This window comes from Oryctolagus cuniculus, chromosome 7, assembly GCF_964237555.1.
Source record: "Oryctolagus cuniculus chromosome 7, mOryCun1.1, whole genome shotgun sequence".
Classification (NCBI taxonomy): Eukaryota; Metazoa; Chordata; class Mammalia; order Lagomorpha; family Leporidae; genus Oryctolagus; species Oryctolagus cuniculus.
The window spans coordinates 56,457,465-56,526,635 of record NC_091438.1 but is presented as its reverse complement, the minus strand read 5'-3'; the positions used below and the strand labels follow the sequence as shown (position 1 = coordinate 56,526,635).

Here is a 69,171-nt window from a genome sequence, read left to right as displayed (position 1 = left end):
AAATAAACATCAATAAATTATTTGATGAATGAATGGAAGGGTGACAGCCAATTTCTATCTTATGGATGGAAACCACTTAGAACTGTGTTTTAAACTGTGGATGTAGAAATATGGTTGAAATTAATACGGTAGACAGTGAGAGATTTGGGCCAGCAAGAGAAGCAAAGAGGATTCCTAATGAAGTGCGGGCATCTTGGTGTAGGCTCAGCAATTGTGATCCATAAAATAGCATAATTGTGATTTCTTTTTGAAGTATGCATACAATAAGGACTAAATGAAACTACCGAAAAATAGTGGGGGCTGGCGCTGTGGCATAGCTGGTAAAGCCGCTGCCTGCAGTGCCGGCATCCCATATGGGTGCCGGCTCGAGTCCTGGCTGCTCCACTTCTGATCCAGCTCTCTGCTGAGGCCTGGGAAAGCAGTAGAAGATGGCCCAAGCTTTGGGCCCCTGCACCCATGTGGGAGACCTGGAAGAAGCTCCTGGCTTCGGATCGGCACAGCTCCAGCCATTGTGGCCAACTGGGGAGTGAGCCGGCAGATGGAAGATCTCTCTCTGCCTCTCCTCTTTCTATGTATCTCTGACTTTCGAATAAATAATAAATAATTCTTTAAAAAAATGTTATTCTGGTGCTTACTCAGCTTTTAAAAAAAGAAAGCATGGTGACAATCGCCATGTGCATCTGTAAGTGACAGGAATATGGTTGGTTTTGTTTTTATTTTTTAGTATTTCCTAAAATGAGCTATAGGCTGGATTTGCCAGATTCTGTTACCACCTCCTGATGCAGAAATTATAAATCACTAAATTTCTATGATTTCAGAGATGAATTTATTACTATAAAATTTTAAGTTAATACGACCCAGGTACTTCTTTCTACTAAATCAAGCTTATTGAATTTTTTCAACACCCTTTTTAAATAAGAAACATTATGTTGGTTATCTTGGGCAGGCAGCTGCTTTTGACGTCTTTCCATTCAACACAGAGACAGAGCAAGACACAGACACGTGTTTGATCCACTCACCACGTCCATACCTGAGTTTGAACTAGTGATGGTCTCTGGGTTCTCATTTCCTGGATCAAACTAAAAACACTGAAGTTATCAGGAATTATCTATCAAACAAAAGGGAAACATATTCACTCTGATGTTTTATTCATAAAGTATTACCACTTTCTTATAATGTTGTACTTCCATGACATCCGTTCTCCTAACATGGGATCTAGCAGAAAAGGAATGCATTTATAAAGCTAGTGATGATTCTCATCACATGCACTATGATTTAGAGCCTTGGGTTTTCCCCAGAAAAGATTGAAGAAACTCTTCAGGATTATTTCCCATGGGGTGATCAAACATCTGAAAGTGAATATACACTGAGGGACAAGGCTCAGTGGAGACCAAGTGTGAGAGTGTCCTGAAATAAAGGGAGTTGGCAGGCAGGTGTAGAGTCCACATTTTAAACTTCCCATTTCTTAGTCGGCACTAAAAAGTGGTTTATAGATTGAAACACAAAATTTTATTGTGAAAAAAATGAGTGCATCTGCTGCAGCAGTTTGGCTAACCTAAGGAAGGGCAGGTGTCATTGTAGGCAGTGGTTCTCAAACCCGGTGCCCATCAGCGCACCTCCAGCCCCCGCCCTCGGAGCTGGGGTTCAGTCCATTACAATAATTCGCTTTCCTAACAAGTTCTCAGGTGATGCTGATGCTACTTGTGTGGAGACTGCACCAACAATTTAGGAACTAATGAATCACCTGGCAGAGTGGGTCTCCGAGTGCATTTTCTAGAAAAGATGAATCATGAAGATAGATGTTTTGAAAAACCGAGCAATTCTGAAGTCTGAAAGCCCAAAGTAAGCAAACAGGAAAGGCGTGTTGAGAGAAACTCACCCCATCTTTTAGCAACATCCACGTATAATCAATGGCACAGATCACACCAGTCCTTCCACAGCCAGCACTGAAACGAAAGAGCACAGTGGCATGTGTACTTGCAGAGAGGGGGCCACGGATGGGAGCTGGAAAATTTCAGCAGCAGATCTGGAGAGGAAGCAGCCTGGTGGCACTGTGTTTCAAGCCCTACCACTTCCCAGAGCAAGTCTGTTCTTGTGACACTGAACCTCAGGACAGGGCCTTGCCAACCTCTTACGGCAGGGGTCGCTAAAGCTGCACTGCCTGCACGTAATTCACCAGAGTTTATTACAGCTGGTTTCTGCTGTTGACATTTCCGTTACAGTTGCAGAGTCCAGACCAGACTCTGATGTTTGGTTTATCCTCGGCAGGAGAGGAACACACAGCATCATACCTGCAGTGAATGCAGATGGGAACACTGTCGCCCTCTTGGTAGCAACGCACGTCCCAGATGAGTTCCAGGATAGGGTCTATAGACGAAGGCACATCATGGTCTGGCCAGTTCTTGTAATGAAACTGGTAGATTGTTCGGGTTTCCTATAATAAATAGCCAGAACAAAAGGAGAGTTCAAGCTTAGGACTCCACCTCATTCTACAAAAGATCAGTCTGGCTTATTAGATTGCATCTGAATCTTTTTTTCCAATTTATTTTGCTTTCTTCTCTATGGATCTCAGATAACCAAATGCTTTTTGACAACAATTAAAAGCAATTTGGGGCCAGCATCATGGTTGTAGTGGTTAAAGTCATTGCCTGCTAAGGCCAGCATCCAGTATATGAACTGGGTTGAGTCCTGGCTGCTCCACTTCCCATCCAGCTTCCTGCTAATGCACCTGGGAAAACCACAGAAAATGGCCCAAGTGCTTGGGCCTCTGCCACCCACGTGGGAGACCCAGAAGAAGCTCCTGGATTTGGTCTGTCCCAGCCATGACTGTTGCAACCATCTGGGGAATGAACCAATGGCTGGAAGGTCTTTTTCTCTCTCTCTGTCTCTCTTCCACTCTCTCTGCAACTCTCTTTTTCAAATAAATTAAATAAATTTTTTGATTAAAGGCAATTTAAGGTCACTCACTATTGGCTTGTCCCCATCTGTCCCACTCACAAGAGGAAGTTAGCTATGAACACAGCCCAAATGAAGTCTCCCCAGATGGGGTGCCTCAAATGAATCACAGGCACGCTGCTATATTAAATCCCTGCCTTGGGAGAGGATGGGGAGGGGGGGCTCAGGGCAGTCTGAGCTCACAGATTGATTCCCAGTCCCTACTCACTGCCCAACCTCTGTTCACCCTACAGATATTATTTTAAATGTGTGTCATGGTGTGGAATAGATTTGGGAGCACAGATCACACCAAAGGTCTCTTCAGAATACGAAGAGTGACTCAGGACATCCAAGGCCCCAGCACTGTCCAGAGCCCTACGTCTCGCCTGAGTCACACACACGGATCTACCTGCCTGCTCTCCGAAGGCTTTTGAGTTCATCTCTCCCATTCTATACTTACCCCGTTGAACTTGGCTTTCAGAGTCCTGATTATATAATGAGATTTCCTTCTTTCAGCTTCCTAAGCAGAAGAAGATTACAATATCAGTCAAGCTCTCTGTCCAGGAGCTCCCGGAGCCTTGGCTGGGCCACGGTGTGCCGATGGTACTTACACAGGACACCGAGAAGGGGCCGACCAGCAGCTGCGTCTCGCCTGGCTCAGCCCAGTAGCGCTCGCACTTTCTCTGTTGCACAAAGCAGAACGCAGTTACGGCCCTGTTTCCCTCCATACACTGCAGTCTCTTTTCAGAAATAAATCCCACTTGCTTCCTCACAAGCAGATTCAGGTCCTTCACCTCAGCTCAGGGTTTTGTAATCCCATGGGCTTCCACCCCAGCACCACGGCCTGGGAGCTCCAAGCACGGGAAAGCAAAAGTAACGGATATAGAAATTACAGACTTCCTACAAGTCTAAAAACGTGGAATTCGAGATCTTTGGCTTACTTTCAATATTTCAGCAGGACTAATGGAAATCAAATGTCTACTAAAACAGTGGCCCGAGTTAAGTGAAATACCAAGTTTCCTTGATTTGTTGATTTAAATTGTCAACTCAGAATAGCAACAAGCAAGTCAGAACAGTGATGTCCAGTAAAAATACAATGTGAGCCACACACGCAATTTTAAATTTTCCAAGCCACATTCAAAAATGAAAACAGTGAAATTAACTTTAATAGAATATCTTAGCTTAATATACAGATCTTAAAAAATTTCAACGTGTAATTGACATCAACCACATATTACATATTTTACCATTTTTAAAATTAAATCTCTAAAACCTAGTGCTTTATGTTTACAGCTCATCTCAGAATGCTAAAATTTTCATTGGAAATACTTTCATTTCCATTTAGATTTCATAAAATTCATAGCTCAAATATTTCACATAGTGGCTGGCATTGTGGGGTGCTGGGTTAAGCCACTGCCTGCAATGCAGGCATCCCGTATCAGAGCTCCAGTTTGAGTCCTGGCTGCTCTGCTTCCAATCCAGCTTCCAGCTAATGTGCCTGGGAAGGCAGTGGAATGTGGTTCAAGGACTCAGGCTTCTGCCACCCTTTGGAGATTCGATTGGAATTCTACTCTTGCCTTTAGCCTGCACACCAGCCCCAGCTTTGTGGCCATTTGGAGAGTGAACCAGCTGATGGAAGATCTTTCTCTCTTCCGTTTCCCATTTCTCTCTCTCTCTCTCTCTCTCTCTCTCTCTCTCTCTCTTTCTTGGTAACTCTGCTTTTCAAATAAACAAATCTTAAAGAGAAAAGTTTCACATACTCCAGTTGTTTCAAACATACTTAAAGTTTTCCAATAACTGAATTGATGATCAACTTTTAAATCAGTTGAGATTATAGTAAAGTAACTGAGTTCCTTGGTCACTCTGTCAGTCTCTTCAGTACTTAAGAGCTAAAGGCAGCTAGTGGATGGCATGCTGGCCAGCTCAGGATCTGAAGCTCTCACAGAAAGTTAAAAGATATCTGATCAATAGAAATGGGAAAGTGAATGGTCATTTTTTAAAAGCAGGACACACTGAGAAAATAGATAATAAGAATTCTTCGTCATGTGGAATTCCCTAACTGAAAGCTAGGAGATGGCCATTTTTACCCAACCTCACTGAAGGAGAGAATTCCTGCTGCTGGTTGCCCTGTCTCTTTCTTCTCCCCTTCACCTGTAGATCAGCGGGTACTAGAAAGCAACTCACCTTTCCCATCTCAAACTCCATACACGCCATGACAATAATCTGGGGGATGAAACAGACAGAAACGTCAACACCTATCAGGTCAGAAGAGCAGCTAGGAAATAGGTTCCGGGGTCAGAAAGGGTTAATCATCCTTCTTCTATTTGGATTTGCTTTTCAACCAAAAAAGAAATCCTGATAAGTGGTAGAGCGTTGCTCTTACTCTTCTTCTTTCTGAACTCACTTCCCCTTTCTCTATTCAAATCAGTACATTCTTGTCACCCAATGAGGCAGGCAACGTGTGAACTTTCATTTCCTTGAACAATAATGACATTGTAATTTTGACTAAAAGATGCCTGAAACCTGTAGCTCCAGTAGTCGATTGTAAAAAAATAAAATAAAAAAAAAATAAAAGCACCGGTTTTAATAGACAGGAAACCCCCATCACACCTGCTGACAGCTTCCCTCCTTGAGAACTCGAAAACAAAGTAGTAAGCGCCACTCTGCACTCACCAGCACGCTGTGTTCCCAAACCATCCTCCAGAAGTCCAGCAGGGTTGTAGGCAAGGGACCCTGGGTGGCAATGTAAGCCTTGGGTCCATAAACCCCCTACACAGGAAGGGAAATCACAGGAGATGCAATAAACCATAGCCTTCCCACAGGTCTTCTCCCAGTCACCTTTCCAAGCACCTACAGAGATACGGAAGGCTTTCTGTTTCCCTCCAGTGTACCTTAATGAAGCTGGCATTGATGTAGCTGGAATCCTCATCAGAGGTTATCAGGGATAGCTCGACTAGGCTATGATCATCTATAACACAAAAGAAACACGCGGTGTGATTTAGAGGGCTTGGTCAGGGCCCAACGGTGTGAACAGTGGGTGCCTCTGTTTGAAGACTGAGTGAGTGAGTGAGTGAGTGGATGGATGGATGGGTGAATACTCCTGCAGTCATAAGTAGCGCAAACGAATTTGCTCATGCTTAATCTTGCAGACCAGAGAATCAGTCTGTTCCGAGACTGGGAACAGCGAATGATAGGCAGAGAGAGCTAGGAATGATTGAATTTGGGAAAGGGGACAAGTTTATTAGGAGAAATGGAACTTACAGGGCAAAATATCCTTATATCTGTTTTTCTTGAGATTCGCGGGCCTCTCAGCCACAGTTGTGGGGAAGGTTTTGTCTGTCTTATGCTTGGTGGATTGCCTTTTCAGCTTCTGTAATAAAATTTCAAGAATAATCACTTTTAGAAAAAGGAGGTAAGAAGCTCTCCCTCAAGGGCTCTCCTGCTTCACGGCCGAACACTGCATGTCAATCCTGGGAGCCTTCGCGGGGGCTGCCGCTGTTCGGGGCGAAGCCCTAGAGCACATGGACGTTTGGAGAAGTGAAAAGATTCCACTGCCGCTGAGCCGCGGACAGCTGAAACTCAGAGGTGAAACAGACATATTTTAAAGACCAGAAGTCTTCTGTGAGCAAGCTATATACTCCACCCAATGGAAAAATATTAAAAGTTTGGTTCACTTCCTTTACAGCTGCTACTTAGTTCAATGGTCAGCGGTGAGTTATTCGGTTCCATTAAGTTTTTTGTTTGCTTTTGTTTTTTACTTTAGATGACTGTTTGCACCCCGACTCCCCAAGCAGATATGAGCGTAAGCTGAATAAAATCTTTCTATATCTAAAAAAGAAAAAAAAAGAAAGAAAAAGAAAAAAAAAACAAAAAAGAAGAAAAAAAGAAAAAATGAAAAGAAAAAAACAAAAAAGATAAAAAAACTAAAAACAACAACAACAACAAAACTTTCTGTATCTAGTAAATTTTCAAAGATTTCAGTTCCAAAGGGAGTCATTTTTTAAATGTAACCCAAACTTTAAGCCTGCTCCTAAATCTTTAAACAACATCGCACTCTGTTGCTTGGCAAGATTCCTCAAGATAGTGAAGCAACACTTTACACATATCCTCATTTTCCAGTACTATACTGTAGACCAAAACTTGGGGTCAGGGCAACTGATAGTTCCTCCTAGGCTTATTGTTAGCAATCCATCCTATCTCGGATTTTTTTTTTTTTTTAATCTCTCTTTCATTCAAAGACACTGCATCTACCAGATCTGACTTTGGTGAAGATTTACTCAATTTGCAAAAGATGAAAGGGAGGGACATCTGTGATAATCAGTAGAAACACTTGTTGACTTAAACTAAAGAAAATAACTCCCCTTATTTTCCCATGACTTTACAGTGAATTGGCCACATAATTAGCATTAATTACCTCCTGTGGCTAGATTTCTCGGCATCAACCACTCTTCATTCTCTTTGACTTCCTTCTTCTTGACATTTTTTTTCATTGTAGAATTATGTATCCAGCCAAACTAACTGTCGAAAGATTTCCTTCTCTTTCTTTCTTTCTCTCTCTCTCTCTTTCTCTCTTTCTCTCTTTCTTTCTTTCTTTCTTTCTTTCTTTCTTTCTTTCTTTCTTTCTTTCTTTCTTTCTTTCTTTCTTTCTCCTTCCTTCCTTCCTTCCTTCCTTCCTTCCTTCCTTCCTTCTTTCTTTCTTTCTTTCTTTCTTTCTTTCTTTCTTTCTTTCTTTCTTTCTTTCTTTCTTTCTTTCTTTCTTTCTTTTCCTTCCTTCCTTCCTTCCTTCTTTCCTTCCTTCCTTCTTTCTTTCTCTCTCTCTCTTTTTTTCTCTCTCTCTCTCTCTCTTTCTTTCTCTCTATTTATTTATTTATTTGAAAGTCAGAAATACAGAGAGAGAGAGAGAGAGAGGTCTTCCATCCAATGGTTCACTCCCCAACTGGCCACAATGGCCAGAGCTGTGCTGATCCGAAGCCAGGAGCCAGGAGCTTCCTCCGGGTCTCGAGCGCAGGTGCAGGGGCCCAAGGACTCGGGCCATCTTCTATTGCTCTCCCAGGCCACAGCAGAGAGCTGATTGGAAGAGGAGCTGCCAGGACTAGAACTGGCACCCATATGGGATGCTGGTGCTTCAGGCCAGGGCGTTAACCCGCTGTGCCACAACGCTGGCCCCGAAAGATTTCTTTATTTATTTGAAAGTCAGTGTGACAGAGAAAGAAGGAGAGACAGAGGGAGAATCTCCCACGCACCGGTCCAGGAGCCACAAACTCCACTAGGTCTCCCCCATGGGTGGTAGGGGCCCAAGGACTTGGACTGGCAGCTGCTGCCTCTCAGATGCATGAGCAGGAAGCTGGATCAGAAGTGGAGCAGCTGGGTCTCGAACTGATGTTTGCATCACAAGTGGAGGTGTAACCAGCTGTGTCAGTCTGTAACTTCCACCCTGACATTTCCTCTTTGCCTGGCCCTTATCAGCCTAGCCACTTTGGTTCTCCTCTGACTTCTCCTTCTCACTTCCCACGCTTTCTTTATTTTATTTATTTATTTATTTATTTATTTAATTTGACAGAGCTAGATAGATAGATAGAGAGAGAGAGACAGAGAGAGACAGACAGAGAGAAAGGTCTTCCTTCCGTTGGTTCACCCCCCTCACTTCCTATGCTTTCTTACTGACACTCTACCCTTTTCTGTCTTCTAATTGAGAGTACCCAAAGTTCCAAAGTTAAAGTCCCAGCTCTCTGCTCTTCTCTCACTATATATAAATTGCTCAGAGTTATCGTATCTCTTTTTGAAGACATACCAAGTACTTGTTGACTTATTTAACTAATTCAAAAATTCGATTTCCAGTCCCTATTGGAGACATTTCCAATTACTACTCAGCTCCAGCCCTGAATTCCTAACGCGGTCCTCGAAATTTCCACTGGAGTTTCCTAGAGCATCAGACTCGCTGCGTTTGAAACTATGCTCACTGCAGATACCTGAGTTCAGTTTCTTTCCCTTAAATCACGAACTGCTACGTGACTTCTTGAGTCATCATCACACGTTTCTCTCTCCATTCAGATCCACTGGGCATAATTACACGAGTATTTACTAAAACACTGATCTCCTCATCTTTCCCATACTCCAAACAACTTCAGTGAATCACTTTTGCTGCTGGAAAAAAAAAAATCCAAACTCTGCCGCCAGGTGTGTCAGTCTCTCCTTAGTTGGACCCCAGGCTAACTTTCCCATATTACTATTCGCCGATTATGGGACAGCTGAAGATAAAGAAATCTATCCGTAGCCGTTCACTTAAGGAGACTTAAGTGCTTGAAAAAAATGGGTGGGGAAGGAGAAAGATCCAATGATAATAACTTGGTGATTGAATCTTCAAGGAGAGGAAAAACATTGGGATCATAATATTTTTCTTGATGGCTTCTTGGCCTTTCGGCCAAGATCAAGTGTAGCATAACATGTTTGTTCGCTGAGAGTCATAACAGGAAGAATTGCCAAATATGTGGAATTTAATTAAACTGATACCTCCTAAATAATAAATGGGACATTACTTTACTATAGTAACTCCGGGTTTAGGAGTGTAAGCTTTTTACAATTAAGAATGCCAATGGAACTGACAGCCAATGCTTGCTTATTTGTTGGACCACGAGTACCAGCCTGTATTGTTCCAGTAACCCTTCTTTCTGTTTCTAGAATTTTATGAGACACAGGTGACCTCTTGTAAAGCAGGAATGTGAGAGATTAAGTAAATTCTTCAATCCTAGTCTCTTTCCATAGTTTGAATTCTTGCGATTTTCAGGACTGGATTTGGGGGAGGAGATGCTGAGCATACAGCATACAGCATCACACTGAGATGGCTTCAAGAGGACTCGCTGGACATGGTGCAGGCATGTGACAGCTGTGGAGTACTTCTGGGGAAGCGACACCAGGTTTTCGGCTCTCTCTGCTCTCAGGCACCTGCAGAATCATCACTCTCAAGTTGTCATTGATCCCAGGGATGCTGACAACATCTCAAGCCCCAGAACAGTTCCTTCTAGAAATCTCCAGAACCAAACCCAGTGTATACACCTTGTTATGCTGTTTTTATTTATTTCTTTTGCTTTGATGTTTTTCAGCGAGAATGCTATAGGCAAAGTCCTTTTTGTGAGGTATATTTCAATTAATTTAAAATGTCATAGACAAAGGTTATGTGGTGTTCCGAACTCACACTTGTTTGGCTGCCATCACTGCCACCCTCTGCAATGGGTAGAATGGATTCTTTCCCCAACTCCCTTCCTCTTCCTGGCATCATCTGGCTGGATGATGAAGGAAGACACTTTAAGCAAAATATTATACAGGAAATCTCACCGGAAATGTTAACCTGGAAAAGTGTGGAAGATTTTTCCCCGAAGATATCTTACTTTAAAGGCAGACCATGGTGCCGGCACTGTGGCGAAGCGGGTAAAGCCACCACCTGCAGTGCTGGCATCCCATATGGGCGCTGGTTCGAGTCCTGGCCGCTCCACTTCCAATCTGGCTCTCTGCTGTGGCCTGGGAAAGCAATAGAAGATGGCCCAAGTCTTTGGGCCCCTGTACCCATGCAGGAGACCCGGAAGAAGCTCCTGGCTCCTGGCTTTGGATCAGCACAGCTCTGGCCATTGTGGCCAATTGGGGAGTGAACCAGTGGATGGAAGACCTCTCTCTCTGCCTCTCCTTCTTTCTCTGTGTAACTCTGACTTTCAAATAAATAAATTAATCTTTCAAAAAAAAAAAAAAAAAGGCAGACCACTGTGAGGGTCGCCTTCTTAATTCACCCCTCTCCTTGCCAGACCTCTGGTCCCTCACACACACACACACCCTAGCAGTGCACAAAACAGAGCAGAATTAAAGACCAAAGAGTGGGGGGGGGGGGGGCCGCACTGGAAGAGGGGGAATCTGTGAGTGGGAAGCAAGAGAACAAAGGAGAAAGAAAGCTGGACCGACCCTGGGGTGGACTGAGGTGTGGGAAGAAAAGAGGTCAAAGGGTAAAAATACTTCTTGGCCAACCACGGCGGGGATGTGAGGGCCCTGGAAAAGGCGCCATCAAGAGAAATTCGGGCCGGCGCTGTGGCTCACTAGGCTAATCCTCTGCCTGCGGCGCTGGCACACCAGGTTCTAGTCCCAGTCGGGGCGCCGGATTCTCTCCCGGTTGCCCCTCTTCCAGGCCAGCTCTCTGCTGTGGCCCGGGAAGGCAGTGGAGGATGGCCCAAGTCCTTGGGCCCTGCACCCCATGGGAGACCAGGAGAAGTACCTGGCTCCTGCCTTCGGATCAGCGTGGTGCGCCGGCCGTGGCGGCCATTGGAGGGTGAACCAACAGCAAAGGAAGACCTTTCTCTCTGTCTCTCTCTCTCACTGTCCACTCTACCTGTCAAAAACAAACAAACAAACAAAAAAGTCCATGGGAACATGGAAGGAAAGGATAAGTCTGGGGCCAGCACCACCTGCAGCGCCCGCATCCCATATGGGCACTGGTTGAGTCTCAGCTGCTCCACTTCTGATCCAGCTCCCTGCTAATATGCCTGGGAAAGCAGCAGAGGGTGGACCCAGTGCTTGGGCCCCTGCCACCCACGTGGGAGACATGCAGGAAGCTCCTGGCTCCTGGCTTCCGTGTGGCTCAGACTTGGCTGTTGCTGCCATTTGGGGAATGAACCAGTGGATGAAAGACCTCTCTCTGTCTCTCTCTCTCTCTTTTTCCCCCTTCTCTCTCTAACTCTGCCTTTCAAGTAAAGAAACACTTTTTTTTTTTTTTTTTTTCAGAAAAAAAGTGAAAGTAGGGACTGAAATCTGGGAGGGGAAGTACAAGGAGTGGGAGGCGTAGAGCACCTGCCTGGAAGTGACTGTGGTTTCATGATTCTCACCAGGCACCAGCATCCAGGCCAGCCATTGGCCATCGTGGATATTTGAGACTGGAACCAGTGGATGGAAGACCTCTCTCTCTCTCTCTCTCTCTCTCTCTTTGTAACTCTTTCAAATAAATAAATCAACCTTTAAAAAAAAAAAAAACAAAGATAAGTTTATGCTGGCACAAAAAATTTTAAATCCAGACATATCTTTTTTCCTAATATGTGTTTCCACAAATTTTTTTTTTTTTTTTTTTTTTTTTTGACAGGCAGAGTGGACAGTGAGAGAGAGAGACAGAGAGAAAGGTCTTCCTTTGCCATTGGTTCACCCTCCAATGGCCGCCGCGGTAGGCGCGCTGCGGCCAGCGCACCGCGCTGATCCGATGGCAGGAGCCAGGAGCCAGGTGCTTTTCCTGGTCTCCCATGGGGTGCAGGGCCCAAGCACCTGGGCCATCCTCCACTGCACTCCCTGGCCACAGCAGAGGGCTGGCCTGGAAGAGGGGCAACCGGGACAGAATCCGGCGCCCCGACCGGGACTAGAACCCGGTGTGCCGGCGCCGCTAGGCGGAGGATTAGCCTAGTGAGCCGCGGCGCCGGCCTGTTTCCACAAATTTTTTAAGAGCCCTCATACATTTTTTTTCTTAATGGGGAAAAGCAAGACTTGGCAAGTTTTTTAAATGTATATATTTTGTATGTTTTATTTAAAGATGTATTTGTTTATTTGAAAAGCAGAGCTAGAGAGAGGCAGAGGCAGAGGCAAAGACAGTGGATCTTCCATCCACTGGTTCACTCCCAAAATGGCTGCAACAGCTGGAGCTGGGCCGATCCCAAGCCAGGAGCCAGGAGCTTCTTCTGGGTCTCCCGTGAGGGTTCAGGGACCCAAGCACCTGGGCCATCTTTTACTGCTTTCCAAGGCCATAGCAGAGAGTTGAATCAGAAGTGGAGCAGGGGCCGGCGTTGTGGCACAGTGGGTTAATGCCCTGGTCTGAGGTGCTAGCATTCCATATGGGTGCCAGTTCAAGTCCCGGCTGCTCCTCTTCTGATCCAGCTCTCTGCTGTATCCTGGGAAAGGCACTGCCTTTCAAATAAATAAAATAAATCTTAAAAAAATAAAAAAGAAAGAAAAGAAGTGGAGCAGCCGGGACTTGAACCAGTACCCATATGAGATGCTGGCACTGCAGGTGGCAGCTAAATCAGCTACGCAACAGTGCCGGCCACATAAATTCTTTTAACTAGCAAATGAGTTAAGGCCATTGTGCAAAGAGAACAGAAAAGGAAAAGAAAGTGCTAAACCACAATATCTTTGCGAGGAAGGACTATGTTACTTTACAGAAGACATAATACGAATTTGCATTTTCGAGAGAGAAAAAGAAAACTTGGTCCTTCCATGGTGGATGGGAAAAAGAAATCAAAGTTGGGCTGTTGGAGTAGGCACTTAGCCTAAGGGTTGACATTTGCATCCCATATCGGAGGACCTGGGTTCGATTCCTGGCTCTGCTCCTGACTTCAGCTTCCTGCTAATGCAGACCCTGGGCTCCCAGTTCTGCCCCAGGTCAAGCCCTGGCCATTGCAGGCCTTTAGAGAGTGAACCAACACATCGGAACCCTCTCTCTCTTTCAAATTTATTTATTTGTTGTGTTTATTTGAGTGGCATATATATATATATATAGAGAGAGAGAGAGAGAGAGAGAGATTGAGAATGTGATGTGGCATATTTATTCTGGCAGTGACAGCAAACAAAAAATGCACCTTAAAGTGCACACAAGATGCCTTTTGATGATTCACACCAAGGCACCACCATCTAGGCCAGCCATTGGCCTTTGGGTCATGGAATCAGTCCTCCAGCCTCAGGAACATCAAACCCTGGGAAAATATCTTAAGAGCTTAGGTAGGGGCCGGCGCCGCAGCTCACTAGGCTAATCCTCCGCCTTGTGGCGCCAGCATACCAGGTTCTAGTCCCAGTCAGGGTGCCGGATTCTGTCCCGGTTGCCCCTCTTCCAGGCCAGCTCTCTGCTGTGGCCCGGGGAGTGCAGTGGAGGATGGCCCAAGTACTTGGGCCCTGCACCCCATGGGAGACCAGGAGAAGCACCTGGCTCCTGCATTCAGATCAGCGCGGTGCGCCAGCCCCGGCGGCCATTGGAGGGTGAACCAACGGCAAAGGAAGACCTTTCTCTCTGTCTCTCTCTCTCACTGTCCACTCTGCCTGTCAAAAAAAAAAAAAAAAAAAAAAAAAGAGCTTAGGTAGGCTATGGACGTGACGAGGTAGAAAGCCCTCACATGGCTGTGTCCACCTTGCCCCAGCACACCATTTGGCCCTGTCTACCACCCCTCTGTTCCCCCAAATCTAGCCCTCTGGTGTCTCAGCTGAACCGTTAGGTGGGGCTGAGGGAGGGCAAGACTCTTTTCCATTGGAGGACATGAGTCAGTGAACAGTGAGATTCCACTTAATCATCTTCCTAAAACAAGGGCCTTAACATCAGGAGCTAGAAAAGCAAGGAAGTGATTAATCTAGAAGTCAGCATGGTGAATATCCCTGGGGAAGAACAGGACAGGGTGGAGCAGGAGTGGGGGATGGGGAAGGGATTTACCCTGGATTTCTGGGATCTGACAGTGTTCTTCTATGTAATTTTTATTTATTTCTTTATTTGAGAGGTAGAGTTACAAGCAGTGAGAGGGAGAGACAGAGAGAAAGGTCTTCCAACTACTGGTTCACTCCCCAAATGGCTGCAATGGCCAGAGCTGAGTCAATCCAAAGCCAGGAGCAAGGAGCTTCTTTAGCTTCCTCCCACATGGATGCAGGGGTCCAAGGACTTGGACCATCTTCTACTGCTATCCCAGGCCACAGCAGAGAGCTGGATTGGAAGAGGAGCAACCAGGACTTGAACTGCCACCCATATGGGATACTGGTGCTGCAGAAAGAGAATTAACCTAATGTGCTACAGCACCGGCCCCTGCAACTTTTTTTTTTTTTTTTTTTTTTTTGCCTCAAAGCAAACTTACTGTTTAATTTTTTTTCCACAAACTTTTGCAGGCCCTTGACCTGAGTGCCAGCTGTGCTGATGGCTGTTTTGCAATTATACTCACATGATTTATGTGCTTTTCTAAAAGTGTGTTAGATCTCACAACTTTAAGTGGCTTAAAAAAAAAAAAAAAAAAAAAAAAAAAAAAACCACAAACAATAAAGAGTTTTTTAAGGGACCGGCACTGTGGCATAGCAGATAAAGCTGCTGCCTGCAGTGCTGGCATCCCAGTTCTGATCCAGCTCTCTGCTGTGGCCTGGGAAAGCAGTAGAAGATGGCCCACGTCCTTGGGCCCCTGCACACGCGTGGGAGACCCGGAAGAAGCTCCTGGCTCCTTGCTTCCTGTAGGCACAGCTCAGGCCGTTGCAGCCAATGGGAAGTGAACCAGTGGATGGAAGACCTCTCTCTGTCTCTGCCTCTCCTTTCTCTGTGTAACTCTGACTTTAAAGTAAATACATAAATTTTGAGAGAGAGAGAGAGAGTGAGAGAAAGAGAAAGAGAAAGATTTTTAAGTAGGGGAAAGAAGGACCAGACTTGTATTACTGAAAGATCATTGGGTGTGGAGCAGATAGCAGACCCCAGTGGGGCAAATCTGGAGGCAGGAAAATCTGTTAAGAGTTGGCTGCTAGAATCTGGTGAACGAGTACAATGACCAGAAGTAAGAAAAGGTAAACTGTTAGGGGTGCGATACACTACTACTAATAACACAACCCAAACAAGACAGGGCCCACTGTCTGTTTTTATGCCTTGGATGAATTTAGCCCAGGAATTCCGGTCCAAGGGCAGGCACCTGACATGGGCCAGGCCTGCCTCCTCCTTTCTTCTCTGGCCTCCTCCTTTCTTCTCTGGCAAATCTACCCAGAGGGTCTCGGCCCGCCTGGCCAGCGGCACTGAGAGCACATTTTTCATGAGGCCATGTTATTATCCAAGCTGAGCTGGCAGAGGGGTTTCCTACATGATGATGACACTCATGTATAAGTTCTAGTTGCTTGAGACATCACAGAGTGATTTTACTTCTGCTCCTTAGTCCTAGAATGGCAGCTCCATGAGGGCGAAGGTCTGTTCATCTTATTCTGTATCATCTTATACCGTATCCCCAATGCCTAGAATTGGACTTGGTACATAGTAGGTGCTCCAAAAATACAACTGAGCGATAAGCACATTTAACTGTTGCCATTACTGTTACTATTGATATTGATATTTAATCACCTGCAAGGATAGCTAAGACACATAGTATTCTCTTCATCCTGGAAGCCAGAAACCAGAAACTTCTAGGGAGATTAGAGAACATGCCAAATAGGGAATAATCTGTTTGGTGACAGAATTACGATTTAATTCCAGGTTTTACATTTCACTTCTCCTGAGTCTTCCACTTCTTCATAGCTGAAGAGTTCAGGTTTACATTTCTTATGCCTCTAAAACACCAGACGGAAGTATTCCAAAATACATGGGATATCAGGCACCCTGTGTTGCCTGACGTGCCAGAGTATGGGGTGAATGGGGCCTACCCGGCTGCCACTCAAAGTCTCCTGACCCGAAGCCATCTGTCTTCTCTCCATGTCCTCTGCTGTCTTATCCTCTCCACCCTGCCGGTTCCACCTCTCCAACCAGAAAAAGTTAGGGAAAGCCTGTTGCAAAACCACGTGCTCTGATATTACTATTATTATTATTATTATTATTTAGTAGGGAAAAGAAAAAAGGCAACGTGACAGTGGGTAGTTTCGATGCTCTTCAAAACCCTGTGTCATCCAAACAGAATCCCCTGGGGAGACTCAAAAAACGTGTTGTTCCTTGAAGTTCATCTCAGTCTGTCTCCTCTGAGTCTTAATTAGAATCAGCAAGTTGAAGCATACAGCACAAGGCAGGTCCTGGGGAATTCACAGAGTGCTGTAACAAGAGCATTTATACATCTACAGTTTTATATGTCTTCTGTAGGATTCTTGGTCAAACCGAACAGCTAACCAGAAAATATCAAAGCCAGTAGTTTTGAGAAAATCCCTAACACACACACACACACACACACACACACACACCACTCAGGAAAGTCAACCTTCTATTCTAAGTTTCCTTCGTCCCCTTTAGACCTGACCCTCTGTCCCATGCAGGCTGGTCTAGTGGAGTTGGAGAGACCTACTCCAGCAAAGAGTGTGTGCCGAGCCCCGAGAGCCGCACACACGGCACTCACCAGAAACTCATCGGCCAATTCCTCTTTGTGGATTTTCTTGCTTTGGGCCTCGTGCAGGAACTTCTGCAGAGCTTCTCTCTGGTCCATGCTGCAGAGCGAGAGAAACCGTCTCCGAGGGGCCTGGGGGAGGGCATGTCAGATGTGTGTCATGGCCGAGACCCCCTTCCCGGCACGCCGCCGCTGCTGCCGCCGAGCCGAGCGTGCTGCAGGCTGTGGTTTTACTGACTGCATCGCAAGCTCTGGAGGAAATTAGTACGCAACCGGCCTCTGTGGTCACAGAACCACGCCGACTTCGCACTCCCGGGGGCCCTAGCGCCTTCCTTCTCCACAAACGAACCCCGGGTGCCGTTCAAGTTTTTCACAAAACAGAAGCTGAGCGGAACGTCAAATGGGGGCTCTCATGAGGCCTCGGCGCCATCATCCTGGATGAAGCAACATTCACCCCTGGGCTTGCTTCCCGAAGGCAGAATGGCGGCTCTCATCCAGGAGGGCTGCCTCTCCCGGCTCTCCAGGGCTCGGTGACACCTTGCTTCCTCATGGCCGCGAAAAAACTCCAAGTTCGCTTGGGCCGGGAAGAGGAGACAGGCGCTGGGTGGAGTGGGGACTGCACCCCCAGGGTCTCTCATCACCGTGAGCAGTGGCCACGTGTTCATTAGAGAAGACGTTTCTATCCAGAACCTTTTCATCTGCCCTATGGAACTCAGATTCTCTTTTTGGATGAACCAAAGGCAGCTGGCAAACTGTAAAGGAAAAAAAGAGAGGACAGTCAGCCACAGCCACCTCCTGACAACAGTGTAGCCTTTAGGGCAGAAAACCTGAAGACACTTGCACTTTGCAGCCACTGTCTTGGAAAAGCTACAGTGGGCATGCGGTGTTTCGGCCGACAAGCAGGCTGCTGTGGAAAAGGCCTATGTAGTTCTGTCTGCGCGAGCTCCCTCATCAATGCAGACAACCCCACTCGTGTCCAGGTCAGGGTGAGAACACCCAAACCCAGGGCCGGCGCTGTGGCGTAGCAGGTAAAGCTGCCACCTGCAGTGTTGGCATCCCATATGGGCGCCGGTTTGTGACCTGGCTGCTGCACTTCTGATCCAGCTCTCTGCTATGGCCTGGGAAAGCAGCAGAAAATGGCCCACATCCTTGGGCCCCTGCACCCACGTGGGAGACCCGGAAGAAGCTCCTGGCTCCTGGCTTCAGATTGGTGCAGCTCCAGCCATTGTGGCCATCTGGGGAGTGAACCAGCAGATGGAAGACTTCTCTCTCTGTCTCTCTCTCTCTCTCTCTCTCTCTCTGCCTCTCCCTATCTCTCTGTGTAACTGTGACTTTCAGGTAAAATAAGTAAATCTTTAAAACAAACAAACAAACATGCAAAACTGGAATATCATGTTTGCCCGAGGGCAGAAGTTCAAGAAGTATAAATTTTTTAAAAAAGATTTATTTACTTGTTTATTTGAGAAGCAGAGTTAGAGAGAGGGAGAGACACAGAGAGAGGTCTTCCATCTGCTGGTTCACTCCCCCAATGGCTGCTACAGCTGCAGCTGGTGGATCTGAAGCCAGCAGCCAGGAGCTTCTTCCAGGTCTCCCACGTGGGTGCAGGAGCCCAAGCATTTGGGCCATCCTCCACTGCTCTCCCAGGCCATAGCAGAGAGCCGGATGGCAAGTGGAGCAGCTGGGACTCAAAGTGGCACCCATATGGGATGCTGGCACTGCAGGCAGAGGCTTAACTTACTAAGCCATAGCACCAGCCCCAAGACATAAGATGTTAATGGCGCCGGCGCTATGGCGTAGCTAGTGGAGCTGCCGCCTGCGATGCCGGCATCCCATATGGGCGCCAGTTCAAGTCTCAGCTGCTCTACTTCTGATCCAGCTCTCAGCTATGGCCTGGGAAAGCAGTGGAAGATGGCCCAAGTCTTTGGGCCCCTGCACTCGTGTGGTCGATCTAGATGGAGCTCCCAGCTCCTGGCTTTGGATTGGCATAGTTCCAAACATTGCAGCCAACTAGGGAGTGAACCAGCAGATGAAGGACCTCTCTCTCTCTCCCTCTCTCTCTTTCTCTCTTTCTGTCTCTCCTCTTTCTGTGTAACTATGACTTTCAAATAAATAAATAAATCTTAAAAAAAGATGTTAATAAAATGAATCTGAAATAATATTGAAGAAAAGAGGGAAATGTATTGTATCTAAAATATCAGCAGTCTTTTCTGCTTTGCAACATTATCCAACTCCTTTCAGGAAATCCTGTGTCTGAAGGCTATTCCAAGCCCTAAGGGGCCTGCATCCTTTTCATTGAGCTCCACAACAAGAAGAGAAGGTCAGTGAGGTATTCGGACTATAGGCAATTTGGAGTCAATATTCCAAGAAAGTAATTTCAATTCCAGCCTATGCAAATTAAAATAAACCATAATTCTTCAGCAACGTTTTTGGAGGGAACAGGACAATATTTCTCAAATTATCACCATGTAGCTTTAGAGAATTTCTTGCTGCTTTAAATGATTAAATGTTTCATTTGATTATTCTAAAACACATGAAATATAGGAAAATTTTATTTTTAAAAAAATTTATTTTTTGAAAGTCAGAGTTACACAGAGAGAGAGAAATCTTCCATCCACTGGTTCACTCCCAGATGGCCACAAACACTTGGGCTATCTTCCACTGCTTTTTCTGGCCACCAGCAGGGAGCTGGATCAGAAGTGGAATAGCTGGGACACAAACCAGCACCCATATGGGATGCTGATGTTGCAGACAGCAGCCTCACCCACTATGCATCCCCCCTAAAATATAAAATTTCAAGTTCAAACAAACTGAAACCATGTAAACTTATGTACACAGTTAGATAAAGACCAAATGATGCAAAAAAAAGAACTGATTGTGTGAGTGTGATGGTATTAAGGATGCCTCTAAAAATTACTATTATTACTCTTTAAAAAAAAACACAAAAATTAATGAGTGTTCAACAAATGTACTGAGCACCTACTAAATGCTAAGCACTATATTAGGGGCTGGGTATAAAATAGAGAGCAAGCCAGAACAGGTGAGAAACATCCTTAACCAGTTAATAAAACATCTCAGAACTAAAGCTACAGACTTGATCATGGATCGAAAGAAAAACATTCCCAACTAATTCGCTTATTTGCAAAGTTGGAAAGCACACTGCTAAAAGGAAAATGATTTTCTATGTTTGGGAAAACAAGGGATAAAGTCATCTCATTATTCCTTTACAATGGTCTTACTTTCATAGAAAACAGAGCTTTACTAATTATTAATCTGTTGTGCCAAAAAATGCCTAAGAAAAGAAAATATAAATCTATCTCCCATATTTCGAACAATCTCTCACTAGCTTTCTTGTCTTTTCTTAGGGAGGGAGGAAGTGGAGAGAAACACAGGAAAGAAACACTTGCTTCGAGTTCAAAAAAATGCCACCTGGTTAGATGCCTCTGCCCCCACTGTTCTTTAACTCAGAAGCTGTGAGGAGAGGCTGAGCAGAGCTGCAGGCTTGGTAAATAGCAAGTGACAGTTCATAGGAGTGTCTTCTACTGTAAAACCCAAAGGTCTGGAAATGGCATAAAAAAATCAAACCTCAAAAACCCAGTTAGCTACTAGGCCATTTCCTGAGGAGACCACTCAAGCAAGCAAACAACAAACTAAAGGCCAAAAAAAAAAAAAAAAAAAAAAAAAAAAAAAAAAAAACAACAACAACAACAACAACAAAAAAACACACACACCTTCCAGTTTTGTTTTTAACAACGCTAAGCTACGACTTCACTTTTCACACTTCCTTCAAGGAGCATCATGGTGTTTGATGAAGACTGTGTTGACTCACTTGTATCTCGTGGGAAGATCAACAGCAGGGGAGGGGAAACAGCATGCCGCAAAGGTTGGAAAATACCTAAAAGAATTGAAGAATTTACAGTGAAACATTTAAACCAGTGTCGCATAAACCCTGCATGAACACAACAATTCCAGTCATCGAAAGACTCATAAATGCTTGGCCAAAACCACCCAGTGTCAGCTCTAACAATAAAATTGTGGATGTGCAGGGGTGCCGGGGGCACATCTCACTGCTGCCCCCTGTGGTCAGAGGGGGAAGGACAACAGAGAGGAGTGCCAGTCACACTCACCTACTCCAACAAGAGTATCGGTTTATGGGGCAACATCAGTGTCGTGGAGTGTTAAGAGTTAGATGAGAAAATCTCTTAAGGAGAATTTCAGATTATTATGACAAGATAAACTAGTCAATAGGAAAAACACTCAGGTTTCTCAGTCTTCTTCCATTCTGGTACCTTCTGGAAAGCTCCACTTCAAAGAACCAGAATAGTCTGAGAATCTATGGCAGCAAATTCGGGTTCCTCACCACGTCGTCAAGCCCTGCACCATCAGCCATCCCCACCCAAACTACTCAGCCACATCACCCGCAGACCTGGTTCCTTCCACCACCACTTCTGCTCCTTCTCACCTTTATGCCTAATTTTCTCCAAGGCAGAAATAAAGCAAGCTATAAAGCCATAAAGCCCAGTTACTCCTTTTCTTCAAGAATCTTGTCTCAACTTCATCTCATCATTACTTTCTCATAGCTTAGATCTCTTCATATAAATCTTTGTATTCAGCTATGGAAGTTTTCTTAATTTTTTACCTGTTCCTTGCCTTTAAAGAAAAAAAAAGATTTACTTTTATTTGAAAAGCAGAGTAACAGAGAGAGGGAGAGAGAGACAGAGAGATCTTCCATCTCTTTGTACCCATGTGAGAGACCCGGAAGAAGCTCTCTCTCTCTCCCTCTCTCTCTTTCTCCCTCTCTCTTCCCTCTGTAACTGTACCTTTCAAATAAATAAATAAATCTTTATATATTATATATAATTTTCAAAGTTTTATTTATTTGAAAGATAGAGTTACAGAGAGAGGTAGAGACAGAGAGAGAGTTCCGTCATTGGTTCACCCCCCATCTGGCTGGAATGGCTGGAGCTGAGCCAACTGGAAGCCGGGAGCCAAGAGCTTCTTCTGTGTCTTCCACATGGATATAGGGGCCCAAGGACTTGGGCCATCCTCCAGTGCTTTCGCAGACACATTAGCAGGTAGTTGGATCAAAAGTGGAGCAGCCAGAACTCTAACCGGTGCCCATATGGAATGCCTGCACTGCAGGTCAGGGCTTTAACCCACTGCACCACAGTGCCAGCCACAATAAAACAATCTTAAAAAAAAAAAAAAAAAAAAAAGGAGTTGATTTAAGGAACTGATGCTGCAGTGCAGTGGATGAAGCTGCGCAGATTCACTCCCCAGTTGGCCGCAATGGCCAGAGCTGCGCCCATCTGAAGCCAGGAGCCAGGAGCTTCTTCTGGGTCTTCCACATGGATGGGCCATCTTCTACTGCATTCCCAGGCCACAACAGAGCACTGGATTGGAAGTGGAGCAGTCGAACTAGAACTGGCGCCCATATGGGATACTGGTACTGCAGGCGGCGGCTTTACCAGCTACACCACAGCGCTGGACCCAATACATCTCTCTTCTAATGTACCTGGGAAGGCAGTGGATGATGGCCCAAGTAGTTGCCCCCACCACCCACGCAGGAGACCTGGTTCCTGACTTTGGCCTGGCCATTGCAGTCATTTGGTGAGTGAATCAGTGGATGGAAGATCTCTCTTTCTCTCTCTCTTTCTCTGCCACTCTTCCTTTCAAATAAACCAATCTTTTCAAATAGCTCATTCAAAAGAGGACAAATGAAATTTCCCCTGTAGTTTCAGATGTATCAAAGGCAGTGACAGTGTCTTCTATGCATTTGTACAACCATAGTGCGTAACGTGAGTTCATGCATCCCTACACAAGTCTGTGGTGGTAAGGTGTGCTATGTCATGGTCATGGGGCGAGGTTTCGCTGCGAGATCCACTCTCACTCTCTGACTTGCTGCTCATTATGCCACTACTCCAGCCTCTTGCCTGACACCGCCCGTGCTTCATGTCTCTGGCTAGGCACTTCTGCCATGCCAGACACAGATGGGCCTTCCCCAGGAACCTGGCAAGAGTGCTTCCCAGAGGGCTGCTGCCCAAGCAGCAGGGCTCTTGCTATGAAAGCAGCAGTGTCCACGCTGCGGTCCAGAGGCCAGCTCAAAAAGCACTGCAATGGCCAGAAAGAATTGACTCCCCGTATCTCCACGCTAGACTTGGTTCTCCTTTTATAAGTGGACACTGAAGAGGCTTACTATAAGGCATCTATCTTAGGAGGCTGGTTTGATTTGCTTGTTTTTACATCATCCGCAGCGGGAGAGTCCCCTACCCTCTTCCAATCTGCTGCTTGTCACCACAGCACTCTGGGAGTGCATCAGGCTCTGCAGGCCACCTGCTGCAGACGTCGCAGTCAGCTTCCCACACGCCGCACATGGCATCGTAGCTCTGCTTTTGGTTTCAGAATCCTCAAGAGGCAAAGATCAACTGATAACTTGCGATTGACCTTTTTTCCCCTAGTAAACTGAGAGACAGGACTGTTGCTGAGGCTTGGCATCCTGTTTAAAGTAGAGTCAAACTTGAAATCTTTCCTGAGTCAATCATTTATTCACTCATTTAATGAATAGTTATAATATCTACGCACATGCAAGAGAAATGGGATATATGGGTACTGTACAAGTGTAGAACCAATTCTATCATTCAAAGATTCTCTCTTCTAGTAGGAAAGCTAAGAAAACAAGTAACTAGTTTAAGGCCACTTGTGGCAAGAACCACAAAAACAGTTCAAGCAAAAGTTTAAGGAGGTGAAGATGTTTTTCATGGAGGAAGTGATGATCTCCTATAGGAAGAGCCCAAGAAAAGGCAATGTGACACACACGCGGGACTTCAAAAGTTCATAGAAAAGTGGAATTAAAAGATAAGTTTACTTTGATGTTAAGGAATTTTTGAAACCCAGGCACAATATTTTCATAATATGTACTTCCAATGAATTTTTTGAAGATCCTTTGTACATAACAATTTCCAAATTTTTGCAGCCAAATACATTTATCCTTTAATTCCATTTGCCATGATGTTTTTGAAGTACTCTCATAGAGAACAGTGGGAGGAATTTTTTAGTGAGTGCTTCAATTTTATTAGAACAGTGGGTTTGTAGAGGAGAAAGGAAAGTTTGGGCCAGACCTTGGGGAAGTTTGGACACCAGGCTGAAGAGTAGGATTTATTTCATGGACAGTGGGCAGCCATTAATGGTTTTTTGTTTGTTTTTTTTTTTTTTTTTTTTTTTTTTTTTTTTTTTTTGACAGGCAGAGTGGACAGTGAGAGAGAGACAGAGAGAAAGGTCTTCCTTTGCCGTTGGTTCACCCTCCAATGGCCGCCACGGCCGGCGCGCTGCGGCCGGCGCACCGCGCTGATTCGATGGCAGGAGCCAGGAGCCAGGTGCTTTTCCTGGTCTCCCATGGGGTGCAGGGCCCAAGCACCTGGGCCATCCTCCACTGCACTCCCTGGCCACAGCAGAGGGCTGGCCTGGAAGAGGGGCAACCGGGACAGAATCCGGCGCCCCGACCGGGACTAGAACCCGGTGTGCCGGCACCGCTAGGCGGAGGATTAGCCTAGTGAGCCGCGGCGCCGGCCATTAATGGTTTTTAAAAATCCATTTTATTTTTATTTATTTTAAAAAACAATTTTACTGGCATAGTATTGACATCTAATAAACTATACATTTCAAAGTGTATAGTTTGTTTTGGTATGTATATAACACATCTATGACCATCAAGGTTATAAACATAACCAATCACCTTCAAATGTTCCCCTGAAGGATTTTAAGACAATGGAAATCAAAGGAAATCCCCAAACACAATGGGGATTGTTTCTTGATTATTTAAATTAACAAACACTCCCTTGTGATAAACTTTTTAAATGTCTCATCATCTCCCTACATAGCATATTAAATTTTAAAATGAATTACTCCATCTCTAAAAAGGAATCAAGACAATGGACAAAGAAGCCACAGCTTTGGCTAGTTTGGTGGCAGGCTGCAGGACAGACAGGAATAGGGCAGGGATGGGACTGAGACAGGACAATGAATCCAAAGTCCAGGCAGGAGGCTGGTTCAGGCAAGTGGTAAGAAAACCTGGGAGGAAGAGGCAGGGCAAACAGGAAGGCAGGGGACTGACTGGGTGAGTTGGACTGGAGAGAGGAAGACAAAAATGACTGAGGTTTTGAGACAGCTGCATGGCGGTTTGGGAGAGCGTGGGAGACAAGAGGGTCCTACAGAACCAGGGAACTGGAGTTTGTAGATATGGATTTGGGAAGAAGGGAAAGAAGCCATACTTAGAAACCACCCACATCAAGGCAGGAGGAGAAGTCCCAAGAGCAGCAGGCATTGGGAAGACAAGAGTTCATGGGGAGGGAAACAGTCCAGCTAGAGCCTCATGCACTGCAATTCATGGGATTCCAAACTGCTGATGGCACAGAGCTTAAATTATGCCAGGCATTGGGCTAAGTCCCTTCCCGCGTGTATTGTTTCATTTATCCCTCACAACAATCCCATGAAATACCTACTAAATCATCTCTACTTTACAGATGTGGAAACTGAGGTACACAGGAATTAGGTTACTGGCCAAGGTCACATAATTAGCCTGTGATGAAACTAAACTGTTGGAATCAGGCAATCTGAACGCATTCTTAATCGCTGGGCTACGATGTCTTCTTCTCGTAGCCCAGTTGCTTTAGCTCTCCTAAAAGGGTGGCCTCGCTGCAAATACAACACTCAGGCCACAGCTGCTGCCTTGCCCATTTGCCTGCTGTCACCCAAGGGGCACCCTATCTTCAAATCTCAAGATACCACGGAGTGGCTGCAACTAAACTCACAGTCTAACATTTTATGGGCAGCATGGAGTAAAACAGAGAGCTGCAATAAGGGGAAAGAAAACGAAAGGAGGAGGCTGCTGCTGGTCTTTGACCTTTAATAGTTGATTGAGATTGCACTTGCTGAAACTTACTTCAAATGCTAGACAGAAATATTTTCTTTCATAAACAGAACAGCATTAGTCAAAGTGAAAGTAGTGATTTTTGCCTAAGAGGTCAAATACCACAAAACTCACCATCCTGAGTTATAGTAGCATATGGGACAAAAGGAGTATGTCAAGTGTCTTAGTTGGCAGCAAAAAAAAAAAAAAGCTAATTTCTACTAAAGGGAAGCAAGAAACCTCATTTCTGGATTACTGAGCAGTTGTGATTTATTGAGGAAGAGGGGAGATAAACATAAGTTGAAAAAATAAAAGTATTAATAGCATCACATATTTAGTTCTTTGCCAGATGGTCGGCTGTGGGAAGGGAAGTGATTAACCTCGATAAACTTTGCCCACTCATGAATGCCTCTTTTTTTTTTTTTAAGATTTTATTTATTTATTTGACAGGCAGAGTTACAGACAGTGAGAGGAAGAGATAGAGAGAAGGGTCTTCCTTCCGCTGGTTCACTCCCCAAATGGCTGCAACGGCCGGAGCTGCGCCAATCCGAAGCCAGGAGCCAGATGCCTCCTCCGGGTTTTCCCATGTGGGTGCAGGGGCCCAAGCACCTGGGCCATCCTCCACTGCCCTCCCAGGCCACAGCAGAGAGCTGGACTGGAAGAGGAGCAGCCAGGACTAGAACCGGCATCCATGGTGCTGGCGCCGCAGGTGGAGGATTAACCTAGCGCACCACAGCACAGGCCCCAGTCATAAATGCCTCTTTTCATAAATGGATGTAGCAGCACACTTCTTCTGGAGATTCATGTAAGCAGTCTGGTTTCTGGAATCTGTACCTGATGATTACCTGCTGATCTATTATATTGTGAGAGATATTTTGAGATACACAGATCATAGAAGGCATCAGATTTACTTCCAACCACTCTCACTTGTGGGGCCAAGGAAATGTACACCCTCCCTCAACGTCTCAGGAGCCACCCGGCTCTTTGGCTAATATTCTCAGGCAAAGTCCTAAAGCGAGAGCTAAATATCTTTGAGTTTAAACTCTATCTATAACTATATTGACAGGAATTGTTGGGGCCACCACAGAGTTTCAATTATTCAAGGAGACATGTTCATTTAACTCCAGAGGAGGGGTTCAGAAAGTTTGTTCCATAAGAGGCCAGCTGGTCAACACCTCAGACTTGATGGACCCTGTGGTATCTGCCATAACTATTCAACTTTGCCATCGTAGTGCAAAAGCAACCACAGACAATACGTAAACAAGCGAGTGTAGCCACGTTCTAATAAATACTTACATTCCAAAAAAGACAGCAGGTCAGATTTGGCCTATGGGCTGTTGTTTTGTCAACTCCTGTAAAGATTGGTTAGCAAACCCTATGTGCATCAGAATCACCCACGGAGCTGGTTAAAAAAAGTAGGCCCCTAGATCCACACCCAGCATCAGAATCTCTAGGGGTGGGGCCTGGGACTCTGTAATTTAATGAGATCCACTGGTGATATGTGAACCACACTTTCAAAACTCCTGTGGTAGGCAGCCTTCACCTAAGCTGGGTGGCACTGTGGGCCAGCACTTCCAGTACCCTGTGCAATAAAAATGCAGTACCTATTGCATCTCTCCTTGACTTTTCTAGGTGAAAGATCTATGAACAAACTGTCACTTTTGGCTTCCTACATCTAAAATGCATAAAATAATTCTGCTCCGATGAAATTAACATACAATTTGGTAAGAATCTGAAAACAAAAAAATCCTTGATTTTCAACCAAAAAACTTCAGTGAAATCTTTTAGATTGCAAAATTTATCGATAAGATTCTCACCCGTGGACGGGGCTAAATCTAAAGAAATCTTTTCCAGTGTTCTCCCTTTCCTCCAAAATGGCTCCAGCAAAAGCCTGCCCTCCTACCTGAAGTTCCACTACTAAAAGTCATTACTTTGTGTCTGGAAGTCTTGGCTTCAGTAGGATCCCGTTACAGCTCAGGGGAAAACTGAAAATGCCAAATCTCTATAGGTTTCTAGGAGTTGCTTCTGACTTTAACAACCAATAGAAAATAAACTTATTTAGCTAGGTTCTGTTCTGACCAGAAAAAGAAAGTGGTATTTGATTGGTTTTGTTTGTCTGTTTTTATTGCCAGAAATCAAACAGCTGATCAAAAAGGAAGCGCTATTCAGTGTGGGGAAGGACTCCACCTCTTCTTCAGCTCTCCAGATTTTCCTAGGAAGAACAGTGAAAATCCTATAGTCAGAAAGGATAGTCTTTTGTTGTTGTTTTTTAATTTGACAGGTAGAGTTATAGACAGTGAGAGAGAGAGAGACAGATCTTCCTTCTGTTGGTTCACTCTCCAAATGGCCGCTACGGCCAGAGCTACGCTGATCCGTAGCCAGAAGCCAGGTGCTTCTTCCTGGTCTCCCATGCAGGTGGAGGGTCTGAAGCCAGAAGCCAGGTGCTTCTTCCTGGTCTCCCATGCAGGTGCAGAGTCCGAAGCCAGAAGCCAGATGCTTCTTCCTGGTCTCCCTTGCGGGTGCAGGGGCCCAAGCACCTGGGCCATCCTCCACTGCCCTCCGGGGCCACAGCAGAGAGCTGGACTGGAAGAGGAGCCGCTGGGACTAGAACCCGGCGCCCATATGGGATGCCGGCGCCGCAGGCGAAGGATTAACCAAGTGAGCCACGGCGCCGGCCCCAAGAAAGGATAGTCTTGAGGAACTTCCTCTAAGCAGCCAGGGACAGCAGCTCTTCCTAAGGCTTCTTCTGATCCTGGAAAGGGAGGCAAGAGCTCTCTAACCCCAAAGTTCTACTAAGTACAGCAGCTATGGCCCGGGAAGTGCAGTGGAGGATGGCCCAAGTCCTTGGGCCCTGCACCCCATGGGAGACCAGAAGAGGCACCTGGCTCCTGGCTTTGGATCAGCGCGATGCGCCGGCCACGGCGGCCATTGGAAGGTGAACCAACGGTAAAGGAAGACCTTTCTCTCTGTCTCTCTCTCTCACTGTCCACTCTGCCTGTCCAAAAAAAAAGTACAGCAGTTACCACTACAGAGGATGAGACTGTTTTTTGTTAGATAACATTAAGATGGTTCTGGAGCAGGCATTGTGCCCCAGGGGGTTAAGCCACTGCTTGGGACGCAGGCATTTTGTATCAGAGTGCCTGAGATCAAGTGCTACCTCCACTTCTGATACAGATTCCTTCTAAGGAGCCTGTGAGGCAATAGATAATGGCTCGAGTACCTGATTTCTTGCCACCCATGTGGGAGACCCAAATGGAATTCCTGGCTCCTCCTGGCTTTGGCCTTGCCTGGCCCTGGCTGTTAGAGGCTTTTGGGAGAGAACCAATGGATGGAAGATCTCTCTCCCTTCTCCCTCACCCCCCAGCTCTGCCTTTCAAATAAATAAACATTTAAAAAATGATTCTGAACTTCAGCAACACATGTCTAAAGACCCAGAAATTTTCCAGGGAGCACAGTGAAGCCAGGCTAACTCCACCAGCAATAAACTTTTGTAGATGATTATGTGTAGGAAGTGGAGACTAGCTTGACATCAACATTTTAGACAGTATGACTCTGGGATCCAATCCCACAGGCTAGGCTGTTGTCTGCTCCTCTTTTCCATCGCAAGAAAATCCTGGCATTGTTAGCAAAGTAGGGAGGCCTGTTTTCCTTCTTGATTTTCACCTTATAAAAAGGGTCATAACTGGAGTCCCAGGTACTAGTACCAAAAGAGTGTAAATGACGGCAAAAACAGGGGCCCCGACATACTCACCCAACCTCCCTGACCCTCGACAAACTCCCGGATGGCTCTGTTCCCGTTGATCATACTTGTCATGGGGCGAAGCATCTGCCTAGCCATTTCAGGAGCATTGCGGGCCACACACTCAAGAAGTTTCACTGACACAGCCAGAAAGGCTCTCTCATATGCTAAGGTGGAATCCTGAGCGCACCACGCCTTGCTGAGAGATGTCACTGTGTTCTGGAGAACTGCGCCTGCCTGAGGAGAGAGACAGGCTGTATCAGTGAAGAGTGCTCAGAGAGTACAAGAGGCTGCAGGTGGAATCCAGTAAAGCAAACGTATCGGAGGTAATCTTAAGGGGAGGATGGGCAAACTTCTCTTATTTTAATATTCTGTTACTTCAAGGGGCTTTAGAAAAATATATAAATAGCTCTTCAAATCAGTGATTTCAGATAGTATTGCTTAGGATAAAACAATAGCAATAAAATGATTTGAAAGAAAACTACTGAGAACATGACAGCACAGCTGGTCACATTGGAAAGGTATTATTTGAATGACTAGGACATGCTACAGTGGGGGGAGAAAAGATTAGTTTGTCCTCTTCCTCTTTCTTTCTCAAACCATTTGGCCCAAAAGCCATTAGGTGGGGCTAAGCCAGATCTTCTGGGGAGAGGAGGCGGAGGGGAGGGGAGATGACAGTGGTCAGAGCAGTGTATCTAAGCCCAAATAAACTGAGAAGGGCACCCATGGGAGAGGGTGCCTAGATTTTAGTTTCTTTTTCTTTCTTTTCTTTTCTTTTCTTTTTTTTTTAATATCTTATTTATTTGAGAGGTAGAGTTACAGAGAGAGAGAGAGAGAGGGAGCGACAGAGAGAAAAGTGTTCCATCTGCTGGATCACTCCCCAAATGGCTGCAATGACCGGACCTGAGCTGATCCGAAGCCAGGAGCCAGGAGCCTCTTCCAGCTCTCCCACGTGCGTGCAGGGGCCCAAGCACTTGGGCCATCTTCCCTTGCCTTCCCAGGCCATTAGTAGGGAGCTAGATTGGAAGAGGAGCAGCCAGGACTTGAACCAGAGCTCATCTGGCATGCCGGTGCTGCAGGTGGAGGCTTGGCCTACTATGTCACAGGCGTCAGCCCCTAGATTTTAGTTTCTAAATATCATTCTCCATTAAAAAAAAAAAAAAAAGCCACAGAGCTCTCTGGAGAATGCTGGTTCCAGGCTGGGATATGGGAAATAGAATATCTGTTAGAAATGATGCAGACATATCAAAAAGACAAAGTCCAGATTAAAAGGGCTGCCATTCCCTAAATCTGAGACAATCCGAGCCTCTATATGACAGTAACAGATTTTACCTCGAAGAATAAAGTAGGACTTCATAGCTCCACACTGATATGGAAATAAATGGATTGAAATTTTGATAAAAAAGGGGATATTTACATAAGATCAAAGTACCACTCTATGACAATACTTATTAATTACAAAAAGGGAAGAGCAACTTGGAGCCAGTGTTGTGACACAATGGGTTAAGCCACTGTTGTGACACCAGCATCCCATGGGAGCACTGGTTCAAGTCCTGGCTGCTTCACTTCTGATCCAGCTCCCTGCTGATGTGCCTAGGAAAGCAGTGGAAAATGGTCAAAATGTTTGGTTCCCTGACACCCTCATGGGAGACCTGGATGTGTCTGGCCCAATCCCAGCCATTGCAGCCCCCTGGGGAGTGAACCAATGGATGGTTCCAACAGATGAAAGATCTCTCTCCTTTCTTTCTGTCTTCCCTCTCTGTAACTCTGCCTTTCAAATGAATAAAATAAATCTTAAAAAAGAAAAAGAGTAACTTTACAGTGGAGAAGCTTTACAAATACCATCTTAAGTGATTAAAACTAACAACTGGGGCCGTTGCTATGGTGTAGTGGGTAAAGCCGCTGCCTGCAGTGCCAGCACCCCGTATGCATGCCGGTTCGAATCCTGGCTATTCCACTGTTCAAGTTATTGTGAGCCTAGCAGTGAACACATTAGATACCTGCTCCCCTGGTGTTATATGCAGATGGGGACAGGTTGCTCTAGGGGTAATAGTTTCTATGATAGTTCGCAGGGGGATATAATGGTTATGAGACTATAATGGCATGTGGTCAGTGATGAGTTCATATTAGCTGTCATTGCTGATATTAATCAGCAATATCTCCTAGAATGCCATCTTAAGATTTTTGTATCTAATACAGAGTCCAAGTTCTACTGCCAGTAATCTATGTGCTGATAAAAAGCCACAGGGCTGCTGTAAGGGTTCATCTCTCACTACATCAGACTTGTAAACTGCCTATACTTCCTGTGTGGACTTCACTAGGGACCTTGGAGCAAGGTTGGGGGTGACGTCAATGCCCAACAAAGTATTAAAACATGCAGAGAGGACACCTTGCCAAGAATAACCTGTGGGGCTGGCACTGTGGCTCAGTGGGTTAACGCCCTGGCCTGAAGCACCAGCATCCCATACAGGAGCCGGTTCTGGTCCCAGCTGCTCCTCTTCTGATCCAGCTCTCTGCTGCGGCCTCAGAAAGCAGTGAAGGATATGGCCTAAGTCCTTGGGCCCCTGCACCTACGTGGGAGACCCAGAGGAAGCTCCTGGCTTCGGATCAGCACAGCTCCGGCTTTTGCGGCCATCTGGAGTGAACCATCGGATGGAAGACCTCTCTCTCTCTCTCTCTCTCTGCCTCTCCTCTCTCTGTGTAACTCTGAATTTCCAGTAAATAAATAAATCTTAAGAAAAAAACAAAACAACAAAAAAAGAGTAACCTGCTATACAAACGCTCTGTGCACACTGAGCACTGCTCTGATGAAAATCAAGTGAAGACAAGCTAAAAGGTTGATCAGCCTGTGCCAAGAGCTGTCCATCTCTGTACCACTTGGGCTTTGATGAACTCCTACTAAGAAATGGCAAATGGACAATTCCTGCTGTATCTCCTGTAATGAATATAAGCCCCCAAATCTTTCACAGAACATTCTTAGTCCTAGTGTAAAGGAGTAGTAAGAAAAGGAAGCTTGAAATAGAAAAAAGCAGCAAACCATAGCAAGAGGTAAAAACCTGACCTGCTCCCGAGCAGTTTCTTTAATGACGTTTCTGACAGCAGCTTCTACCTCTCCATTGAACTGGTCACCGAGCATCCGAAGGCGCCCAACAATGATAGCCACGTCAAAAGAGTCAGCCTCTCCTAAGACGGAGAAAACACATTTGTCACCATGCTTGAAAAGATAGCAAGACCCAGGAACCGGCAATGGAGAAAAGTTCTCCCGTCTTCTCAACAGTTTTGGCATTGCTCTTTCCCAAGAACTTCGATGTTCTGTCAACAGCACTAGAAAAATCTCCCTTCAGGGGCAGGGGCTGGTGCAGCAGTTAAGAGTTAAAACATGGCTTAGGATACCTGTGTCCCAACGGAGTGCCAGTTCCACTCCTGGCTCCTCTCTGCTCCAGCTGCCTACTAACGCACACCCCGAGAGGCAGCAGGTGGCAGGCCAAGTGGCTGAGTCCCTGCCATCCAGTGAGAGACTAGATTGATTTCCTGGTTCTTCCTCTACCTGCTCCAGCCCCAGCTCTTGCAGGTATTTGGGGAATGAACTGGGGGATGGGAGATCTCTGTCTCTGTCTGCCTTCAAAAAGAATCTCTTTCTTTTCAGGTATGCTAAAATCTTAAATTTTGCCTTTTGAAATTTAAGAGGAGGGGCCAGCGCTGTGGCATAGTGGGTAAAGCTACTGCCTGCAGCACCAGCATCCCATGTGGGCACTGGTTCAAGTCTTGGCTGCTCCACTTCTGATCCAGCTCCCTAATGTGCCTGCATCCCCGTGGAGACTTAGATGGAATTTCAGGCTCTTGGCTTTGGCCTGCATCAAGCCCAGCTTCTTGCAGAAATTTGAGGGAGTGAACCAGAGAATGGAAGAGCTCTCTTTCTCTCTCTCTCTCTCTCTCTCTCTCTGTAACTCTGCCTTTCAAATAAATAAATAAATCTTTTTTAAAAAGTTTTTTTTTTTTTTTTTTTGACAGGCAGAGTGGACAGTGAGAGAGAGAGACAGAGAGAAAGGTCTTCCCTTTGCCGTTGGTTCACCCTCCAATGGCCGCCGCGGCCGGCGCACCGCGCTGATCTGAAGCCAGGAGCCAGGTGCTTCCTCCTTGTCTCCCATGGGTGCAGGGCCCAAGCACTTGGGCCATCCTCCACTGCACTCCCTGGCCACAGCAGAGAGCTGGCCTGGAAGAGGGGCAACCGGGACAGAATCCGGCGCCCCGACCGGGACTAGACCCTGGAGTACCGGCACCACAGGCCGAAGATTAGCCTATTGAGCCATGGCACTGGCAAAAAATTCTTATTACCCTTTAATCTCTACCTCAGGTCAGGAGGCTTACCTGCAACAGGTTCTTCTGCGCTGCCTAGGTCCCGGTTAGTAACCTGCAATTTTGGGCCCAGCAAGTCTGCGAGTAGAGCGTTCATGACGCATTCTGTTTGCTCCTCAAAAGTCTTCATTTTAGATGCTTGCTGTTGAGTTGTTTTAACATACAATAAGCAGTTCGCAGTTCAGCAGGGAGTTCGAAACACCGGAAGACCAGCAGACGCGTCTACCTCTTGTTAGGTTCCTTATCTGGACATGTAGCCCTGGACACCTTCCCACTAGTCTTCTTCAAAAATAGCTGATTGCTAAGAAAGCTGTGTCTGAAGAGCTTCTCCACACACTTGGGGATTGTTTCGAGACTTTCAGTTCCTTATTTCAGAACCCCACCCTACCCAGTGATTAATGAATAACTTCCAGGGTTATACTTAAATCTAAAACTGAAATAGAATTGAGAAAGAGCCTCTTTGACAATATCATTAAGAAATACTTCCTGTTAGGGCCAGCACTGTGGTACAGCAGGTTAAGCCACTGCTTATGGCACAGGCATCCCATATCAGAGTACTGATTTGAGTCCTGGCTGCTCCACTTCTGATCCTGCAGCCTGTTAATGTGCCAGAGAAAGCAGTGGAAGATGGCTCCCAAGTGTTTGGGCCCCTGACATCCACATGGTAGACAAAGATGGAAGTCCAGACTCCTGCTTCAGCCTGGCATAGCCCCGGATGCTGTGGGCATTTGGGAAGTGAACCAGCGGATGGAAGACCTCTCTCTCTCTCTCTCTCTCTGCCTCTCCTTCTCTCTGTGTAACTCTGACTTTCAAATAAATAAATAAATCTTAAGATTTATTAAAAAAATTTAAAAATACTTCCTGTTAGGTTATATGTATGGTATAATTTACAGGAAGGCTTTGAAGCTATAACTTCTGATTATGGCATTTATTTGCCATACCATACAATGATTATTTATTGATTTATTTTTTTTTACAGGCAGAGTGGACATAGAGAGAGAGACAGAGAGAAAGGTCTTCTTTTTGCCGTTGGTTCACCCTCCAATGGCCGCTGCGGCCGGCGCACTGCGCTGATCCAAAGGCAGGAGCCAGGTGCTTCTCCTGGTCTCCCATGGGGTGCAGGGCCCAAGCACTTGGGCCATCCTCCACTGCACTCCCTGGCCACAGCAGAGAGCTGGCCTGGAAGAGGGGTAACCGGGACAGAATCCGGCACCCCGACCAGGACTAGAACCCGGTGTGCCGGCACCGCTAGGTGGAGGATTAGCCTAGTGAGCCGCGGCGCCGGCCACAATGATTATTAAACACTTATGTGCACAGAACTATTTAGCACTACAAATAACACAGAAAAATGATACAGGCACAATTCTTGTGTTAGGGAGCTTACACTTCAGCAGAAATGACAGCTGTTAAATGACAAATCACATGATGTCTTGCCCTATTATGATACATTGCACTGAGAGTGTGATAGGGAAGCAAACCTCGGAGACTGGGATGCTTCTTTAATGCAGAAACATCTGAGATGAACTTAGAAGTATAAATAGGAACTCACTAGGCACAAAGAAGGAAATAGGAATGTTCCAAGTGGAGGAGGAGAAAGCACATATAGTACAAAGACTCAGAAGGTGGGAAAAAACAATAGCAAACAACTTGGCCATTTGAGGGGTTATATTGAGGTGACAATAGGAGCCAGCACTGCGGCGTAGCACGTAGCTGCCGCCTGCAGTGCCGGTGTCCCATATGGGTGCCAATTTGAGTCCCGGCTGCTCCACTTCCAATCCAGCTCTCTGCTGTGGCCGGAGAAAGCAGTGGAAGATGGCCCATGTCCTTGGGCCCCTGCACCCACATGGGATACCCGGAAGAAGCTCCTGGCTCCTGGCTCCAGATCGGCGCAGCTCTAGCTATTGTGGCCAAATAGGGAGTGAACCAGTGGAGGGAAGATGTCTCTCTCCCCCTTTTTTTCTCTCTCTGCCTCTCCTTCTCTCTCTGTGTAACTCTTTCAAATAAATAAATCTTAAAATAAATAAATGGTGACAATAAAAAGTAATTCACAGGAAAATTATGAGTATTAAATAAGATGACATATAAGGATTGACCCAGCACTGTCTAGTATGCAACAAATGCTAAATATCTTCCTTTTAGCCCAAAGCCTAATAACTAGAATAAAAGGGATCTGACACACGAAAAAGACATTTTCCTAACAGGATTAGAATCCATAATTGTTTTTAAAAGAACTTGGGATTGGATATTTACCTGTTGTGGCTGCTTTCCTTTTTTTTTTTTTTTTTTTTTTTGACAGGCAGAGTGGACAGTGAGAGAGAGAGACAGAGAGAAAGGTCTTCCTTTTTGCCATTGGTTCACCCTCCGGCCGCTGTGGCCGGTGCACTGCTGCCGGCGCACCGCGCTGATCCGAAGGCAGGAGCCAGGTACTTCTCCTGGTCTCCCATGGGGTGCAGGGCCCAAGTACTTGGGCCATCCTCCACTGCACTCCCTGGCCACAGCAGAGAGCTGGCCTGGAAGAGGGTCAACCGGGACAGAATCCGGCGCCCCGACTGGGACTAGAACCTGGTGTGCCGGCGCTGCCAGGCGGAGGATTAGCCTATTGAGCCGCGGTGCTGGCCCTATGTCTGCCTTCTGAATGTAGCTAAACCCAGATTATGGGTCAGGGTCTCAGAAGCAGCATTCAAACCTCTCAGAGCCAACCTATTTACTACTCAACCTATTTGACCTGATGAAAATCTTAACAACTCCAACTAATGGGACTGGTGCTGTGGTGCAATACAATGAGCCTTCTCCTGTTGTGCTGCCATCCCATGCGGGTACCTGTTTGAGCTCTGGGTACTCCACTTCTGATCCAGCTCTCTGCTTATGGCCGGGAAAACAGTGGAAAATGGCCCAAGTGCTTGGGCTCCTGCACCCACATGGGAGACCCAGAAGACGCTCCTGGCTCCTGGCTCCTGGCTTCGGATCTGTCCAGCTCCAACTGCTGCAGCCATTTGGGGAGTGAACCAGCGGATGGAAGAGCGCTCTCTGTCTCTGTCTCTGTGTCTGTAACTCTGCCTTTCAAATAAATAAATAAATCTTTAAAAAAAAACTCATAAAAATTTCAAGCACAAATAGTCAGTTGTTCAGAACAGAATTTCTGTCTTGCAAAATAACCAGTCACTCTTCTGTTTCCTTCCATTTTAAAAAACAGATGACTACAACATATCTATTAGAATGGCCAAACCCAGAACACTGATAACACCAAATGCTATCATGGATGTGGAGCAACAGGAATGCTCATTTGCGGTGAGGTAGCAGTGGGCTGTGGGCAGTGCAAAACGGTAGAGCCACTTCAGAAGAGTCTGACATATTCTATACATTCTATTACCATACAATCTGCAATCACATGCCTTGGTATGTACCTAAAGACACTGAAAACTTAGGTCCACACAAACACACACACATAGATATTTGAAATAGCTTTATTCATAATTGTCAAAATTTGAGGCCAGTGTTGAGGCACAGCAAGTTAAGCCACCACCTATAACGCCCGCATCTCATAGAGTCCCAGTTCAAGTCTTGGCTACCCTGCTGCTGACCCAGCTTCCTGCTAATGTGCCTGGGAAGACAGCAGAAGATGGCCCTGGTACCTGGGCCCCTGCCCCCCATGTGGGAGACCAGGTTGGAGTTCCTGGCTCATGGCTTTGGCCTGGTCCAGCCCTGGTTGTTGTGGCTGTTTGAAGAGAGTATCAACAAGTGGAAGAGCTTTCTGACTCTCTCTCTCTCTCTCTCTCTTACTCTGCCTTTCAAATAAATAAGCGCACAGATCTTAAAAATAATAATAATTGCCAGAACTGAGAAGCAATCAAGATGTCCTTTAGTACATGAAAAGTAAACTTTGGTATATCTAGATAATTATTCAATGCTGAAAAGAAATTAGTTATTGAGCCATGAAAAGGCCAAGAGGAATTTAGATGAAAGTTATGAAAATTAGAACAAATATACAACTCTGGCATTCATAAGGAGAGAGGCCATGCATGTGTGGTGGCAGAGGATGTATGAGAAATCTCTATTCCTTCTTCTCGATTTCTCTGTGAATCTAAAACTGCTCAAAGGAAATCTTAATTTTTTAAAATGATCAAAATTGTTTTTAGACTAGAAGCAGCAATTGATTCTATATATTTAAAGGGTCATTTTATAAAAAAAAAAAGATGTATTTATTTGATTTGAAATGCAGTTATAGAGAGTGAAGGAGAGACAGAGAGAGATCTTCCATCCTTTGGTTTACTCTCCAAATGGCCGTGACGGTCAGGGCTGGGCCAAGCTGAAGCCAGGATCCAGAAGCTCCATCCAGGTCTCCTTCATGGATGGCAGGGGCCCAAATACTTGGCCATCTTCCACTGCTTTCCCATGCACATTAGCAGGGAGTTGGACCAAAAGCAGAGCAGCCAGAACTCAAATCAGTGCTTATGACATGCTGCCATTGCAGGGGCAACTTAACCTGCTGCACCGCAACGCCAGTCCTACAAGGCCACTTTCATTTGTTGTCATCTAGCACTCATTCTCTCTATAAACAAAATGGCTGAGTCTATAGTTTTTTCAGTAGTCCTCAGACCTCTAACTCTAGAAGAGTACTCTGAGAAAATGTAGGCCAACCTCTTCACACAAGAGCCAGCCACTGACAATTTAAGGATTCTGAGAAAAACATTTTGACATATTCCCAAATATACAAAAATAAACATTGAGTATAAGACATTAACTAACTGGCAAATAACTTGCCCAAGTTCTCACATCAGTAAGTGGCAAAACAGAAAATTTCATTTATTTATGTATTTGAGATGCAGAGAGAGAGAACTCTCATCTGCTGGTTCATTCCTCCACATACCCACAACAGGTAGAGGTGGGCTGGGGCCATAGCCAGGAGCAAGGAGCCAGGAGCCAAGAGCCAGGAACTCAATCCAGGTGTCTCATGTGGGTGGCAGGAACACTGCTTTCTCCAGGGTCCACATTACCAGGAAGCTGGAGTCAGGAGCCAGAGGCAGGTATCAGACCTGGAAACTTTAATGCAGGTGTCCTAACTACTGACTTAACTGCCAGGCCAAGGACCTGTCCCAGAATAGAAATTCAGAACCAGGTCTGTCTTAGCTCAAATTCAAGCTTTTCCCACAATAACATACCACCTTCCTCATTTCACTATTGATATGTTTATGGTTAAATACCATCTTTGGAGGGTGGGGTCAGCATTGTGGCATAGTGGGTTAAGCTAATGTCTACAATGCCGGCATCCCGTATGGCACAGATTCAAGTCCAGGCTGCTCTACTTCTGATCCATCTCCCTGCTAATGTGTCTAGGATAGAAGAAGATGACCCAAGCGTTTGGGCCCCTACACCCATGTGGCACACCCGGATGAAGCTCCTGGCTCTTGGCTTTAGCTCGGCCCAGCCCTGGCCATTGCAGCCATTTGGAGAGTGAACCAGCAGATGGAAGATTTCTCTCTCTCTGCCTCTCCTTCTCTGTAGCTCTGCCTTTCAAATAAATAAATCTTCTTTAAAAAAATTATCTTTGGAATCTAATCTTGACTCTTACATTATCCTTTTTTTTAAGGTTTATTTATTTATTTAAGAGGCAGAGTTATAGAGGGAGAGACAGAGACACAGAGACAGAGGTCTTCCATCTGCTGGCTCACTCCCCAAATGGCTGCAGTGGCTGGAGCTGGACCAATCTGAAGCCAGGAGCCAGGAGCTTCTTCTGGGTCTCCCGTATGGGTGCAGGGGCCCAAGGACTTGGGCCTTCTTCCACTGCCCTCCCAGACTGTAAGCAGAGAGCTGGATCATTAAAGGAACAGCTGGGACTCAAACCGGCACCCGTATGGGATGCCAGCACTGCAGGTGGCAGCTTAACCTACTACACCACAGCATCAGCCCCCTTGCGTTATCCTTTATAACCAATATTGGAATATAGAAACACAGTAGAAGCTTTCATGGGCAACATGGAGTAAATTTCCCCCCTTACTTACTTCTCTCTGGGCCTTCAATGCAACACCTTTCTGAACCATTTCTTCCTCCCAGCCCACATACCTTTACCCTTGCAGTTCTAATATCGTGGCTCTAATTATTCTTGAAAAATGATGAAGCCGAATTCTTTCACTACAACTTGCTTCCCTTGCTGCCCTCCATTGACATCCCTCCCCTAAAAGCCTTGTACCATTACATCCCTGGCTCAAAGCTCAGGATCTCGTCATCTGCACAGATGTGGATGTGGAGGACTGTCCTTGGGTGCTGCTCCTCTCAACATGGAGACTGTAACTACAAAAACAAGTCCTATGTCCCCTCACCCCCTACTCAATATCTGAGAAAGAATAATTGTGGCAGAACTCCCCTTCAAAGAGAGGAGAAATGGTGGTATACAATCATCACTGGTCCGTGACAATAAAATTATGGTGAGTAACCAAGCAAAAGGTGGCTTCTGCAAAGTTCTAAAACCCCACTGTCTCCACAGGCACTCATTCCACATGCTGCATACTGCTTACCTACCAGCTAAGACTGAACTTAGAAAGCCACTGTCGTAAGAGGACAGTATCAAATACTCCTAGGGATTTTAAAAGGTAAGCATGCACTTTTATCACATCCTTAAATCACACATCAGCAGAAGCTAAAGAGAGTGCGCCTAAGCGGACAGAATAGTAAAGAATTAAACTTAACTTCATGGAATGCTTGAGCCTCAGTTGTTTTGCTTACAAATTAGTAAAACCAGGCTACAAGAGAAACTAGCTCTTTACTGAGACTTAACTGTGCACTTTCAGTGTGAGCGTCTTGACTAGCAGGAGTGGGCACGCCTGGCCCGAGGGCTGCAATAGACCCCATGAAATCATTGGGTCTAGCCCTGCCAAGGCCAATGCAGGCAGGACTCCAAATTCAATAAATCTATAGCAAGTTAATTTTTAAGTTGATAATTTTTTAAAGCTTTATTTATTTATTTGAAAGGCAGAGTTACAGAGAGGCAGAGGCAGAGAGAGATAGAGACAGAGAGAGAGAGGTCTTCCATCTGCCAGTTCACTCCCCAACTGGCCACAATGGCTGGAGAGCTGCACCCATCTGAAGCTAGGAGCTTCATCCGGGTCTCCCACCCGGAATGGATGCAGGGGTCCAAGGACTTAGGCCATCTTCTACTGCTTTCCCAGGCCATAGCAGAGAGCTGGATCAGAAGTGGAGCAGCTGGGATTTGAACCGGTGCCCACATGGGATGCTGGCATAGCAGGCTTTACCTGCTATGCCACAGCGCAGGCCCCAAGTTGATAATTTTGCATGGCCCTTGACAGAAAAAAGATTCCCTACCCCTACTAGAGGTTAAAACACCTCTTTGGGTACCTCCATCCCATACTGGAGTGCTGGGTTCAAGCCCTGCCTCTGTTTTCGGTACCAGCTTCCTGCTAATGTGCACCCTGCAAAGTAATAGGTGATGGCTTAAGTAGCTGGGTCCTTGCCATGCACATAGGAGACCTGGATTAAATTCCTGATTCCCAGATTTAACCTGGTCTAGCCCAGCCACTGTGGACATTTGGGGTGTAAACCAATAGACGGGAGCACATTCTATCTCTCTGTCAAATAAAAATGAACGAATAATAAAAGTATAGTTTCCAGGGGCCAGCGCTGTGGCGCAGCAGGTTAAAGCCCTGGCCTGAAGCGCCAGCATCCTATATGGGCGCTGGTTCTAGTCCCAGCTGCTCCTCTTCCGATCCAGCTCTCTACTATCTACTATGGCCTGGGATAGTGGTAGAAGATGGCCAAGTCCTTGGGCCCCTGCACCCACATGGGACACCTGGAAGAAGCTCCTGGCTTCTGCCTTTGGACCAGTGCAGCTCCGACCGTTGCAGCTATCTGGGGAGTGAACCAGCGGATGGAAGACCACTCTCTCTGTCTCTATCTCTGTAACTCTTTCAAATAAATAAAATAAATCTTAAAAAAAGCATAGTTTCCAAAAGCAACAATTTCATATTCTGCTAGTTATGCCTCTTACATTACAAAAAAAAAAAGCAACTAAGTAGAACTTGATTTTCTTTTTTTTTTTTTAAAGATTTATTTATTTTAAAGGCAGAGCCAAAGAGAGAGAAGAGAGAAATCTTCCATCTGCTGGTTCACTCCCCAAATGTCAGCAACAGCAGGGCTGGCCCAGGCCAAAGCCTGGAGCCTGGAACTCCATCCTGGTCTCCTACATGGGTGGCAAGGATCCAAGCACCTGGGCCATCCTCTGCTGCTTTCCATACTAGCAGGGAGCTGGATCAGAGGCAGAACAGCTGGCATCCAAACCAGCACTGACATGAGATGCTGGCCTTGCAAGTAGTGGCTTAACCCTCTGAGCTACAATGCTGGCACCAAACTTAAGTCTCCTAAGAGCTCTAATAGTTGAGACCACTTTGATAACATTATTTATTCAAAATTGCTGAGCCATACCTAATTTTCTTTAGGTTGACATTTCAGTCATATTGGTAGTCTTTAAAAAAAGCCAATTAATTTATTCAATTTCCACCACCTACATTCTGTTCCCTTGTCATACTTTAAGTTGGAAGCTCTTAACACTTCAGTTTCATTTCTTTCAGTACCTACTTAAACATTTATGGGCTTAACTGAACAAATAAAAACATGGCAAAGCAATTCTGAAGCTGTTCTGATCACTCCCTTTGCAGCTGCTAGCTAGACCATGGTTCTCAAACAGGGGCAGTGGTGCCCACCCAGGGGATCTTTGGCAACATCTGGAGCCATTTTTTGTTGACATGCCTGGGGTTTTGACAGGCATCCAGCAGGCAGAAACCAGAGACGCTGTAAATAATCACAGTGCACAGGAAAGCCCTGTACAACAAAGAATTATCTAGCCCAAATGTCAATTTTGTCATTTTTAAGAAAATCTGCCTAGATGGGATCCCATTATTTTCTGTATAGTGGATATAATGTAATAAAACATACTTGAAATACCAATCTCAAAACACCACCAGAATCTAATTAACTTATAGCCACTCGACAAACAGGTAGGCACTGTGGAGATGGAGAGAAACAAACATATTCATCATCCTTAGTAGTTGTCCGGTGCGGAAGACTCTGGGAAACAACTAGAAAAGTCACAGCTGTCGGTTATCTGCTCCTGGGAAGAGCCTAGCCGACAGTGATGGGTCAAACGTTATCTGAAAGCTATGCAGTCCATCTATGTATCTGGGTAGTAGAAGCCCAGGAATTAAGCTGGATGATGAAGGCTATCTACTTGGAGCATATTATCCTAAGTCCTTGGAGAAATGCCTTACTTATGCTCCATGTTAAAATTATACTCTGCTTTCACTGAAGAACACTGGTAAGAAATAGTCATATAAAACCCTTTACCAACTTCCCGTAGATCACATACATATAACACTTACTGCCAGCTTTGTGAAGCTTGCAGTTTTCTTAAAGAAATTAAAGTTGGAGTATTTCTTCCTCTCTGATGACAATCTTATAGCTGTTTTCTTCACTCTAAAGGTGCCAAATCACCTGTAGAGCCAAATGTGAGGTTCCACTCTATCATCTATGTAGACCCTTACAGCCTGAACATGTGTCTATTTCCCCATTCCTAATTCATCTCAACTGGAATTTAATATTTCCCTGTTCTAGATTCTCTTAATTATCATCATTTTGCAATATCAGCTCTTGCTGTTAAGTTTCAAGATTAATGTATTAATGTGGTCAAGTGAGGAATAAAATACAAGGTGAGGACGAATGACAAAATGATTCTAATAGTACTGCGAGAGGGATACACTGGCTGCTCTAAGAGCTTGAACAGGCTCCTTAATGAGGACAGTAGGGTCATAGCAAGCTTCTGGAAGGAGCTCATCAATGAGCTTAACACTGAAAGACACACTGGGTGTGGACTAAACAAGATATGAGGGTGAGGAGATGTTCTGGGAAAGAAATAAAAGCAAATGATAAAGCACAGAGATGAGCGCGCCTGGTGCACACAGCGAACTGCAAGCGGTTTGCTTCTGCCAGGAGAGAGGGTGTTTGGGGAGTGGCCAGAAAGACGAGCCCCACAAATGATGACTCCTATCAGTTTCCACAGAGAGCAGCCATCTTTAATTAGTAACACAGTCCTTAAAACAGATTCGGAAAGACCCCCCAATCCCAACCTCACCCTCTTCCCAACACTGAGCTTTGTAACACCATCATTAAAAAATGGGGCCAATCACCAAGGGTATGAAAGGAATAAGTCAACAGTCTTTGGACTAAAATCTAAGACTCCTGATTCCTAGATTTCCCATCCTCCTTTGCCTCTGATACGATCTGACTTGCAAGCAGCTCTGACGACAGAGATAAGGAACTCTGCGAGCTGTCTGTCTCGTTCAGGAAAAGTGGCAAGGATCTGTCAGGACTTTAGATCTCCAATCGTTCCAATCACAGTTTCTAGTACAGACATAAAACTGTTCAGCGTCTCAGTCCTTGCCTCACTCTGTTTCACTGAGACCTGCATTTCCGAGGTCTTGGGCTCCAAGAGCAGTTCTGTTAGGAAGAGACAGCCAGTGTCATCCTGAGCGCTGAGGTAGGCTTTCCAGGGCTGGGCCCCAGCCCTGCTCATGGCGATGGTCTGGATGTTTACTACTTGTAGAGCCATCTGGAAGGTGTCAGGATGGACTGCTCCCTGCCAAGGCAGCACTTGCTGATGAGCAACTTGGAGGCTCAGCCAGGTTTTCTCAAAATACTCGGCAGTAAGCTGGCAGTCGGGGACAAGCATGAGGGCTCCAGAATCAGGGAGATCTTGTCCCCTCTCCTTGTCCTCTTGAGGAATCAGGGGTCCTGAAAGAGTCGGAAAGCGTGTGTGAGAGATGTTCTTCATCTATAATAAGAGCTACATTTTTAAATCTACATTCTCAAAGATTCAAAATCTGAATCTGTCTTTGGAGAAATGGCTTAAATAACCAAGGATGAACTTCCTTCTTGTTTACAAAGGCTTCAAATTCAGGTAACACTCTGATATTTAGCTAGGGAACTCCACTTTCTACCAGTCATTGAGACAGATAAAGACTTAGCATGATAGAGATAAGGTAAAGGGCCACTTTTACCTGATGTGGCAAATGACGCAGTGTTGGGAAGCTCTGGGCCACAACGCTCTGGTCCCTGGCATTTAGAGATCACTGCCCAGCGGGCTTTGCCATACACTGGCACCAGCGTGTTGAAGTCTGCGGCCCAGCTGTTCACAGGTCTTTCTGCCTGATCCTCCAGAAGACGAAGAGAAGGGTCAGACTTCGGGCTACACAGGATCCGCTTAGCCTCATCAACGCCAGCCAAGAGGAGGCGATAACAGAAGAGACCACGGTCTCGCACGGCCATATCCTTTTCTTCCTCTGAGATAAGACAACAGACTAAGTTAACTAAAAACAAAAACACTCTCCTTTTACCCTTGTGCCAATCATAAAGGGAGGAAAAAAATGAAAAAGGGAAAAAAGTCTAGAAAGCATGAACATTATTTTTCTCAGGTCTAAGATATGACTTACAGAACAACAAAAACTGTGAGAACTTTACGAGGCATCAAGGCAAGTACTATTTTCTTTTGAAAAACCTACCTATGCAGTAATGTAACAAACGCCCCAGCATGTCCTGGCACTCAGCAGGTCGGGAGAGGAAGAGGCGCAGTAGTGCTGTGAGGAGCTCCATCTTAACAGCTGGGAACGTCTCTGACTTCACATTCTCTACAAAGTCCTCTAACACATAAGGAGCATTGGGGATTCTTTCCCCATGGACTCCAAGTAGCCAAATAAGAGCCTGCTTGCCCTAGGGAACGAGAGGGTAAGAACAGAAGCTCAGTACGTGGCTATCCAAACACAGGAGACAGTAGAGGATTACAGGTTTGCTTTCCCCCTAATGCCAGAAGAGATATAATCTTTAATTTACTTCAACTTATAGTGTATTGATCGCTATACTCTACAACAAACAGGAATGAAATTCTAACGCAAAAGAGGAAACTCAAAACTTTTATAACCTACTTGATTAAGCAATAACCAGGCTTCTTTTTGCTTTAGGGCCTCTGACCCAATTTGGGGTTTAGTGTTTCAGCGGCAGCTCCTAAAAGAACTTCTTAATTTTTTTTGTAAGGTTATTAACCTACAGTGCATTTTTTTTTTTTTTTAGGATTTATTTTATTTATTTGAAAGGCAAAGTTACAGAAAGAGTGAGAGACAGATAAATCTTCCATTTGCTAGTTCACTCCCCAAATGGCCACAATGACCAGGGCTAGGCCAGGATGAAGCCAGGAGCTGGGAGCCAGCAGTTAGAAGCTTCCTCTGGGTCTCCCACATGAGTGCAGGGGCCCAAGCACTTGGGCCATCTTCTGCTGCTTTCCCAGGCATTTTAACAGGGAGCTGGATTGGAAGTGCAGCTTCCAGGACTCAAACTGGAACCCTTGTGCAATGTGGATCTTGTAGGCAGCAGCTTAACCCATTATCCCACAAAGCCAGCCCCAAAGCGTCTTAAAAAAATCTCTCTGGGGGAAGGCATGTGGTGTGCTGTTTATGATGAATGCATTCCATATTGGGGTTGCTGGATTCCAGTCTTGGCTCTGCTCTTTTTCTTTTTTTTTAAAAACAACAACAACAAAACACTTATTTATTTATTTGAAAGTCAGAGGGAAAGTGAGATCTTCATCTGCTTGTTCACTCCCAAGATGGCCACAATGGCCAGAGCTAAGCCAGGCTGAAGCCAGAGGCCAGGAGCTTCATCTGAGTCTCCCATGTGGATGCAGGGGCCCAAACACTTGTACCATCTTCTGCTTTTTTCCCAGGCCACTAGCAGAGAGCTGTATCAGAAGTGAAGCAGCCAGAACACGAACTGACACCTATATGGGATGCCAGCATGGTGGGTGGTGGCTACACCGGCTACACTAGATGCTGGCTCTGTTTTTAAAAAAAAACTTCATTTTATATTTTATTGATAATGATACACAGTAAAAATTTTATATTAATTACCAAGTCCTTTATAAATATTTCAAGTTCTTTTTCATATGCATAATTCATACTGCAAAGTTATGCCATAAACTAAATTTTTGAAGACAATTAAAAGATAAAATATATTACAAGATACCATAAATCATGATGAAATACTGAGATGGCTTGGCTTATAACTCTGATTTTAAGCATCCTAATTATAATAAAATGGACATCTTGAACAAGAAGTAGGTAATTCTACAGAATTCTTTTGAGGGAAGATTTAATTTTCATATAATTAATGGTCACACTAGCATACCTGAAGCCTTATGTTCTTAAAAAGGTCATCCAGAGTCCATAAATGCAAGCAGAACATTACAGAACACTCTTGGATGCACACACATTTTTTTAAAAAATGTAAGGTATTCAGTTAGCCTTAGAATATTCCTTGAAGTCAAAGTTTTTGAGGTTTCCAAATACTATCGCTTTACGTCTTTACAGCCTGGGTCTGATCTCGAAGCCAGTCTACACCTTCCTGCAAGCCTTCTCCTTTTATGGCATCACTAGCACAAATGTGTCATGGTTTATTTTTTATGTTCTCTAAACACAGCAACTGAGACACTTTCACAGATGTCACTGCATCTCTAAGATCCATTTTGTTTGTAAAGAGTAAGACTGGAATTCGATGATGTTTAATATCTGCATGATTCAGAAGAGTAATCAAGTTCTTCTTTGGCCACAACCATTCTTAACTTACCACTACTATCAATGACAAAGATAATGGCTTGTCCTTCTTTATACCAGTGTTCCCAGAGATTTCTGTATCCTCCTTGAGCTTACATGTCAAACACTGTAAAAAATAAACTGGACGATTTGAATTTCTCTACTGAAAATCTTATCATTGGATTGTATCCTGAATCCTATCATTGGAACTGTATCTTGAGATTGAGCACCTGAAGGTTGAAGTTTGTTGATGATTGTTGTTTTGCCACTATTATCCAGACTGAGGCACAAAACATGAACCTCCTTCTTCAGGCCAAGCAAGCCTGAAAATTTGTCTAGCAGCCCATAACGTGATTCAAATATGACAAACCACCAGGTCTTTGAGGTCAGCTTGACCGGCCCGGGAGCTGGTGCGGAACAGAACGGACGCAGTCACTTGTATCCGCCTCTGGAAAGGGAATCTGGTGCAGGGGCTCCCTCAACCTTTGTCGCTATGCCTCTACAAAAGATCGCCAGTCCTGACTAATACCACCTCTTACAAGCTGGAGCAACTGGCACCCCCCCCCCCCAGGCAGGGCATCAGTGGCAACAAAAGCTTGGCAACAAAAGCTTCTTCCAGTCCCAAAGCCTCGCCTCTTTAGGAGTATTAGCAGTGTTCTGGCAGCTGGGGTTGAAAAGCTCCAGTGTAAAAGGCCAGATGCACACTGAGCAACTATTAAAGCGGGGCGGGAGGTGAGCAAAGGCTAGGAGAGCTGGGCAAGCTGCCAGTTTCTTGTGAGGGACCTTGCCGTCTTCAGCTTTTTTCTTATTCCAGCTTCCTGCTAATGTGCACCCTGGGAAGCAGTAGGTAATGGTCCAAGTGCTTGGGTGCTTGCCACCCTCATGGGAAGCCAGGATTGAGTTCCTGGTTTCAGCCTGGCCCAGCCCCAACTGTTGCGGACATCTGGGAAGTGAAACAGCAGATGAAGTTCTCTGTTTCTGTGTTTCTCTCACTCTGTCATTCTTCTACTCCACCCCTCACCTCTCATTTTCAAATAAATAATTTTTAAAAAGCTCTCTATATCCATCTGCTGCAATATTTATATCTCTAAATCCATGGTGAAGCCAAATCTTTGTATAACTTTCACAGATGATTCTGGTTCTGATTCTAGTCAAAAACTTCATGGTCTCAATCTCTAGCTAGAAGTTGTTCAAGAAAACAATGGCTAGGGCCAGTGTAGTGACAGGGCAAGCTAAGCCGCTACCTGTAACACTGGCATCCCATATGAGTGGTTTGAGTCCTGGCTGCTCCACTTCTGATCCAGATCCCTGCTAATGCACCTGGAAAAGCAGTGGAAGATGACCCAAGTGGGTCCCTGCCACCCACATGGGAGACCTGGGTGGAGTTCTAGGTTCCCAGTGTCAGCCTGACCTAGCCCCAGCCATGGCAGCTACTTGGGGAGTGAATCAGCAGATAGAAGATCTGTTTTTCTGTTTTTCCCTCTCTCTCTAACTCTGCCTTTCAAATAAAAATATTTTTGAAAGAGAAAATAATGGTATAAAGAATTGTAATAATAATATTAAACCTCTTTTCATAATTTATATGCCATCCACATCCAAAAGAGAATGTGAGTTGGCAGTCAGTTCTAAGAGTTTTCCACTTCTGAGAGAAGAATTGGATTCCATCTTGGAGGGCCGAGTCCCATGCATTCCCCCTCTACCTAAAAGTCCAAGTGAGTAGCAGTCTACCTCACTGTCTTGAATGTGCTCTTCACAGCCAGGCAGGGCCCGACACACAGCTTCGGTACACTGAGGACACAACCAAACCAGGTCTCGGAAAGTCTGCACCACCACTGCAACACGGCCCAGGGCAGAAGAGTACAGGATTAGAACCTCCACGCAGGCAGGAATCACAAGAGTCAGGCATTTAGACTTGATGTCTGATGATCTTCAGTGACATGGGTTTTGCAGGGTAGGCAATGAACATCTGAGAAATGTATGACATGGGCAATAATATCTGGAATGGATGTTGTTATTAGATTGAGATGAGGACAGATGAACTAATGTGTGGGAAAGCACTTCATGAAATGTACAGCTATATGCGAACTGCAGGACAGTGTTGCTGTAAAGAGATACTTTGAAGACAGTATTAATGAAGCCACCAGGACTGGGACTCTGGTGAGACAAGTGAGGTGTCTAAGGTGCAAAGTCCAAGACACGCACGGCTGCACCTGCACGGGTGCCTCCCTACCAAGCACCTTCTTTCACTGGCATTCTACGCACTTTGCTTGTCTCACCATAGTTCCCGCCCTGGAAGCCACTGCCTATTGTATAATGTCATAGAGCAAAAAGAGCGGTAAAGGTGGGGAAAATTATACCCTCCTTCATCTATAGAATAGCCCTGCAGACCAAGGCACCCTGAAGATTCTCTACTCTACTAGCTCTATATGTCATATACTTCTCTGACAACACCACAAGATGATACAAGGAAAACCCTTCTATTAATAGTCATTCAACAACAAATATCTTTTCAGCAACTATAATTGCCCAGTTGATAACCCCCTGCTCCCGCCAAAAAAAATTCTAGAAAGATAGCTATTACCTGTGGTAATGTGCTCTTGTCGCAGCTCCAACAGTTCTGTAAGAATCTGTACGCACTGATCTGTGTAAGTCCTGGCAATGTTACCTACCAGAAGAGGAAAAACAGAAAATCACTAAGCCAAATACTAGCACCTTTCTCTAAGATCATTTTCCACCAAAGACAAAGAGGACCAGAGATATCTTTTTAAAAAAATTACCCCTTACTTGATGAACTAAGAGGAATCTAGGGGGCTGGCACTGTGGCATAGTGAGTAAAGCAGCCGTCTGCAGTGCCGGCATCCCATGTGGGTGCTGGTTCGAGTCCTGGCTGCTCCACTTCCAATCCAGCTCTCTGCTTTGGCCTGGAAAAGCAGTGGAAGATGACCCAAGTCCTTGGCCCCCTGCATCCACGTGGGAGACCCGGAAGAAGCTCCTGGCTTCTGGCTTTGGATTAGCCCAGCTCCGGCCGTTGCAGCCACTTGGGGAGTTAATCAGAGGATGGAAGACTTCTCTCTCTCTGCCTCTGCCTTTCTGTAACTCTTTCTTTCAAATAAATAAATAAAAATCTTAAAAAAAAAAAAAAGAGGAATCTAAGTTTGGTATAAAACAAACTTTAAAATTAATTCTGTTGGGATCCAGCATTGTGGCACAATGGATTAAGCTGCTGCCTGCCACATCAGCATTCCATATGGAGGCTGGTTTGAGTCTTGGCTGCTCTGCTTCTGATCCAGCTCCCTGGTAACGTGCCTTGAAAGCAGCAGATGATGGCCTAAGTGCTTAGGCCCCTGCATCCACATAAGAGACTGGGAAGAAGCACCTGGCTCCTGGCTTTGGCCCAGCCCAGCCCTGGCCATTGTGGCCATTTGGGGAATGAACCAGTGAATGGAGATCTCTGGCTTTCACTTCCTTTCTATGTGACTCAGCCTCTCAAATAAATAAATCTTTTTAAAAAAAACTGTTGTTAAAAGCAGAAAATGGGAAGTTCATGGCAAGAGAAGTTTACATGTTGAAGACTGTCCCATGAACAAACTTACAGTAGCAAAGGTATCTGTACACGGCAGTCAGGTCTGAGGCAAGGACAACTGTCCTTGCAAGGACAATTTCTTCTCTAGGAATACGCCTGCTGCTGGGGACCACTGCAGCAGTCTCCTGACTCTAAGGGTTTCTACTCTCTTCTGTGTTCCCTCTTCTCTGCTCCTAAAAAGCAGCATACTTTACCCCAAGTATAAGTGTTCTTCCTCCTCCTCCACTTGAAGACCATCAAAACTTAGTTCCCCAGTTGCTTTCATTTTTTGAACCTCTCTAGTCTTTTAAACTCCATTCAGAGTAGTAGTATGAAAAAGTCTCTCATAGATTTAGGAAGTATTCTGTTGGCTATACTCAACACAATACATAGTAAAAGCTCAATAAATGGTGAATTGGCATTGGTCTTTGAGTCTGGAAAGCCAGGTTCCGGTCCAAGTTCAGGAATATATGGCAATTTATTAACATTTCTTTGTGCCTGATTTTAGCTTTAAAATGAAGCTAAAGGGTTGTCGTTGTGGTGTAGCAGGTAAAGCAACCACCTGTGATGCCAGCATCCTGTATAGGCACTGCGCCACATCTGAGCTAACTCCCTGCTGATGGCCTGAGTGCCTAGGCCCCTGACACCCACGTGGGAGACCTGGAAGAAGCTCCTGGCTTCTGCCTGGCCCAGCCCCGGTATTGCAGCCATTTGGGGAGTGAATCAGCAGACAGAAGATCCTCTTTCTCTATCTCTCACTCTCCATAACTCTTTCAAAATAAACAAATAAATCTTTAAAAAATAAAATAAAGTAAAACTAATAACATTTGTTCACTTTTCCCATTTTTCTTGTGGGAAAATTATATATAGGAAAAAATTTTAGATGGAAGACAACAAAAGACAATGTGAATTTTAGTAATATACTCTATATCCTGGAAGATAATGACAACATCCATCTTGACCAAAAACCAAAAATCAAAATCTGCCTTCCACCTTGCTGTAATCACTGACTCCATTCTTTGGTGCATGGTACTTCGTCTCTGAGACAAAGTTTGTTCCCTTTTGCTCTCTATGGCTCCTCTGACCCCTGCTTTCTAGATGGCTGGGCTGAGGTCTCAGAGAGAAAAGTAGGGGCTGGTGCTGTGGCGTAGCAGGTAAAGCCGCCACCTGCAGTGCCAGCATCCCATATGGGTGCCGGTTTGGGTCCCAATTGCTCCACTTCTGATCCAGCTCTCTGCTGTGGCCTGGGAAAGCAGTAAAAGATGGCCCAAGTCCTTGGATCCCTGCACCCACGTGGGAGACCCGGAAGAAACTCCTGGTTTTGGATCGTTGCAGCTCCGGCTGTTGCAGCCCTCTGGGGAGTGAACCAGCAGGTGGGAGACCTCTCTCTCTCTCACTCTGTCTCTGCCTCTCTGTAACTCTTCCAAATAAATAAATCTTAAAGAGAGAGAGAGAGAGAGAGAGAGACAGGGAGAGAGAAAGAGAACAGTAGTAGACACCCACCTATAGCGAAGATGGCAGCCTGGGCAAAGTCAGCAGACACATCCGTGCAGTACCCTCGCAGTTCCTCCAGCACCTGCTGCACGTTCTCGTCGTTCACCAGCTCGCACAGCACCTCCACTTTCTGCAGCTTAATGTAGTGGGGCTCCGAATAGGAGCAAAAGAACTTTTTGTACTGGCTGCTAAAGTGACCTGGCAGGCTGTGCAGGATCTGGCGCACATGACACAGGGCAGCGAAACAGAGCTCACGGCTCTCGGAAGAACAGGCAGCCAGCAAAGGTCCCTTGACTCGCACAAGCACGTCGGTCTGGACGTGAGGGAACTTTTTTGCCAAGATCAGGAAGAGTTTGGCGGCCCCCATCACCACACCTGCACTGCTGCTCTTGAGAAAGCTGTCCAACAGGTTGAGGATGTCAAACAGCTCCTCCTCACTGCGGGGCTGGTAGCGCAGCAGAAAGTGCAGCACTTCAGCTTGGCCCCACTGGTCCAGTTTTGACATTCTGTCCAAAAAACAAAACGAAAGTACTACTTTAGCAACAAAATTAGGCCAATCTCGATGCTACTGTCATCTTAGTCAGCTGCTCATCATAACAAGGGGAGAATTTTTAAAAATAAGGCTTGTCATAATTGAATCATTCCTTTAAAAAAATTGCTGATGTTTATTCCCTACAAAAGATGTCTACCAATGCTTATCCTTGGCTGGTTCATCATTTCTTTAAAAAAAATGCTTATTTATTTTCATATACTTGCAAAACAGGAGAGAGAAAGAGGGAGAGGGAGAGATAGAGATCAATATTCTATTTACCGGTTCACTTCCTAAATGATCACAATAGCCAGTGCTGAGCCAGGTTGAAGTCAGGCACCCACATGGATGGCAGGAGCCCAAGCACTTGAGCCATCATTTGCAGTCTTCCTAATTGCATTAGCAGGAAGCTGGATTGGAAACAGAGTAGTCAGAACTTAAACTGGCATTCCTATATGGGATACGGGTATCCCAAGGGGTGGCTTAACCTACTGTATCCTAATGCCTGCCCCTGAATCATTCTTTTTATGTACTAAAGTTCACACAAAATAGGCTTTAAATTCCAAGATGAGTTGACAATACAAATGCCCACTCATGTAAGGCCAAAGACATGATCAGTATATACTGAATTGCCTTCATTTTAAGACACTGTAAATGGCTTAGTTGGGGGACATGACTGTGGAGAAGGCTAGAACTGTCATCTTGATATTAACATGAGAAACTGAGGCAAATGTAAACTCTCAGTGAAATAGGAGGAAGCTAAAAATTGTTAACTTTATTTTCTACCCTACAGAAATTCTTTAAGGCTTGTCCTTAATTTAATACATCAATGAGGTCCCACTGGGATGTGGATCTCATCAGAAAAAGAGCACTGAGGGGGCCGGCACTGTGGCGTAACAGGTAAAGTCACTGCCTACAGTGCTAGTATCCCAAACGGGTATCAGTTTGAGTCCCAGCTACTCCACTTCCAATCCAGCTCCCTGCTCATGTGCCTGGGAAAGCAGCAGAAGATGGCCCAAGGACTTGGGCCCTGTACCCACGTGGGAGACCCAAAAGAAGCTCCTATCTCCTGGCTTCAGATCGACCCAGCTCCAGCTATTTCAGCCATTTGGGGAATGAACCAGCAGATGGAAGATCTCTTTCTCTCTAGCTCTGCCTTTCAAATAAATACATCTTTAAAAAAAAATGGAGGGCGGGGGGGCTGGTGCTGTGGCATAGTGGGTAAAGCCACCGCCTGCAGTGCCAGCATCCCATATTGGCACCTGTTTGAGACCTGACTGCTCCACCTCCGATGCAGCTCTTTGCTGTGGCCTGGGAAAGTAGCAGAACATGGCCCAAGTCCTTGGGCTCCTGTACCCATGTGGGAGACCCAGAAGAAGCTTGGCTTCGGATCAGCTCATCTCCAGCCATTGCAGCCATCTGGGGAGTGAACTCATGGATTGAAGACCTCTCTCCCTCTCCCTCCCTCCCTCTCTCTCTCTCCTTCTGCCTCTGCCTCTCTATAGCTCTGCCTTTCAAATAAATAAATAAATCTTAAAAAAAAAAAAAAGCAAACCGATTTAAGAGATGGTGGGCGATGGGCTTATTGATGACCACTCCTCCTTCCTGTTTCAGAATTTCCTCTAGGGACCTCAGGCAGTTCACAACCACAATTGGATCCTGGTCACGCAGCAAACTGTATAACTCATTTACCAGGGCACCATCTATTAAAAAAAGAACAAAGATCTCAGACATGGAAGGAACATGTTAACAGCTCCTCACAATGACAGCTGAACTTCTCTGCTATAAAAATGACAAAGGCAAACAAACAACAACAACCAAAAACACTCTAGATGGTCCTAAGTAGCTAATGCAAATGATCTTGCTTGGCCCCCAAAGAAAGCAAGAAAGCACTTCTCTCGTCTCAGAAAATACCAAGCACTATATCCTACCTTAAAAAGATATATACAAAGTAGAGCCACGTTAACTTCTACCAAACAACTACCGTGTTTTAAAATGTCATATATATAATGGAGCACAAATAAATATTGATCACAATGGATTATACTGAACTTACCCACTTCAGAGTCTCCGTGAAGATTGTGCATCTTGGCACAGCCAAGGACTGCTACCCTCCTGACATACGAAGCCTTATCTCGTAGACCATTGAGAATGGGCTGTTGGATATATTCCTGCACACCAGGCATCCTAACAAATACATTCTGGAGTCAGCCAGATTCTGAAATGCTAGTTTTGACAAAATTAAGCTCCTGTTAACAAAAAGTTTAGTAGATGTTTGAATGTGCATCTATCAGATAATGTAGAAATAGAGAAAGCCTCTACCAAACTTAAAAGGCTATCACTTGACTCTTCATTTGAAATGATACTGCACAAACAGCAAAAAAAGTCAAACACATGATTATTTAGAAATATTTAACCAAACTAAGGACTATTTTACAGAGAGTGAGAATGGAAAACTCCTGTTAGTAAAACTGTACGATATAGTTCATGAAGCCAAACTAATGGCTGGAAATCTGAGCTCAGTCAGAGTACAGCAGTGTTTTCCCCAGATTTAAGGAGCTCAAATAAACTTCCTTAAAAATCTGCCTCATGACCTTTTTTTTTTTCTTCTTTTGATTTCTCAGAGGCAGAGAAACAAGAGAGATAGAGCTCCTGTCCATTGGTTTACTTCCCAAAGGCCAGCAACAGCCAGGGCTGGATGGGTCCAAAGCTGGAAGGCAGGAACTTGATGCAGATCTTCCATGTGGGTGACAGGGCCGCATACTTGAGCCATTACCTGGTGCCTCCCAGAAACTGCATTAGCAAGGAGCTGGAATTGGGAACCAAAGCCAGGACTCAAACCCAGGTACTCTTGCGTGGGATACAGACATCTTGGCCAGTATCATAACCACCAGGCCAAACACTCCTGCCCTTGTGACTTTCTGAATTCATTAGCTACAGAGGGCCAGGTAGAGATGAGGGTGCTCACCTGAGGCTACACATGCTCCGTAGTGCCAACCCTCGCACCATCGGGTTAGGATCTGAGCAGTCTTTGCACAGTGTGTTGATGGCCAGGAGCGCCAGATCTGGTTTCAGGGGGGCATATGTGCACATGTACAGATAAACCAATTTCTTCTGAACAATATCTACAGTGGCACTGGCCTTCACCATTTCCATGAAAACACCAGACACGTCCAAGCCCTGTGTCATGTGCCTGAAACCAAGAGAACATGGCAGGAGGAAGGGAACTGCAAAATCCCCAACATACAAGACTATTCTCCTTATACATTCTCCAGCTAGTGCATGATCTCCTGGAAAGCGCACAGGTCTACACACAATACTTCACACCACGGGCCTGCAATAAACATCGTTCTATTCATTCAGCAAACTTACTAAATGCCTAGTCCATCCCAGTGAAATTCAGCTCTTACATTCCAGGAAAATACTCTAGGGACATACTCTTGGGGGGGGGGGGGGGGAATCATGATCTCAGGCCTCCAGAAACCCAAAGCCTATTAAGGAGGGAGACAAGAATAAACTAATTATAGTACCATAGCTAAGCTATTTAAACAAAAGTAACCTACAAGGTTCAGAGGGGACCCAGAGGTTCAACCCAGACAGGAAGCCAGAAAATGCTTCTCAGAGGAAGTAATACTTCGACTGAATGAGCAGGAGTTCGTGGCAGATGTGACAGAGAGGCGATGCTACAACGTGGGAAAGAAGGCTGCATTCTTTCGGAGTAGCTGAATCAGCAGGGTGGTCGCTGGGTGCTTACAGTAAGCTTGGACCTCATTCTGTAGATTACAGATTCTTGGGTTCCATCCCACTCTACTGAAATCAGAATCCATTGTTAGACAGGATGAAAAATACATATATATATATATTTTTTTTTTTTTTGATAGGCAGAGTGGACAGTGAGAGAGACAGAGAGAAAGGTCTTCCTTTTGCCATTGGTTCACCCTCCAATGGCCACCGCGGCCAGTGCGCTGCGGCCGGCGCACCGCGCTGATCCAATGGCAGGAGCCAGGTACTTCTCCTGGTCTCCCATGGGGTGCAGGGCCCAAGGACTTGGGCCATCCTCCACTGCACTCCCTGGCCACAGCAGAGAGCTGGCCTGGAAGAGGGGCAACCGGGACAGAATCCGGCGCCCCGACCAGGACTAGAACCCTGTGTGCCGGCACCGCAAGGTGGAGGATTAGCCTAGTGAGCCGCGCGCCGGCCAAAATACATATATTTTTAAAAAGGCATCCGAGGGGGCTTTTGTGCATAGTAAATTCTGTGAACCACAGCTGTAGGCATGAATTATGTGTTCAGATTTGTTACAGTGGAAACATTCTGACTTAAATGGGGCAAGGTGACCTACTAGTTAGCTATTGCAATTGGCTTTGGTAATGAAGGCCTGAACCAGAACACCAGCAGTGCCAATAAGAGAGAGAGACGCGGAGAGGCTGGATGTTTAGAACTGTGAGATCATCCCAGCTGACAAGAGAAGTGAGGCTCAGGTGCCAAGGTTGACTCATACAGACGGCCGGCTGGCGTCCCTCATTGACACAGACACAAGCGGAAGAGCAGGTTCGGGGCTGGGGGAAGGACCTTGGTGCTCTTTTGGGCAAACCTTTGATGAACTATCCTGGTGGAAATGCCAGGCAGGCAGTAGGACAAGGGCATCTGAAGCAACAAAAGGAGGTCTGTGCTAAACATTATCCCAGATCCGGAAGTCGGCGGTTCAGTGTGCCTGTTACAGCCTGAGCCCGGGGCTCTCCCACCAGCACGCTCCTGAGAAGCAGGAGGAAACCCCCACCGCACAACCGCCGCGGGTGACGGCGTGCACTCCTTCCCAGGGGCTGGGGGGCAGTGGGCGGTACCTAATCACTCGCTGGATGACGTTCCGGTAGCGCAGCCTATCAGCCTGAATGTGAGGGTTACACAGAGCCTTCTTCAGCTCCTTCACCACGTCCTCCGAGCCTAAGTAAGGCATCCTCGCCAACAGTCTCGGGCCACTTCCCACCGCGCCCCGGCAAAGCGTGGACGCCTTCAGGTCCTGATGCGGAGCCTGAACGAAGGAAACGTCGGTCAGGGAGAAGACACCCCACCCCACCCCGGAGCCGGAGCCCGAGTCCTGGGAGCCTCGCACCCTGGGGAGCTCCCTCCCTCCGCCCCGGGCCCTTCAGACCTCACCCCGCACCTGCAGGCCGATCGCTCCGCCTACAAATCACACCCGCTACCTCTAGGCCCCGCGTCCTATTTGCAACCCCGCCGCGGACAACCCCGCCCTCTCCAGTTCCAGCCTTTCTTGCCGGCTCCGATAGGCCCAATCGCGCTGTCGGCGGAAGTCCCGCCCCCTCGCGGAGGGCCCTCCTCTAGCAGTTGCCTCTCCCTGCGAGCGCCGAGCGCGGTGGCGATCCCGACCTTAGGGATGCCCTTCCCCCAACCTCTCACCTTTCAGCGCAGCCGCGAGGCTACCTCTGGTGGAGCTGCGGCGGGCCATCGGAAATCGGCTGCTTCGGCCTGTCTCCTCCCTGCAGCGCGCGCTTTGAGTGCTGGGGCCGGCCCTGGGCTCCCGCGCGGGAAGGAGTGGCTCTCTGTGCCGCGTCTTCCGCGGTTTGCGTCCTGGCTCCGACGGTGCCCACTCTAGCGCCTTCTCTACTGAGCTGACTTTTCCCTTAGGGCCCGTGGCCCAGTTCCTGCCCCAGCATGACGTCTGAGGCGCCGTGGTGGAAGCCTGGCGCTGGAACGCAGTTCCCAGGAAGACCCCACCGGTGACTCGAGCCCCGCCACCATGAACGGGGTCCTGATCCCGCACACGCCCATTGCTGTGGACTTCTGGAGCCTGCGCCGGGCTGGTAGCGCGCGGCTTTTCTTTTTATCCCACATGCACTCGGACCACACGGTCGGCCTGTCCAGCACCTGGGCCCGGCCCCTCTACTGCTCCCCAATCACTGCCCACCTCTTGCATCGTCAGCGACAGGTACGGGGCAGGGGACCGGAGTCGGCCTCCGCAGAGCTGGTCCTGGCGTCCGGGTGGGGAATTCTGACCTGTCACAGCCTTGGGAATCAGAGTGGGCCCCCCGGACGGCTGATTTTGACAAATGTGGAGTAGTTTGAATCCAGCCGAGCGTGGCTTCCAACTCACCGATTTGAGTATTTTAGTTGGGGAAACCTTTCAGCCCACCCACAGAAATTATCCCTACCTTTTCCCATAAACTAGGCCCATGTTTCCTAAACGTGTCTTATCTTAATCCACCTAGGCTGGGGAAATAGACATCGTCCAGCCCCCTCCCACGCCCCCCGATCTGATTCAGTAGGTTGGTGTGGATCCTAAAAATCTGGCTGGAATTTTTTTTTTTTAACAGTTGCCTCAAGGGATTATTAGGACCTGGAGAAAATCTGAGAATCCTTGACTGGATTGTTTTCTGAATGCTTGGAAGTTGTCTGAAGGGCAGGGTGGGGAACGGGAGGAGGATGGGTGGATGCTTGGGAATCCTCAGCCCGGCTTCTGCCCCAGGGTGACTCAGGATTCTGTCAGCTTTCCTTGGTTTGTATACGGGATAGTCCCAGGGATGCCCTGTTGCTCCCCCAGGTGTCCAAGAAGTGGATCCGAGCCCTAGAGGTCGGTGAGAGCCACGTGCTGCCGCTCGATGAAATTGGACGAGAGACCATGACTGTAACCCTCTTGGATGCCCATCACTGCCCTGGTTCTGTCATGTTTCTCTTCGAAGGATACTTTGGAACCATCCTCTACACAGGTGGGCCTCCAGAGGGGTCCCTTCCATCTTCCCAGCCTCGATGCTACATTTCTTGAGCAGGGCGGGGATGGAGACATTTCCACAAAGCAGCTATGTTGCACAGCACTCAGAATAGTAAGAACATGCCCATCTGTGCTTGAGGTGGGAGAGGCTTCTCTTCTAGTCCTTGCTTTCTGACCCTCTGCCCCCACATGTGTTCTTCTAGGTGATTTTCGATATACACCATCTATGCTAAGGGAGCCTCCTCTGTCATCGGGCAAACAGATCCATACTTTATACCTAGACAACACCAACTGCAACCCAGCCCTGGTTCTTCCCACCCGACAAGAAGCTGCCCATCAGATTGTCCAGCTCATTCGAGAGCACCCTCAACATAACATAAAGATCGGTGAGTGAATTCCTTTCCTTCTCTCACCCACAGCTGGGTTCTTTGAGGGTTCTCACATCTTTCAAGTCTCCACAGTTCTCCCTTTCTCCATGAAACTTACCCTGACCGCCTTATTTTAAATTGTATTCCCTTTTCCTGATCCCCTATACCAACTCAGTTTATTATCTGTTGTCTGTCCTCCACTTCCCTGGGCGTGCAGTATACACCCACCCACACAAAGGAAAACTCCTTGAGAACGTGGGTGGAAGGGGGAAGAAGCTGTGTGTGCTTATGGAATAGAGGAGCAGCAACCATTCCAACAGGCTTACAGTGGGCAAGAAGTCCAACGAAGCAGGAGGAACTAGAGTGTTGGTAATCCTGAACTCAACAAAGAGCTGTTGAAGGATGTTTGTTTTTGTTTTTCATTTATTTGAGAGGGAGAGAGAGATAATGCCCCGTCCTCTGGTTCACTCCCCAAGTGCCAACAATAGCTGACTGGATCAAAGCTAGGAGCCAGGAACTCATTCTAGGTATCCATGTAGGTTGCAGGAACCCAATTCCTTGAGACATCACCACTGTCTCCCAGGGTCTGCATAAGCAGGAAGCAGGAGTCAGGACCCAAGTACCAAATCCAGGTACTTCCTATAAGGGATTCAGTCATTCTTAACCACTAGGCTAAACTCCTGCCCCAGGGCTCTTTGTTTTAGTGTGGATATGTATTCTGAATGCCTACGTTAATGCCTGACTCAGGCATTCAATAAATTCTTATTATTGGGGGCCAGTGTTAGGGAGCAGAGGGTTAATCTGCCACTTGCACACTGGCATCCCAGATCAAAGTACTGAGTTGAGTATTGGTTGCTCTGCTTCCAATTCAGCTCCCTGCTAGTGTGCATGGAAAATCAGCAAAGGATGGCTCAAGTACTTGGGGCCCTGGAACTGACCTGGAAGACCCAGATGGAGTTCCTGATTCCTGGCTTTGTTCTTATCCAGCTTTGGCCATTGCAGCCATATGGGGAATGAACCATTGGGCGGAAGATCTATCTCCTTCTGTCTCTCTCTCTCTCTCTCTGTGTCTCTCTGTTAGTCTGCATTTCAAATAAATAAATCTTTAAAAAGTTTATATGAATGAATGAAATTTATCAGAGCATTGATATTTGAGCAATGTGCTTTAAATTAGGGACATTGAAAAAACACCTATTTCTAATCTAGTGATTCTACAATGATACAGAATATTTTGGGGACTCTTCTTTTGGAGTTGCTTTTATTTATTTATTTATTTATTTATGAGGCAGCATTACAGAGAGGTCTTCCATCTGCTGGTTCACTTCCCAAATAGCTGCAATGTCCAGGGCTGGGCCAATCCGAAGCCAGGAGCTTGGAGCTTCTTCCGGGTCTCCCACACAGATGCAGGGGCCCAAGCACTTGGGCAATCTTCTGCTGCTTTCCCAGGCCATTAACAGGGAGCTGGATCAGAAGTGGAGCAGCCAGGACTCCAACTGGAGCCCATATGAGATGCTGGCACCACAGGTGGAGGCTTAACGTACTGTACCACAGTGCTAACCCCTGGAGTTGTCTTTTGAAAAAATTATGAAAATCAGTTTTTTAAAAAATATTAATTTGAAAGGCAGAGTAACAGAGAGAGGGAGAGACAGAGAGAGAGAGAGAGTGAGTGTGAGATTTAGCCATCTTACATTCACTAGTTCTCTCCCCAAATGGCCACAGTGGGCAGGGCTGGATCAGGCCAAAGCCAAGAGCCCAGAGTTCCATCTAGGCCTCCCAAGTGGGTGGCAAGGGCTATGTTCCTCTGCTTTTCCGAGGTGTATTAGCAGGGAGTTGGATCGAAAGTAGAGCAGCTGGGATTTGAACTGGCACTTATATGGGATGCTGGCATTGCAGGCATCCACTGTACCACAACCCCAGCCTCCAGTTTTTATATTATTCTTTTTTTTTTTATTTTTTATTTTTTGACAGGCAGAGTGGACAGTGAGAGAGAGAGACAGAAAGGTGTTCCTTTGCCGTTGGTTCACCCTTCAATGGCCGCCGCGGCCGGCGCACCACGCTGATCCGAAGGCAGGAGCCAGGAGCCAGGTGCTTTTCCTGGTCTCCCATGCGTGTGCAGGGCCCAAGCACCTGGGCCATCCTCCACTGCACTCTCTGGCCACAGCAGAGAGCTGGCCTGGAAGAGGGGCAACCGGGACAGAATCCGGCGCCCCAACCGGGACTAGAACCCGGTGTGCCGGCGCCGCTTGGCGGAGGATTAGCCTAGTGAGCCGCGGCGCTGGCCCCAGTTTTTATTTTAAAAAACTGTAACAGGGCAGACATTTGGTGCAGTAGTTAAGACACTGAGACACTGCTTGGGATGCCTGCATCTCATATTGGGATGCCTGAATTCAAGTCCCAGCTCTACTTCCAATCCAGCTTCCTCCAGATGTACACCCTGAGAGGTAGTAAGTGATGGCTTAAGTACCTGAGTCCCTGCCATCCACAGGGGAGTCCCAGAAGGAATTGTTGGCTTTTGGCTTTGGCCTGGTCCAACCCTGCCTGTTGTAGACATTTGGGGAACAAACAGTGGATGGAAGATCTTTGTCTGTCCACCTGTCTTTGTTTCTCTGCCTTTCAAATAATATGAAAATAAAAATGTTAAAAAAATTTAACATATAGTTCTAAATGACTTTTTTGATTGTTCACAAAAGGGAAAAGATTTGCCACCATTATGAATATTTTTAAAAAGGACATGTCCCAATTCTAAAACGAATTTCAAAGTGAGATTAAATAAATGGCACTAACAAAATTATATACTTCCCTGGGTAACTACCAAGCTGATTGAGAAATATCCTCTGCCCTGAGGATTGCTAAACTGCTCATGAAGAAATATCAGTTACAGTTTTCAATGCAGAAATTTCCCAGAGAAGCACAGCTGGTTAGGAGGGTGCTGTGGTAGGGCCTAATGAACACACTGAATAATATATAAGCCTCTACTCTGTGCCAAGGACCCAATAGACAGTGGGGATATAAACCTGAATAAAATATTGCTCTGATTTTGAGAGCTTACAGGGTAACAGGGCAGGACCTAGAAAGTGAAGTAAAATGGAAATATATGAGGAGAAAATAAAATTGGCTACCTTCATACCCAAAGAATGAGATTTTGAACCATAATCAGGAATAAAGTAGATTAAAAAGAAATATAGGGCAGGTGTTTGGCCAGGCAGTTAAGATGTTAGTTTGGATGCCTGTATCGCAGATTGGAGGGCCTGGGTTCAAGCTCCAGCTCTGCTCCTAATTGCAGGCATTGGTAGGAAGCTGGTGATGGCTCAAGTAGTTGGGCCTCTGCCATGTGGGAAACCTGGGTTGTGTGCCCAGCTCCTAGCTTCACAGACTCCGCCCAGGCCATTGTAGGCATTTGTGGGGTAAACCAGCAGATGGGAGCTGTCTCTCTATTTCTCTGCTTCTCAAATAAATAAAAACTTAAAGAAAAATAGATAAGAGAAATACTTATTTTACGGAGTTCACAGTCTGGTTGTGGATTGGAAATAGGCCTTTAGTATCTATTACCATTACCCGATTTCATGTCTCCTATTTCTTCCTATATAACTGCAGTTTGGGGCTTCCAACCGGCACTTCTGCTTTTAGCTTGTTCTCATCGAGGCAGTAGAATACATTGCTGCTCTACTTTCTTCTAAAGCCCTGCTCTGATCTTATTATTCCTGTGATTAGAATTAACCATTTTTCTGCTTTAGACTCTTCAATGACTCCTCCCCCTTCACTTCCAGGACTAAGTCCAAGGTCCTTGCAGTACACACAAGGCCCTCTAATATGCTTGCCTCTCTCATGCCATTTTTCACCAATTCCTTCTTTAGCAACATTGAACTGGCCCCTCTTAATGTTTCCCACCCTTCAATACAGCTTGTCCTTTCCAGGAAACTCCCTAATCCCATCAGCTAGTAGATACTGTTTATCTGTGTCCTCCTAAGGCTGTCTGCATATCTGCAGTATTGCCCTTAACTGCAGGGTTTCTGGATCTTTGTGTAATTATACTCCTTGAGGGCTGAGATGTCTTTTTGTTTGTTACTTTTCATGTGCTTAACACTTGGTAGATGCTTTCTTTGGTTGAACCAAATGAAAAGGTGGATTTTGTGTGCCTCCCTCTTCTCCATATATCTCTGCTCAAATGCCATCTCATCCCTGGTAGACTCCCCTGATGGCCCCATGAATTTTGTGTTTGTTTTTAAATGTTTAGTTGATATATTAGGATTCTCTAATAGCTTTCTTCTCTTAATTTCCCCAATGCCATTCACATTATTCAGGACTCTATAGCTTGGGAAAGGAGTCACTGCTGGAGCACCTGGCCCTGGAGTGTCAGACCTGGGTGGTGTTGAGTCCTCAGCGTCTGGAGGTGGTACAGCTGCTGGGCCTGGCAGATGTGTTCACGGTGGAGGAGAAGGCGGGCCGCATCCACGCCGTGGACAACATGGAGATCTGCCATTCTGCCATGCTGCGTTGGAACCAGACCCACCCTACCATTGCCATCCTTCCCACCAGCCGGAAAATCCACACCTCCCACCCCGATATCCACATCATCCCTTACTCTGACCACTCCTCCTACTCTGAGCTTCGTACCTTTGTTTCAGCACTGAAGCCGAGCCAGGTGGTACCCATCGTCCGTCGGCAGCCCTGTGGAGACTACTTTTGGGACAGCATGGGCCCCAGGATCTCTGTGCCTCTGATTCCAGATTCTGTGCAGCAGTACATGAGTTCCTTCTCTAGAAAACCAAGTTTTCTCTTGCTGTTGGAAAGGAGGCTAAAGAGGGCCAGAGCCCAAGGTGTTGTGTTTGAATCCCCTGAGAAAGATGTTGATGAATCTCAAGCTAACAAAGACTCAAAGAAGGCCAAGAAGGAAAACTCTCCCTGGCCTGGGAAGCTTGAAAAGCAGCTTCCCCACTGTCCTTTGCGAGTCAAGAAGCAGTTGTTCTCAGATCTCTGCAGCAAAGAATGGGATGGGACAGCCCCCTTCTGTGAGTCCCAGAAAATGGTAACAAAGGTGACTGTCCCTTTGGGCTGTTCTATGCACTTAAGACCTTCAGATGAGGAGTTCATCTCTCCAGAAACAAAGGAGGAAATTAGTTTAAAGCCCCCATTGGTACCCAGAGGAGACAGTGACCCAGCAGCCACAGGGAACCCAAGCACTTGGGTGAGCCATGATTCTCCCCTGGGTCATAGCAAGGCCACCCCTCTTCTAGCTGCTAAGTTCAGGGGCCTGGCACTGAAATATCTTCTGACTCCAGTGAACTTTTTCCAGGCAAAGTTCTCTTCCAGGAGCTTTGACCAGCAAGTGGAAAAATACCACAAGCCCTCGAAGGAGCACACACAGGAGAGTACAGAATAACAGTGTTGTTCAACCCAATGCTACAGTTTCAGACAGTGAAGTTTGTTTGGGGCTTGTCTGTACTGGATCCTCGCAGGCTCGCCCTGGACCAGCACTTTTCCAAGCTTGTTTATTGGAGTCCTGGTACCTATGGAATCCTTAGTTGTAACCTTGACTGTGTTTAAGAGGCTTTTCATTGTAAACTCTGGGGCGTGTGCATCAGCATGTTAAAGGTTCTTAGAGGTCCTACAGTAACTTGATCTGTTTAACCTAGCATTCCTCAAGCTTTGGTGAACGTGCAGTCCTCTTCTGTGGGTGCCGAAAGAGATGAGTCTGAATCAAAAAAGAGCAGATTATTCCCGTAGTTCCTTTGCATGCTCTGTGTCACATAACGTGCTCCCCCAACCCTCCTTCACAAAAACCCCTGGGTAGTTCTATTTTTTAATCATAAACTGTGGTGCTGGAGGATAATCATTAATCATGAACTGTGGTGCTAGCGGATAAAGTGGTGGCCCAAGCAGCACGTTCTAGTCCTGAATGTCCCTGACTTGCTGTGACCCCATCCAAGTAACTTCCTGTCTCTGCCTCTGGGAAAGAACAGGAAGCAATGAAGAGGACTTGGAACCATGGTGAAAAATTCCACCTCCTGCCTCCTGCATCAGAGTGTGCAATTAGTGTTGCTGGGGACCCATCTGGAACAGAGCCAGCGAGGGGGTTGGGCACCCGTCACGGCAGCAGTACCTGGAACCAGGCTGAGCATTAAGGCCTAGGGTGTGACAGGACTCCCAGCTATGTGGAGGCCCTGATTATTTGGCTGAAATAAAGTTAGAAAAGATCAGATGTGCTGCCAGATATTCCTCTGATTGTTCACATAGCTGGGATATTTGTTGCTCCCCCCCTACCCCCTTGGTTTGAATAAGGAGCCAGAGCACACAGCCTGTTTGTTTTAGTATCCAGGGAAGAGACCACGGAGCCAGCTGGCTGGAAGGGGTGGGGGGTGTGCAGTTCTGCCCTGTCCTTCTGTTCATAACACAAAATGCCAAGCCAATAAGCAGGACAGCCAACACCACAGCTATGAGGGAACAGGCTCTAAGGAAGGGCACAGATAATGTGGAGCTGGGCAGGTGGATAAAACTGCTTCAGAATGAAACCTGGGGCCTTAGGAAGGCAGAAGTCTCGGTTTCCTAGCCAGGGGAAACAAGATTCTAATTTTGGAGGTTGTAATGAAGAGTTTAGAAAGCAAAATAAGGACTTGTGTTCGGCCAAACTGTATATAGCTGTTTTGTCCGTGACCTTCACTGTCAGCCTCCCAAGGGCCTTCTAGGAGCTGTGGCAGGCGAGGCATGCTGTGCAGTAGGAAACCTGGGTATTGGCTGGGCTTGAATCCAGGGCAGCTTCGGCAAATTGCTTTGTGGAGCCTCAGGTCTACAGTCCCTCAGTCCACAGGGACTGAGATACCTACCTCTCATCACCGCTACGGAGATTAAACAAGTGATAAAATTCTAATTCAGTGTGTGCCATAGGACGGGGTTTTCAAATGTTTCTCAGCCTCTGATTTTTCAAGAAATTATTCTATATATAAAATAAAGTTTGGAAATCATAAAAATGTAAAGAAAAAAGTCAACTTTAATTCCTCTATGTAGATCAATTGATATGCTTTATTCCAATCTTTTTCTGTGATGTAAATGTGTTAAATATATATATTTTTTCAAAATCTGGGTGACAATTTTATATCCTATATTTTCCTTTCTTAATTCCTTAAGCATTTTGCCATGTCATTAAATTTTTTAAAATAGGGGCCGGCACTGTGGCATAGCAGGTTAGTGCCCTGGCCTGAAGTGCCAGTATCCCATATGGGTGCCGGTTTGAGACCGGGCTGCTCCACTTCCGATCCAGCTCTCTGCTATGGCCTGAGAAAGCAGTAGAAGATGGCCCAAGTCCTTGGGCCCCTGCACCCATGTAGGAGACCCGGAAGAAGCTCCTGGCTTCAGATCAGCACAGTTCTGGCCTTTGCAGCCAATTGGGGAGTTTTTAAAAAATTTATTTGAAAGTCAGACTAAGATAGACAAGGTGCTCCCATCAGATGCCCGCAACAGCTAGCACTGGACCAGACTAAAGCCAGGAGCGGAACTCAGTCCAGGTTTCCCATGTAGATTGCAGGGACCCAAGTACTTGAGCCATCACCTGATGCCTCCTAGGGTGCTCACTAGCATAAAGCTGGATTTGGAATCAGGGCCAGGACTTGAACCCAGCTGCATTTTAACTGCTACACTAAAAGCCTATCCCCAGAATTTTATTTTTTAAAAAGGATTTATTTATTTTGAGAGAGAGAAAGAGATCTTCCATCCATTGGCTCATTCCCCAGTTGACCACAATGGTCAGCACTGGGCCAGGCTGAAGCTAGGAGCTTCATCCAGGTCTCCTATGTAGGTGGCAGGGGCCCAAACACTTGGGCCATCTTCTGCTGCTTTCCCTAGGCCATCGGCAGGGAGCTGGATTGGAAGCATAGCAGCTACAATGTAGACCAGTGCTGATATGGGACCTACTATGCCACAGTGCTGGCCCCCCAGGGTGTCATTTTTAATAGTTATATACTATCCTGTTGTGTGAGTATAGTTAAACCACTTCCATACTATTCATCATTTTGTGTCCTGTTTTTAATTGTACTTATCACAGTGCACATGGCTTATGCATATATCTTGGCATTTTTATTTCTTTAGAGAAGATTACTGGAAATGGGATTTAAGTTCTTGATACAAATTGTGCCAAACAGCCTTCCAGAAAGATTTCCTTACCATCTTTTCTGCAGAAGTGCCATTAAGATACGCTGAAATCAATTCAAATTCAAATGTCACTAGAATGGTACATGCTAACGTGTGGGAAATCATCTTGTGTGAAATGAATAAATATTTACTGAACCGTGTGGGCAAGGCTTAGCCTCTGTCTTAATTCTGTGACACCAAGCTGGCTGGAAGAGATAAGGGAGTTCTCAGTACAGGGGCCCCCATATTGGCGTTATCTTCTGGTAAGAAAGGAACTTGTTCACCCTTGGGACTTGCTGTGTCACACAAGTTCCTTGAAGAGGGATCTATATGAATTCACATGGGAAAGCAAAAGTTACTGGTTTCAAGAAATTTAGTTGTTGGTGCATGTTTGCATTTTATTAATGGGAAGATTCCATCTTATTCTCCTAAACTAAAAATGTGACTTATAATAGGGATTGCCAGTTGCTTTATATGATTTCTCAATGCTCTCTCAGATAAAAATGTTGGATAGTGGGTTGGATGTTTGGCCTAGCAGTTAAGGTGCTTGTAGGGATGCCTGCATCCCATAACCATGGGTTTGGATCCCAGTTCTGCTCCCAAATTCCAGCTTCCTGTTAATAGGGACCCTATAGGGTAGCAGGTGATGGCTCAAGTAGTTGGGGCCTACTACTCATACGGGAGACCTGGATTGAGTTCATAACTCTCAGTTTCAGACTAACCCAGCTTCCATTGTTGTGGGCATTCTCTTTCTGTGTCTCGG

General features: G+C 46.0%; 4 protein-coding genes and 1 pseudogene across 10 annotated transcripts in view; 1 reads left to right on the top strand and 4 right to left on the bottom strand.

Annotated features, from left to right (window-relative positions):
* Window positions 1–17,213, bottom strand: part of PTPN22 (protein tyrosine phosphatase non-receptor type 22) — a 56,859-nt gene extending 39,646 nt beyond the window's left edge. For both annotated transcript variants that reach the window (XM_002715418.5, XM_008264644.4), the window contains exons 1-10: window positions 16,983–17,213; window positions 6,196–6,304; window positions 5,826–5,902; window positions 5,608–5,703; window positions 5,119–5,157; window positions 3,546–3,617; window positions 3,395–3,454; window positions 2,292–2,434; window positions 1,880–1,946; window positions 1,031–1,108 (exon numbers count right to left, since the gene is read on the bottom strand). In XM_002715418.5, coding sequence (XP_002715464.2) covers window positions 1,031–1,108; window positions 1,880–1,946; window positions 2,292–2,434; window positions 3,395–3,454; window positions 3,546–3,617; window positions 5,119–5,157; window positions 5,608–5,703; window positions 5,826–5,902; window positions 6,196–6,304; window positions 16,983–17,069 — 828 coding nt within the window. In that variant the 5' untranslated portion in view covers window positions 17,070–17,213. The remainder of the gene's footprint in view (window positions 1–1,030; window positions 1,109–1,879; window positions 1,947–2,291; window positions 2,435–3,394; window positions 3,455–3,545; window positions 3,618–5,118; window positions 5,158–5,607; window positions 5,704–5,825; window positions 5,903–6,195; window positions 6,305–16,982) is intronic.
* A 10,765-nt stretch (window positions 17,214–27,978) lies between these two features.
* BCL2L15 (BCL2 like 15) lies at window positions 27,979–34,327 on the bottom strand. The gene is made up of 4 exons (XM_002715757.5): window positions 33,980–34,327; window positions 32,673–32,794; window positions 29,624–29,848; window positions 27,979–28,084 (listed from the first exon to the last, which is right to left on the bottom strand). Exons 1-4 carry the CDS (start codon window positions 34,095–34,097, stop codon window positions 28,067–28,069), a joined length of 483 nt encoding a protein of 160 aa, XP_002715803.2. The 5' UTR covers window positions 34,098–34,327; the 3' UTR covers window positions 27,979–28,066.
* Window positions 34,328–44,021: 9,694 nt separating this feature from the next.
* Window positions 44,022–58,490, bottom strand: AP4B1 (adaptor related protein complex 4 subunit beta 1). Of its 5 annotated transcripts, XM_008264641.4 has the most exons (11): window positions 58,357–58,490; window positions 58,037–58,224; window positions 56,161–56,385; window positions 55,249–55,379; window positions 54,748–54,895; window positions 52,673–53,169; window positions 50,189–50,272; window positions 49,336–49,439; window positions 45,529–45,736; window positions 45,028–45,309; window positions 44,022–44,761 (listed from the first exon to the last, which is right to left on the bottom strand). In XM_008264641.4, exons 2-11 carry the CDS (start codon window positions 58,147–58,149, stop codon window positions 44,334–44,336), a joined length of 2,220 nt encoding a protein of 739 aa, XP_008262863.2. In that variant the 5' UTR covers window positions 58,150–58,224; window positions 58,357–58,490; the 3' UTR covers window positions 44,022–44,333. The 5 variants fall into 5 exon arrangements, with proteins under 5 accessions (XP_008262863.2, XP_008262864.2, XP_069933942.1 ...); XM_008264642.4 differs by lacking the exon at window positions 58,357–58,490 and having other exon boundaries at window positions 55,249–55,441; window positions 58,037–58,176; XM_070077841.1 differs by lacking the exons at window positions 58,037–58,224; window positions 58,357–58,490 and adding an exon at window positions 56,756–57,002 and having other exon boundaries at window positions 55,249–55,441.
* Window positions 46,527–48,039, bottom strand: LOC103350219 (ADP-ribosylation factor-like protein 6 pseudogene; annotated as a pseudogene).
* Window positions 58,491–58,636: 146 nt separating the features above from the next.
* Window positions 58,637–67,360, top strand: DCLRE1B (DNA cross-link repair 1B). Of its 2 annotated transcripts, XM_002715417.5 has the most exons (4): window positions 58,695–59,139; window positions 59,752–59,917; window positions 60,123–60,305; window positions 64,589–67,360. In XM_002715417.5, the coding sequence occupies exons 1-4, from the start codon at window positions 58,951–58,953 to the stop codon at window positions 65,665–65,667; spliced, it is 1,617 nt and encodes a 538-aa protein (XP_002715463.2). In that variant the 5' UTR covers window positions 58,695–58,950; the 3' UTR covers window positions 65,668–67,360. The 2 variants fall into 2 exon arrangements, with proteins under 2 accessions (XP_051712108.1, XP_002715463.2); XM_051856148.2 differs by lacking the exon at window positions 59,752–59,917 and having other exon boundaries at window positions 58,637–59,139.
* Window positions 67,361–69,171: the final 1,811 nt, after the last annotated feature.

Coding starts and splice junctions, on each gene's coding strand:
- BCL2L15 (XM_002715757.5), bottom strand. CDS start 34,097: ATGAAGACTTTTGAGGAGCAAACAGAATGCGTCATGAACGCTCTACTC. Junction 32,795..33,979: donor CGCAGAAGAACCTGTTGCAG/GTAAGCCTCCTG, acceptor TCTCCGTCTTAG/GAGAGGCTGACTCTTTTGAC. Junction 29,849..32,672: donor AAGAAACTGCTCGGGAGCAG/GTCAGGTTTTTA, acceptor CTCTCTCCTCAG/GCAGGCGCAGTTCTCCAGAA.
- DCLRE1B (XM_002715417.5), top strand. CDS start 58,951: ATGAACGGGGTCCTGATCCCGCACACGCCCATTGCTGTGGACTTCTGG. Junction 59,140..59,751: donor TCTTGCATCGTCAGCGACAG/GTACGGGGCAGG, acceptor TTGCTCCCCCAG/GTGTCCAAGAAGTGGATCCG. Junction 59,918..60,122: donor TGGAACCATCCTCTACACAG/GTGGGCCTCCAG, acceptor GTGTTCTTCTAG/GTGATTTTCGATATACACCA.
- AP4B1 (XM_008264641.4), bottom strand. CDS start 58,149: ATGCCTTACTTAGGCTCGGAGGACGTGGTGAAGGAGCTGAAGAAGGCT. Junction 50,273..52,672: donor GGCTGCCATCTTCGCTATAG/GTGGGTGTCTAC, acceptor CTCTTCTGGTAG/GTAACATTGCCAGGACTTAC. Junction 45,310..45,528: donor TTTGTTACATTACTGCATAG/GTAGGTTTTTCA, acceptor GTCTTATCTCAG/AGGAAGAAAAGGATATGGCC.